Here is a 72,089-nt window from a genome sequence, read left to right on the forward strand (position 1 = left end):
CAGAATTATCATGCCCTGGAGAAGCCTGCACTTCTCACCAGTTTTTAGACATGCTATCAGATGTGATTCAAAGGTTGCTTAAGCCAGTGTATGATTACAGGTGTACACCAGCTTCTTATATATTGAATCTCATACACTAAATTAATTAGCAGCCGCTAGGGCCCCTTTACATTCGTACGCGTACGCTAGTAGTTCAGAAGCGGCCGCGTTATTATCCGACGGTCGTACGTTCTTCCGAATCACATACAAATTACAGTATTTTAACATCTTCTGATACCTTGAAATCATTTGACAATATCATGAAAAAAGAAAAGAGAACACAGTCTTAAAGATAGACATATTAAATAGATAGATAGAAAAGAATAAAAAGAAAAAAGTAAAGTAAAGAGAGACTGTAATAAAACAAATTATCAAAAGATAGTATATAGCTATTTTAACAGACTATATCTGATCAATTTTCTCTTCTTCATATTCAGATATTTCTGAATTTAATTATTTTCTTATAGCTGCTTGAGTTTCTGATAGAAAGTCTATTAAGTATTTAATTCCTGTCTGAGTTGAGAATAAGAATCTCATATTTAATTGATTTAGATTATACTTCTCTTTCAATCTGACTGTGAGACTATTGTATAATGTATAGTGTATTATAATATACTTAGAATTCTTATTTATATTGCAGAATGAGCATTCTATTGAATCAAATCTATCATCAAATCTTTGTATATAAGATTTGAAATAGCCATGTTCTAGTTTCAGCTGTATTATAGATGAGAATAGTTTCTTTTTATATCTAATTAAACAAGATTTTCACTTGAGTTTTGTTTCAAATCTTGAATAATGTATACTCTTCTTTTGTTTCTGTCAGCTTTCATTTCAATTATCTAAATAAGATTCTTTTATCTTTCTCTTTATAAAAGATCAGAATATAATTTTTTTAATAGATCTGCTTAATTCTGAACTCTTTTTTGCAGCTGAATCAGTTAATTTATTGTCATAAATATTCATATAAGCAGGAACTTAGTACAGATGAATTATCAGCTTTAATATTCTTCTTTTTTGAATTTTTAAAACAGAGTTTAAAATCAGTTCAAGATTCATTTGATTATTATGAATCTGACTTTTTCTAAGTCTTTTTAAAGCAGCTTGACTATCAGAGAATATTCATATCTCTTTCAAACTATTTTCTCTTTTATGAGATTTTATTTTAATCAGTTTGAAAGCTTTCACTATTACAAATAGTTCAGTATCAAAGACTTCAGATTCACAGTCTAAATTTCAGAAATCTGAGATAAAATTGATATTATCTTCAGTATACACAATGCCTGCATTTAATCTATTCAAATTCTCAGTTTTTAAGTCATCTGAATAAATCAGAATAGAGTCTTTTATATTAATTATAGAAATTCTCTTCAAATGCTGTTCATATTCTTTCTCTTTAGATAGTTCACTTATTTGCAAGTTGTATAAGAGATTCAAGCTTTTCTCTTCAGAGAGATATCTTCTCATAATCAACTTTTTCAATATTTAAAGAAGAATATTGATTTTTAATCAGTGAGTATAGTCTGTATAGTCGAGAAGATATTTTCTTTGAAAAATTATTTTTATTTCAATCAAGAAATCTATTTCAATTCAGTTCATTTCCAGAGTTAATTGAAGAAAATGAAGAAGAGACTCTTTCTCTGATTATATAATTTAAGCTTATCTTTATAACTCTTAGAGCATAGTTTATATAGACCTTTTCAAATCTAATAGTAGAAGAGAGAATTGAAGCTTCAATTTTCATTACTTTAATATAAGATGACTTAAATGCTCTCAGAATTCTTCTCAAAGCTCTGTTTTATAGACTTTGAAAGAGTTTAGTGAAATTTTCTTGATTGTTTCATCAAACTTAAACTTCATAATCAGCTACTGAGGTAATACAGGTGTAACGTGACGGAACTGAATCAGTGACTAGTCAGTGATGTCATGTAAAGATAGTTGTTTGAGAAGCTACATAAGTGAGCTTGACTATCTTGCTTGAATAGCGAGCTCGTAGACTACAGAGTTATTATGAGAATATCACAGATATGATACTTGGTATACTAAGAAGATTGTATGAGAAGCACAGTAACTCTTGTATATATTTCAGTAGAAGAAAAATGAATCACTGACTTCTTTAATAAGAAGTCAGCATCTAGCTATTCTATATAGATAATGAGTGAATACTCTTCTCTTATTTCATAAGTGAGAATAGCTAAAGTGATATCTCAGCAGTGTCTCACTATTAAGAAAGAGTAATCTGCTGATCTTATATAGAAGTAAGATTCTCATATTCATTAATTGAATCTTTCTATGATATATTCAAATGATGTTATAGAGTGATTGAAAACTGATTCAGATAATTTATAGAATGAATGAAATTATTCACATGAAAGTGATAAGTCATGTGAAACTGCAGCAGAGTCTTGATACAGTCAGAGATATAATAATACTCTTCTCTTTAAGAGTATAGTTCTGATGCTCTCAAGATTACTGAATTGGAAATTATCTTTATTATATAGTAACAGTTATTAACTGATTTAACAGCATATGTACTGTATATAATACAAAGAAATAGATGAGTTTTTCTGTTAACTGTATAAATCTTTCTTTTGTCATCTTCATTTAAATCAAACATATGATAAGTGAGTTTCTTATATATTAATTTAAGATGTGAAAAACATAGTTAATAAGTGACTTACAGATCTCTTATTATATTTTATTCTATATATGAAATTCTCTGTAAAAGTGATATATTTTAGAGACAAAGTTAACAGTAGTAATAGAATTTTTCAAAAAGATATTTCTCTCTCTGTGACATATTTTTCTTTCTCTCTTCTCAATTATAATAGTGAGTGTATGAGAGTATCATTCTTGAAAGATAATAAAGAGCTTATTCTAACATTTTCTAGTGATTAAATGTCTTCATGATGCAGCTGCGGTCTCTGTGACTGTTAAGAAAGTCAGATTGAAGACAGAGACAGCAGTATCAATGAGCTGTGAAAGCACTGCTCTTATTATTACATCTTCTCCTTCTTCTGCATCTCTTGCAGCCGCAGTGATAGTAGTCACATCTTGCAGTGAGATGTCATTCCTTTTATCAGCTGATTTGACTGTATTCAGTCTGTCTCCTGCCTCTCTCACTGCTGTTGCAATACTGTTTCTCTCTTCAATTGACATAATAATGTATGACTCTGTGTGATCATTTGAAGAGAACTCTGAGAAGAGCTTGATTTCAGAGATAGTGACTTTAAGAAGCTCAATCTATAGTTTCTCTTCTGCAGCATATCTGAGCCCTGCTTGAGATACTGCTGAGTTGAGTCTGCAGAGTCTCACAGTTTCTTTATCTTCTCTCTGTAAGAAGGCCTAGACTGACTGTGTAACTGTGTCTAAGATCAGAATCAGATTTTTTGATAGTTTCATTATCAATTTAACTGATTTCAAAACACAGTTTTAAGATTAGATAGTAGTCTCATACTGTCTCAGTGAGACTTACTGTCTACTCTTATCACATTTTTTAAATGAGATCATGATTTCCACTTCTCAATTTAAATTATTTTTATTACTTTAAATGACTTTAAATCTCATTTAAGTGTTATCAAAAAGTGTTACTTTTTAAAAAATTAAAAATAGTCTAAAAAAAACCTTAAAATGTCTAAAAATAGTCACTTTATATCAAGAATGAGACTAAATGAGACTAAATAAGATCACTTTCTCATTTTTTTCAAGTCATGATTTCATTTTAAGATCTGATATATAGTCACTTTACATGTTTTTTTAATAGTCAGTCTCAGTGGAATTCACGTCAAGAAATGTATGAAATCAGACCAAATAAGATTAAACATGAAATTCATGGTCCCAGCGGCCAGTCTGTAAGAATAAGTGCTCGCAGGCGATTATTCGGGTGTTTGCAGCTTGGCGTGATATGTACTGTTAACTACTAGAAGTATTCATGATAGAAAGATAAAATGTAGAGATCAAATATATAATAGCATTCAAGCTGAGTTATGAATAGTATTCATGAACTTCAGTCTATATAGTTGTGTGTAGCCAAGAACTGCTAGCTCTATTAATTACATGAGAGATAGAAATAGAAATAAAGAATCTGTGAGAAGCAGAATTTCTTACATACTTCTCTCTCTCTAAGACTTCATTTACAAAGCCTTTCACTGAGTGACTTCATAGAATCAGCTCAGCACTGCAGTGATACTCACTAAAAACTCTTTATATCTATAAAAAACCTCAGTGAGAAAAAATTCCTTGTTATCATGAAGAAAAAAGAGTCTGTTACTCAGTTTCTTGTTTCATGAGATTCTTTATAATTTACAGATTCTTCTCTGACTATTACACAGATTCATCTTACATCTTCTATACAGAAGAATTCTGATTGACTCTCAATCATTTTCACAAGATTCTTGTGTGATTATCACACAGATTTATCTCACAGGTGAATCACTCTCTGTGAGATTATTCTTATCAAAGAGAAGTATTTACAAGTTGATCTTTCACTCATTCTTGTGAATCATTGTTCTTTAACACTTTAGAATTGTGAGGAATTTTTCATTCTTTTATTAACTCTGTAGAATTATAGAATTAAGATATCTGCAGTCTGTAATCACTCTTTATAGTTATATAGAAAGATTCAGACCTGCAATTCACAATCACTCTTATTTACTAGAGTGATCTGACTGTTTCATGAGATCACTCACAGTGTAAGCAAATCTCTCTAGAGTAGTATAAATACTTCAAGTCTGTCTATAAAATCTCATCTTCTTTTTTCTTTTTCTGTAACAGCTCTCATTCTCACAAACTGTGAGTATCTTTATTCATTCACAAAGTGTTTTCATTCAGATGATAGAGAGAGAGTATTTCTGACAATATTTATATATTGATTCAAGAACTTCTCAAGAATAAAAATATTTTCAATTTCAATATCTTTATAAACAATGTCTGACTATCACTGAGCTTCTTGTGAGCATTCTTACAACTTCTCTGATCACTTTTTACTGACTGATGAAGCAGAAATACTGCTGCTCATGACTGTATCTTCACTTCTCTCAGCTCTGTCACTGCACTCAATCTTCAGGCCAGTGATCAATTCCATGCCTCTCTCAGATCAGTTTCTGGCTTCAAGCAGTGCAGTCTCTCTCTTTGCTATAAGTCTTCTCATAAGTAATTTCTTACAGACTCTAGCTGATAGTTTTTGTAAAGCTCTCAGTGTTGTCAGTGTCTTCTGCAGTCTTACAGGCCTATAATCATTCTCTCTCTACTCACACAATCTCTGATCAGACATATGCAAATATGCCTAGATTTCTCATCAATGATTCTCACATCACAGTGCATTTCTGCAATTTCATTGTCAATAAGAGATGAGTCTCTGAGTACCTGTAAAATCCAGATAATCAAGGTAATGCAAATATCATGAATTCATAATAAGAGTTAATCTGAGCAGATGAGTTCTCTCTCTGTATCTCAATTATTTTCAGACTGAATACTTCAGTATAACTGAGAGAACAGACATAGCTTTATGAGAGATATCTGATCATATATATAGATAATTAGCTCTCAAGACTCTGCTACAACTGTATACACTCTGATGTTCAGCTTCTCTGAAGTCTGTGCATTTCTGATAATTTTTGTATCAAATGTAACAATTGTCTGTACTATAAGTATGATACTCTCTACTTCTTTGAAGAAGAAAATTAGTAGTTATGAGAGAATTGAGTGTCACAGATAATGAGAATATAAGTTTGAGTTTTCTTTGTTTTTTCTTTATTAGTCTTCAAATTGTGTTCACAGTCCTGTTTTTATTTTCTTATTTCTTAGCTTTAATAAGAGCATGATTTCTTCTTTTCTTACATACATCACAGACTGTTCATCTCAGTAGAAACTTATTATCTTATAGACTAGAACTTACAAATGACAGTGTTAATATCTTTATCATAATCAGATTCTTAGTGAAGACTACATCATTCTGACTTATCAGAATTCACAGTATGAAAGTTATATCTCAGCTTCTGCAGATGTCTTATCTGTTCAGATAATTCTCAAGTGAACTCATTCATCTTATCAGAATACTCTTATCACTGAATCTTGAATCAAAGCTTATGATCTTGCTTCTCTGAGTTAATAATCTCTTTGACTTGATATTCTCTTTCACTCTCTAGTACTTTGTAAATAGAGTGATGAGTCACAGAGTTCTCTTCTGAGAATTTCTTATATTCACAGAGTAAAGAGACATGAAAAACATTGTATATCTGTAACTCAGATAACAGTTTTAATCTGTAGAACTATGAATTAACTTTCTTCATAATCTTATAAGACTCTATCTATAAGAGATTCAGCTTCTTACTAGATCTCTATATAATCATATTTTCTAGACTCAGTCAGACTTTATTATCTTTCTTGAAACTCTTTATAATATACTTGAAGTCATAGTATCTCTTCTGATATGCTTGAGTCTTTCTCAAGAATTTATAGACTTTCTTCTGAATCTTCTGAATTCTCTCAGCCTGTTCATAGATATTATCAGACTCTATAGTGTACTCTCACAGGTTTATTAAGATCATCTGTGAATGAGTCTCAGTGAGCATTTCAAAGAGGGTTTTATCTGTACTGACATGCTTTGAGTTGTTGTATACAAACTCTGTGAGTGATAATCAATGTACTCAGTTATTTTAATTATAATTGACAAAGCACTGCAGATACTGTTTCAATATACTCATCAGATATTCTGTCTGATCATCTGTCTATTAATGAAAAGTCATACTTAGATCTTGTGAGATCTTCAGTATAGTTATCAGATCAGATCAGAACTCTTCTATGAAGATTAATTCTCTATCTGAGATAATATTTACAGATAACTCATGTAATCAAATTACATCATAGATGAAGATATGAGTTAAATTCTTTAACTTCAAGTTCTTACAGATGAATATAAAGTATGTTATCTTGATAAAGTAATTCACTATTATCAGCACACTGTCAAAGCAGACATTATATATGTTCTTGCTTTCAGAGAGACTCACAAGAGCATTCATTTCTAGCTATTTTCAAGGTTTTTATGAGATGAGTAGAGAAGTAAGTTCTTTATATAATCTGAACTGCACTATCTATAAATTCTGATAAATAGTATAAGAATTTACTATCTTCTTTACAAGTTCTCACATCTTCAGTCAGAAGTATTTTCTTATAAGTAACTCATGAGTTCTAGTATCTGTAAAATGATCTACTAGAGAAGAGTTATGATATCTTTTGATAAGTTCTCTGCATAGAAACTCATTCATAGATATATAAATTCAGCTCTCTTTTTACAAGAGATTATTTAAGTCTCTTTAATTCTTTATTTCTGCAGAGTTGATCTCTGCTGTGAGCAGTTTCTGAATATACTGAGTATATTCATTCTTCAGTTACAGTTCAGACAATCTGAATAGAAGATCTTATAAAGACTTATACTCTGTTTTTTCTTACATCAGATCTTCTGCAGTGCTTCTCAAAGTCTGAAAACTCTTCAGATTATAGATACTCTCTTCAAGAATTCTTGCAGAGATTCTCAGAGTGTTGACTCTCAGTGTTATAGAGAGTAGTTATACAGACTTCTTCTCTCTCTCTTTCTTCTTCTCTCACAGAGAATTGAGAGACTCTTCAGTCAATCTCTTCATAACACTCAGTCTGAGCATTTTATAAAGCTTTTCTATCTTCTCTAGTCTCTCTGTTTCTGTTACTCTGATCTTCTTAATACAGTCTGATCTGTGAGAGAGTCTGTCTGCTGAGTTCTTAGTTCTCTTGATATATTCTATCTTGAATCAGAACTCACTCAGTCTCTGAGCTCAGTGAACCTGTCACTATGAGAGTTTCTTGATTAAAGTAAACTGTTATAAGCTGTTATAATCAGTTCTAACAGTAATCACTGTTACAAGGTTCTCAAAGTAGTAATATCAGTGATGAAAGAATTTCACTATTATAAGAAGCTTCTGATCATGAATATTATAGTTGATCTTCACAGATTACATCTTTCATAAGAAAAAGATCACTGAAACTCAGTTCTCATTTAACTGTAGTTATGAAACTATTTCTGAAATTGTAAAGAAGAAGATATCTGTCTTCAATCTGATTAAAAGTAAGAAATCAAAGTGAAACAGTATTACTATGTCTATGAATATCTATTTCAATCTTATAAAGATCTTATAAGCTTCTGAGATAAGAAAGTTCTCACAGTTCTCTCTTCTTAACAATCTTTTCATTCTCTATTTATAGAATGACTTCTTCTTATTTTCATTCTTCAGTATGTTGATAAGAGTTAAGAAGATTCTTATAAATACAAAGATAAATTATCTATAGAAATTCACAAATCTCAGAAAGATCTGAATCTTATAAATACTAGTTAACTCTGATTATAATAGAATAGTCTTAATCTGTGAAGATTTCATCTGAATATTATCTGCAGTGATTATATATTCTAGAAAATTAATTCAGCAGACACTGAAGTTATACTTTGTAAGTTTAATATACAGTTCTGTCTTATCTAAGATCTTCAATACACTTCACACATGCTCAGTGTGTTCTTTCTTCTTCATGAAGTACACTATCACATCATTCAGATATATTATCATGAAGATATTCAGATATGTATAAAGTGTTTTATTAATGAAAGACTGAAATACTGCAGAGATATTAATCAGATTAAAAGATATTACTAGATATTTAAACAATTTCAGTGTAGTTCTAAAGACAGTCTTTTATTCATTCTCAGACTGTATTTACAGCTGTGTATATATATTAATCACATTCAGTTATGTGAATATAACAGCTTCTGCAAGACAGTTAATCACATTCTCAATCAGAGATAGAGAATAGCAGTTCTTTATTATCTTGAAGTTCAGATTACAGTAGTCTATACACAATCTGAGATCTTTATTCTTCTTCTTTACAAATATCACAGAGACTTCTGCAGAGACCTGTGAAGATCAGATAAAGTCATTCTTCAGATTCTTTTTCACATAAGTTTATAAAATCTCTGTCTCATGATAAGAGAGCTTATAAATTGATTCTCAGAAGAGTTTCTATTCTTCTATTAAATCTATTATCAGATTCTTCTCACAGTGAGAAGAAAGCTTAGCTGCCTTTACTGAGCTGAACATCTCTGTGAGATCTCAGTATTTCTCTGATATCTGAAGCTCAGTTTTCATGACTGTAAGATTCTCAGACACTTACAAAGCTATTATATAGATAAGCTTGTCTTCTCTAATCAACTCTGCAGCATTAACTGATTCTATCTCTGTGAGTGAGTCTATCAATACTGATCAGAAGTATAAACCTGACTCATGAACAGCTATGTATAAATTGTGTCTTTGAAGTTATACAAGTCTCAAATACATATCATCTGTGATGTCTATAATAATCACAGTTTTCACAAATCTTTTTCAGATTTCAGAGAGATCTTGCAATTCAAAGATAACTCTTATAAGTCTCTCAGCTCTCAGATCTGAGTTCTCACACTCTACTTATTATAAGAGCAGATTCTCAGTTTTCATCTTTTAGCTTATTCACTCTGCAAGCTTTAGAGACATCACAGTGATCTGAGATTCTGAGTTCATTAATACTTCTCATACTTACAGAGCAGCAGTACTGTGACATAGTCTCTTCTTATAAGCAAGCATTTTCATTGAGAAAGTAACAGATTCAGATATCAGCTTTAAGACTCTTAAAAAGACTGTTACTGACTCTGTCTATAACTCTTCAAATTTCTATTTTGATTTATCTAAATAGTTTATGTGAAGATATTCTGATTTAGAATAGATAAAGCAGAGTCTCTTTTTCTTAATATCTCTATTATATATTCTGTTCATGAGAGCTTATGAAGCTCTCTCTCTCTACTCAGCAGTTAGATATGAATCTCTCTATATCTTATCATCTTTTTCTGATAAATCTGTTCTCTGTTATTCTGACTCTTGTAGAGCTGGTCAGTGATTCACTCTCTGTGAGTCTGTGACTCTCACAGTGATTTATAAGTGATGAATAAGAGTCATCAGTTTCTTCAGAGTTAAGAGCTTAGAGTCTTACTCAATGAGCTTGTTCTGTATATCTTTATTCAGTCTCTTTACAAACATCATTATTCAGGTCTTATTTCAGAACTCTGTTTTCACAGGTCTTAATTCACATTATAATTTCATGAAGTACTGTGAGTAGTCTTCATCAGATTTCTTATCTCTTTTTCTAATATTGATAATTGCAGTTCAGGTATTCTCTGTCTGACTTGCAGAGTCTCTTAACTTGTTCTCTAGATAGATCTTGAGAACAGATCAGTGAAATCTCTTATAATCATTCTCTAGATAATTCAGCCAGTTCTTGACTTCAGTGTAATAGAGGTCTGTTATTATGTAGATGACAGCTTCTTCATCTTCTATGTCACACAGCCGGGCTTGCAAGTCAATTTCAAATACAAACTCACAAAAGCTTTTATAGATTATGATTTGATAAGTGAGTTCGGAGAGTTCCTCTGTTACAGATGCAGAGAATGATGTTCTGTGAGTGATTGATAAGTTCTCTGAGACTTCTTTTATAAGAGTTATTCATGGTTCAGGTGACTGCTTCTGAGTGCCTGCAGTAGAGTTCACAGAGATTGAAGTATGCAAGTTTCTAGTTCTTTCAGTCATAACAGGCAGTTGGTGACTGACTAAGCTTGAAATGTAAGAATAAGTACTCACAGATGATTATTCAGGTGTTTGCAGCTTGATGTGATATGTACTATTAACTACTAGAAGTATTCACAGTAGAAAGATAAAATGTAGACATCAGATGTATAATAGCATTCAAGCTGAGTTATGAATGTATTCATGAACTCCAGTCTATATAGTTGTGTGTAGCCAAGGGCCGCTAGCCCTATTGGTTACGCGAGAGATAGGAATAGGGGTAAAGAATCCGCGAGGAGCGGGATTTCTTACACAGTCTAACTGAAGGTCAAAGACACCGCTTCACTACGAACTCACTCGATTTTTCGAATAAGAACCCGTCAATAGATTCATTGAAAAGCCCTCGATCATACAAGCATTTTGACCCCATCACTAACTGCATACCCCGTGTAATGATGAAGTTATTCAGTCAAATGTGAACCAGACATTGTTCAAAACTTCTGTGTGGGATTATCCCTCATTCTCCTCTATCACTTCACAACCCCAGGTCAAATTATTATACAAATTGTAAGGTGAAGAGACCTAGTTATATGTCTCAATCTCTCAATTTTGAAAAATCTCTGATCTGTAATTGTGAAGATATCTGAGAAGTAATCTCTGTGAAAACCCTGTTCATCTTTGATATTTCAAAACATCAATGTCAAGTCTCATCCTTGTATCACTCTTTTCAATCTGGCTCATTCTCAGCAGAAAAATACAAAAAGATATCTCAGTGATAATATTAAGTATATAATCAATGAATACTTCTGAAGTGCAATCTCTGCAGTCTGTCTTCAGTGTATCTAGATATTAATATCAAGTCTCACTCTTATACTATTTCTCTCAATCTGGCTTATTTCTGACAGAATAATATAAAAAGATACCTCAGTAACAGTATTTAATACATAATCAGCAGATAATAAGTCAACAGAACAAGTTAATAGCATATTAATAACTATAAATTCAGTATATTTTAAGATCTGACTGAGTCTTTGATTTCTACACAGTGAGATATATTAAATCTAGTTTTAATATCTCAATATTCAATAGATTCTGTAAGAGATTGAGAATAGTAATACTAGATTTCTATTAAATTTGAGAATTAACTCTGTATTAATATAATCATTGACAAAGTCTTCTATTTTAAGATATAAATAATCAGTTTCTCTACATTCTACTGATAATATTTATATTATTATATAGAAACAGACTTATATTCTCTATAATATCAAGACTCTGAAGAGAGAAAGTCTTGATAGAGAGTATATAATAGTATATATCTTAGCAGTTTCTATCTTATTCTTCTGCAGCAGTTATTGTAAAAAAAAAAATATCTTAGAAATAGTTTTTTACTTCTCTTGAAAAAGTAAGATGTTTTTCTCTGAATTTTATATAATATTCTTATAAAGAATTAAAAACAGAGTTATTTTCTATCATAATTTTATATTCTTTTAAATAAGAATTACTTTTTCAGTGACTGAAGAGCTTTTATTAATACTTAATTCTTTTTTATACTCTTTATTAACTGATTTGAGTTGCACACTTATTGTGTGAGAAGAATTAAATGATTTAGAATAAAATTGAATAGTTTTAATTAATTTCTCTGTAAAAAATTGATTTATTTTTTGTCAGTTTTTCTCTCAAAAACTGTCATATTATCTGATTTATTATTAATTAATATTATACTTTTTCTCACTGTATTTCAAGAAAGAGATTGTAAAGATTTTATTGATTTATCTCAAAAATCAATTTTAGTTTATTAGATTCTCTTCAAAAATCTAATCTAGTTACTGAACTAGTGTGAAAAAAATCAGATGTTTTATACACAAAAGTCTTTTATTCTTCTTTTGAAACAGTCTAATCAACTTTTCAATTGAAAACAGACTTAGAAAAGTTAATTGAAACAGTCTGATCAACTTTTCAAAAGAGTTTAATACATATCTCAATTGAAAGAGTCTGATCAACTTTTCATTAAGTGAGAACAATGAGTTCAAAAATACACTCAGTTGATGTGAAAAAAGATGCTTTCTCAAATGCTATTCCTGAGATTGAAATTCTGAAGAGAAGAAAGAAAGAAGAAATAGAGAAACTACAAGTTCTTGAAATACAGAAACTTGAAAAAGCAAGTAAGATTCTTGAAAAGCAGTGTCTGAGTGAGATAAATGACGAAGTTCTGTTAATTCTTCATACTCAGACTAGACAACTACAGGAGATGATCAAGTTCAAACTTGGAATTTCAAATATAGTTCAAAAAACATTGAAAGTTTCTAGTACAATCACTGACTTCTTATCTTGCTCTTCTTTCTCTTTTTCTACTTCTTCTTCTTCTTTGAATTAGAAGAAAACATATGCTCAAGCAGCTGAATCTGCTGTCTCTAAATCTGCTATCTCAAAACATGCTCAAAATTCTGAGAAAACTGAGAAGAATAATGCTCATACTTCTATTGATAGAAAAGTGAAGAAAAAAATGTAAAAGAAGAAAAACTTTCAAATCTTCAGAAATAGAAGACTTATTCTCAAAGTCTCAAATCAGAATATCTTACAAAGAAACAAGTTAAACTCAAATCTCATTTTCAGAATTAGAAATGAAATTAATCAGCAGTTCTGTTCTCAGTTAATAACTGATATTGAAGTTTAAAAATCAGTTATAGCTTCAATTGAGCTATTCTTCTTTGAAAACTCTATTATTCTGACTACAATATCTGAATTCAGTGCAGAATTTCTTATTCAGAATGAAGATCTCTGAAAATCAGCAGTAGAATCTTTGTTAAACACAACAATTTTATCTGAGAGAGATGAAAAGTGAGATAAATTCATTCTTCATGATATTTCAGTTGAAATTTTTGACTGTGAAAAGAAATGCTACTTCTCAAAAATGAATTAGAAGAATACAACTCTATTCAACTGAGAAAAGAGCCTGTATGACTAAATTCAATTGAGTTCAGATAAAGTAGAAGAAATGTCTCTATTCTAGTATATATAAAAACACTTGAGCAGTCAAATATCTCTGAAGTAAGAGTAGCAGATTTGAAAATGAGAGTTCATAAATATAAAGACTCAAGAATGAATCTCAAAGCTTAAATATAGTATTCAAACTGTCAAAGATATGAACACTTTACAATCTCCTGTTTCAGAGACTCAAAATATGCATTCTGTGTCAGAGATCACAAAACTAGTGAGCATAAATGTGAAACATGCTCAAAAAGAGATGAAATATGTCAACACACTCTGCTTAAATACTCTAATTGCAAAGAAAAACATGCATCTAGCTCAAAAGAATGTATGTTTACTTCAAGAACTCAAAAGAACTGAAGAAAAGATGAAGCTCAAAGCAAATCTAGAACTGAAGAGAATAGTCAAGTCAGTAAACTCACAACTGTAAGCTCAAAAAGAAGAAACTCTTAAATATCTAAATCTTCAAACTTCAATTCTTCAGCTAAATGAAACAGAATTTGAATCCTCAAACTTCTGTTAAGATTAGAGAATTGAGAAATGACTCTGATGATAAACTAGATATAATATAAGCAGTTGAGATTTCTACTTTTCAGAATAGTTATAATCTATTATCTGATGATAGTGATTAGATTCTACTCTACTCTCTTTTAGTATAAATATACAACAAAAACAACAAAAAAAGTTTAAAAACTCTTCAAAAATCACATTTATTCAAAATAATGTGAATAGAAACTCAAATTGCATTTATTCTTGTCTTCAAATTGTATTTGAATAAAAAGTTAATTTTATACTGCTTCAGAAGCCGAATTTTGATACTGAGTAAAAATATGTTATTTCTCATTCAAGCTACTACTGCTTTTTATCTTAAAAGTCTAAGATAAAGTCAAGAGTAGTGATGTATGAAAGAAAGAGATCAAGATATCAATTTAATCTAAGATTTAATATTATGTCTGACCCTGATATTCTGGTGGATGATATTATAGATAAAGAGAATGTGTTTAATACTATACAGCTTATAAATATCTATAATGAAAAATCATTGAAGAAAAATAATAACATCTGAATAATTAATAGAGAATTTCTGAACATAACTTCATCAAGAAACTCTATAATTGCAGAAGATTTCAATACACATCATCTCTGATAGAATTCAGAATGTAAAAGAGCAGTAAGAGCTGATAATCTGATTGAATGAATCTTTGAGCATTCAATAGATTTAGTTAACAAGTCTGATCAACAAATATTCTTTAGATTATTATTATTATTATTATTCTTCCGTTATACTCATATGCAAGCGGAGCTTATGATGAGTCCTTGCGTGATGTTAAAGACAGGCCAAGTGTTGATTATACAGGAGGAAATACAGGTGTTGAGACCATGCCAAGATAACAAGAACATAGGAAATACAAAGAAGTGACAATTAGATACATGCAATAATAACTTCCCAGCCCAGAAACATAGAGCAATTTTATTAAAGCAATTTGTACACCTCTGTATTTATTAGAAACCTGAGGTGCTTGAGTTCCGGATTTAATGTATCCCCCTGCGGGTTTCAACCCACACACCTTGGTTTCCCACGCCAAGGCGCTACCAGGTGGCCGCATTAACATTCGGCCACCGGGGCACATTCTTTAGAAAAGGCATGAAACAGAAATCTATTATAGATCTAATCTTCATGTCACAAAATCTAATGAGTGAAAATCCTCTTCTCTCTAATCAGTTTAACTTTGAAAAAGCTGATTAAAAAGCAGTTAAAGAAAGTATAAAACTGTTAAAATCTGAAAGACAGAGTGAGCTATATTGAAATTCTGGTCAAGATATCTCAAATGAAATACTTAAGAATAGAGTGAAGCTCATTATATCTATTATTCTAATAAGTGTTAGAGATAATATTTCAAAGAGAAAATCTTCTGAGTATTCAAAATCTTGATAAAATGAGAATATCTTATCTAAAAGAAAAGAATTAGCTACTGCTAGAAGAGATTGAAAGAATGATGTAATATCTGATAAAGAGTTCAAAGCTGTCAGAAATGAATATTTTTCAGATATTAAAAGAGCTAAAACAGACTGCTGAAATAAATTTCTTGAAGAAGTATAAGAAAGAGAAGTTTTTAAAGCTTTTAACTATATTAAAACAAGAAGTGTAGCAAAACTTTCAGTCTTAGAATATGAGTTGCAGAATGAATCATATACAGCAAACTCTTGTGAGAAAAAATGTGAAGCTTTCATGAGAATTCTCTTTCAAAACTTATCAGATTCAGATTTAGAGAAAGAGAATATATCACTTCTCAGCTACATTGATGAAAATAACTGGAAATAGTCTGATCTTACATAAGATGAATTAGAGTCAGCTAGACTGACCGCTGAGACCATGAATTTCACATTTGATCTCATTTGGTCTGATCTCATACATTTCTTGGCGTGAATCCTGCTGGGACTGGCTATCAAAAAAACATGTAAAGTGACTATATATCAGATGTTAAAATGAAACCATGACTTGAAAAAAATGAGAAAGTAGTCTCATTTAGTTTCATTTAGTCTCATTCTTGGCATAAAGTTACTATTTTTAGACATTTTAAGGTTATTTTTAGACTATTTTTAATTTTTTAAAAAGTAACACTTTTTGATAACACTCAAATGAGATTTAAAGTCATTTAAAGCAATAAAAATAATTTAAATTGAGAAGTGAAAATCATGATCTCATTTGAAAAATATGACAAGAGTAGACAGTAAGTCTCACTGAGACAGTATGAAACTACTATCTAATGTTAAAACTGTGTAATGGAATCAGTCAAATTGATAATGAGACTATCAAAAAATCTGGTCCTGGTTCCAGACACGGTCACACGGTCAGTCTAAAGTCAGCTATATTCTCAAGTTCTGTTAAAACTGCTGCAGAGCGTGATTCAATTAATCACTTAATTATTCAAAATACATATTTCTACTTAAAGAATTAATATTTTGAGCTCTTTTTCAATCTCTTGAAAAATGAATATCATTCTGAATGCTGAAGAGAAGCTACTGAAGTGATTCTTGTAAAACCTAATAGAAAAACTTCAATTTCTAAGATATATAGAGTAATATCTCTATTGAACTGTCTAGAAAAGGTTTTGAAAAAGATAATAGCTACTTAACTATCTTTTATAAGCTTTATTAATAACTCTCTTTTATTCAGTAAATAAATAAGAGATAGAAAACAATATTCTGCAATTGACACTGTTCTCTCAGTTGTTCATAATATTCAAATAGCAAAGTATGAAGATCTGGTCTCAACTGCAGTTTTTATTGATATAAAAAAAGCATTTGATCATGTTTCAAAGTCAAAGTTAATTCAGACTTTAAAGATATTAAAACTATCACTTTCTCTATTAAAATGAGTTAACTGTTTTATATCTAAAAGAATCATACAACTTTGCTTTGATGAAATGAAATAAGACAAGACTGAGATAAAAGTAGAAGTATCACAAGAATCTTCAATCTCACTCATTTTATTTATAATATACACTGCATACTATTCAAAGATAGAAATATGAAAATAGTGTGATCTCTGAGTTATATGAATAATATTGGTCTAGTCTACAGCTCAAAAACTATTAAAGAGAATTTAAAAGTGATTGAAAAAGCTGTAAAGAAAATCTTTGTCAGAGCAAATATCAATTAAATTTAATTTAATATGAATAAAAGTGAGTTAATTTATTTCTTTTCTAGATTCAATGAGAAAGAACTATCTCTAACTCTTTTAAATAGAGAGATTAAACCCAGTTTAAATATCAAATGATTAGAAGTATGATTAAACTCTAAGTTGAATTTTAAATATCATATTCAACAAAGAACTGTCAAGACAGAAAGACTATTAAACAACATTAGCAGACTATTAAATACAGAGAGAGGTCTATGCTTCCAGGCTATGAGACAGTTATATATAGCCTGTATTATCTCAGTAGCTGATTATAAAGTTCAAGTTTGATTAAATAATTAAGAAAATTTCACTGAACTCTTTCAAAGTCTGTAAAACAGAGCTTTGAGAAGAATTCTGAGAGCATTCAAATCATCTTCTATTAAAGTAATGAAAATTGAAGCTTCAATTCCTTCTTCTGCTATTAGATTTGAAAAAGTCTATATAAACTATGCTCTGAGAGTTATAAAGATAAGCTTAAATCATATAATCAGAGAAAGAGTCTCTTCTTCATTTTCATTAATTAACTCTGAAAATGAACTGAATTGAAATAAATTTCTTGATTAAAATGAAAATAATTCTTCAAAGAAAATGTCTTCTCAACTGTACAGACTATACTCACTGATTAAAAATTAATTTTCTTCTTTAAATGTTGAAAAAGTTGATTATGAGAAGTTATCTCTCTGAAGAAAAAAGCTTGAATCTCTTATAGACTTGCAAATAAGTGAACTATCTAAAGAGAAAGAATATAAACAGCATTTGAAGATAATTTCTATAATTAATATAAAAGCCTCTATTCTGATTTATTCAGATGACTCAAAAAATGAGAATTTAAATAGATTAGACACAGGCATTGCTTATACTGAAGATAATATTAATTTTATCTCAGATTTCTGGAATTTGAGCTGTGAATCTAAAGTCTTTGACACTGAACTATTTACAATAGTGAAAGCTTTCAAACTTATTAAAATAAAATCTTATAAAAGAGAGAATAGTTTGAAAGAGATATGAATATTCTCTGATAGTCAAGCTGCTTTAAAAAGACTTAGAAATAGTCAGATTTATAATAGTTAAATGAATCTTGAACTAATCTTAAACTCTGTTTTAAAAATTTAAAAGAGAAGAATATTAAAGCTAATAATTCATCTACACTGAGTTTCTGCTCATATGAATATTCATGGCAATGAATCAGCTGATTCAGCTGCAAAAAAAGACTCAGAACTAAGCAGATCTATTCAAAAAATTATGTTCTGATCTTTTATAAAGAGAAAAATAAAAGAATCTTGTTTAGACAAGTGAAATGAAAGCTGGTAGAAACAAAAGAAGAGTATACATTATTCAAGATTTGAAATAAAACCCAATTGAAAATCTTGTTCAATTAAATGTAAAAAGAAAATATTCTCATCTATAATACAGCTGAAACTTGGACATGGCTATTTCAAATCTTATATGCAAAGATTTGATGATAGATTTAATTCAATAGAATACTCATTCTGCAATGCAAATGAGAATTCTAAGCATATTATAATGCACTGTGCATTATACAATAGTCTCAGAGTCAGATTGAAAGAGAAGTATGATCTAAGTTAATTAAATATAAGATTCTTATTCTCAACTGAGACAGAAATTAAATACTTAATAGACTTTCTCTCAGAAACTCAAGCAGCTACAAGAAAATGACTGAATTCAGAAATATCTGAATATGAAGAGAAGGAAACTGATCAGATATAGTCTGTTAAAACAGCTATATACTATCTTTTGATAATTTGTTTTATTACAGTCTCTCTTTATTTTACTTTACTTTTTCCTTTCTATTCTTTTCTATCTATCTATTTAATATGTCTATCTTTAAGACTGTGTTCTCTTTTCTTTTATCATCATATTGTCAAATGATTTCAAAGTATCAGTAAAACACTGCAATTTGTAAACAGTTTTTATATTCTGAGCTGAAATTTTCTGATTTTGCATATCTGAAATTGATGAATGTATAATAGTTAACTTTATAGATATAGGAAAAACCCTGAGAACTTTTATTTCTCAGATAGATGTTATAGTCTCTGACTGCATGCATCTATAATTAAAGAATAATAATAATAATAATTATGAAGAATGAATTTATCTCACTTTTCATCTCTCTCAGACAGAATTGTTATGTTTAACAGAGATTCTACTGCTGATTTTCAGAGATTCTCATTCTGAATAAGGAATTCTGCACTGAATTCAGACATTGTGATCAGAATGATGAAGTTTTCAAAGAAGAATGACTCAATTGAAGCTATAACATGCCTCGGTAGCTGAATGGTTAATGCGGTCACCTGGTAGCGCCTTGGCGTGAGAAACCAAGGTGTGTGAGTTCGAAACTCGCAGGGAATACATTAAATCCGGAACTCAAGCACCTCAGGTTTCTAATAAATACAGAGGTGTACAAATCGCTTCAATAAAATCACTCTATGTTCCTGAGCTGAGAAGTTATTATTGCATGTATCTAATTGTCACTTCTTTGTATTTTCTATGTTCTTGTTATCTTGACATAGTCTCAACACCTGTATTTCCTCCTGTATAACTAACTAGACTAACCGTGTGACTGTGTCTGGAATCAGAACCAGATTTTTTGATAGTCTCATTATCAATTCAACTGATCTCATTACACAGTTTTAACATTAGATAGTAGTTTTATACTGTCTCAGTGAGACTTACTGTCTACTCTTGTCACATTTTTCAAATAAGACCATGATTTCCATTTCTCAATTTAAATTATTTTTATTGCTTTAAATGACTTTAAATCTCATTTAAGTGTTATCAAAAAGTGTTACTTTTTAAAAAATTAAAAATAGTCTAAAAAAAATCTTGAAATGTCTAAAAATAGTAACATTATGCTAAGAATGAAACTAAATGAGATCAAATGAAATTACTTTCTCATTTTTTTCAAGTCATGGTTTCATTTTAAAATCTGATATATAGTCACTTTGCATGTTTTTTTGATAGCCAGTCCCAGCGGGATTCACGCCAAGAAATGTATGAGACCAGACTAAATGAAATCAAATGTGAAATTCATAATCCCAGCAGCCAGTCTATAACCAACACTTGGCCTGTATTTAACATCACGCAAGGACTCATTATAAGCTCCGCTTGCATATGAGTATAATGAAAGAATAATAATAATAATAATAATGAATCTATAACTGATTTTTGAACTTTAATATTAGTCATTAACTGAGAAAAGAACTGCTGATTGATTTCATTTCTGATACTGAAAATGAGATTTGAGTTTAGCTTATTTCTCTGCAAGATGTTCTGATTTGAGAGTTTGAGAATAAGTCTTCTATTTCTGGAGATTTGAAGATTTTTCTCTTTTTGTATTTTTTTCCTCACTCTTCTATCAATAGAAGTATGAGTAGTAATCTTCTCAGTCTTCTCAGAATTTTGAGCAGGTTTTGAGACAGCAGATTTAGAGACAGCAGGGTTAGAGATAGCAGATTCAGATGCTTGAGCATATATTTTCTTCTGATTTAAAGAGGAAGAAGAAGAAGAAGTAGAAAAGAAAGAAGAGTAAACTGAAGAGTCAGTGATTATAACATTCACTCTTACTACTTCTCAGAGCCTTTACTTCTTTCTTTCTGAGACTTCTGCTTCTTTCTGAGACTTTCACCTCTTTCTTTCTGAGACTTTCATCTCTTTCTTTCTGAGACTTTTATCTCTTTCTGAGACTTTCATCTCTTTCTTTCTAAGACTTCTGTCTCTTTCTTTCTGAGACTTCCGCTCCTTCCTTCTGTAAAAGTCAATCCCAATAAACAAATAAGCATGTATATATATATATAGAGAGGTGTCCGTCCATCTCCATCTTGAAGAATAAGACAAGATTTATCTTTGTACATGTATAATACATGATCAGCATACACTACAGATGATGTATACTGTAATTTAATAGTATATCTTATTAAGAATAAGATTCTCAGTTCTCTTAAATTCTGCTTCATCTTCAAAAGATATAACACTGATAATTAATCTGAATTATAGATAATAAAGTTCAGTTAACTTATAATTAATCTGATTGATTTCTCTACATTCTTTCTATCTTTGAGAAGATATAATACTGATGATTAATCTGAGTTGTAGATAATGAAGTTCAGTCAACTGATAATTAATCTGATTGACTACTCTATCTTATTATTATTATTATTATTATTCTTCCATTATACTCATATGCAAGCGGAGCTTATGATGAGTCCTTGCGTGATGTTAAATACAGGTCAAGTGTTGATTATACAGGAGGAAATACAGGTGTTGAGACCATGTCAAGATAACAAGAACATAGGAAAATACAAAGGAGTGACAATTAGATACATGCAATAATAACTTCCCAGCCCAGGAACATAGAGTGATTCATTGAAGTGATTTGTACACCTCTGTATTTATTAGAAACCTGAGGTGCTTGAGTTCCGGATTTAATGTATCCCCTGCGGGTTTCGAACCCACGCGCCTTGGTTTCCCACATCAAGGTGCTACCAGGTGGCCGCATTAATCATTCGGCCACCGGGGCACTACTCTATCTTTTTCATCACTGCAGCTGATAATTAATTCAGTTGTGATAGACTCACTCTATACATGTCTGTTACACACTGTAATAAAGCAGGACAGATGACTTACTAGAAGCAGCTTCTGCCAGTCACTTCACTTCACTGAGCTGAATGAGTTCACTGAGAAGTGAGCTTCTTATGAACTTACTCAGAGATCTGACACTGAGCACATCTACTTGCAGATGACAGTGAAGAAATATACTGTCATAATCACAGAGATCTAACAGAAGGCAAATAAATGATATAATAGTATCAAGAATCAAGTTACATTATATAACTATGTTAAGACAGAGGACATTCTTATGAGAGTGTCTGTCAGATATTATAATAATATTAAGATAACTCTTGACTCAGTTTCTATCATGAAATAAAAGAATGTTATTGATTCTTGACTACAGAGTTTCTGTACAGAGGTTATAAAGCATATAAAAGAAAGAGAATTAATAGCTTTAAGCTATATTAAGTTTAATAATCAGAGTCATATCTCTTTTAATAAAGTCACTGTATTAGATACAATTGAAGAGTTGAAGCAACTGAAGTCTCAGCTGACTCAGTGAGAAAGTGAGTTAAATAAGTATAAGTGTCAGCTCAATCAGCAGTAGAAACAGCTGAATAAGTATATCACTCTTATTAATGAGTGTGTTAACAAGCTTCAGAATAATCTTCAGTGTTTAATAAATGAAAGAAGTTAACTAACAGAGATATGAAGCAACTTCTGTATGAAGAAAGCAGTGCTCATCACTCAGAGATAAGAGCAGCAAATGTGAAAATCAGCCCCGGTGGCCGAATGATTAATGCGGTCACCTGGTAGCGCCTTGACGTGGGAAACCAAGGCACATGAGTTCAAAACCCGCAGGGAATACATTAAATCCAGAACTTAAGCACCTCAGATTTCTAATAAATATAGAGATGTACAAATTACTTCAATGAATCACTCTATGTTTCTGAGCTGAGAAGTTATTATCACATGTATTTAATTGTCACTTCTTTATATTTTTCTATGTTCTTATTATCTTAGCGTGATCTCAACACCTGTATTTTTCTTCTGTATAATTAACACTTGATCTGTATTTAATATCACGTAAGAACTCATTATAAGCTTCACTTGTATATAAGTATAATGAAAGAATAATAATAATAATAATAGTGTGAAAATCAACAGCAGTAGAAATAACTGATTCAAGTTAAAGTTAATGATTTTCTCACTGAATTCTTCTGATAACTGAATGTTTTATTTAATAAAGACTTTGAATCACTCTCTAGAGTTCTGCAGACACTCACAATTTCAAGAAAGCTGTATAATACTGAGTGAGATGTATTCAGAGACAGAACTCACTACTCAAACATAATAAGAGATAGATTTAATTTTACATAAGAGACAGATATTTCATACTTTATCTATAACATAGAAGAGAATTGAGTCTGCAGAGAGTAAGTATCTACAGTACTTTTGAAGAAGAAGATCTGTCTCATCTGTGATCATGATAACTTCTCACTAGATAATAGATTTTATTCATTCTCATGACAGATCAGTGATACAGTTCACTACACTGAAGATGATAAATAAGAATATTTAATATGACTGAGAGTGAGTAATGTTATACTGTTTAATCTCATGAAAGTAGATGTAATGATGATCATCAGTTATCTAGAGTTTATTATTATGTAGAAGAGAGAAGATGCAGTACTTCAGATCTTTTCATTATACTTAAAGAGACAGATGTTAGAATAGCATAACAGTCTGTCTACTGAAATGAGAAAGAATATGAGCACTTTTCTTCTCATTATGATCAGTGAGCTGAGGTAAGAATTTCAGCTATCTGAGAAGAAAGTCTGAATAAAAGCTTAAGAACTGTGTTTCTTCTTTAAGAAGTCAGATGAGCTGTCATTGATACTGTATATTTCATAGAAGATTAACTTACTGTGAGCTGTCTCAATCTCTGACTCTATAATAATGAAGAGACTTCTATAAGAAGAGTTGAAGTTAAATCTATCTCTAATCACATCTCTTATTCTCACTGAGTGTCTGAATGACTTCTGAAGAAGAATTAGAGATAATGAGTCAGCTATCTGATACACTTGAACTGATTGAAGAACTCAATTCACTGAATATATACAAGACTTCAGATGATTTGATTAAAATAATGACTGCTGTTCTTATCAGACTCTCTTGACCAGGTCACAGATGAAAACTATTAAGTCATCTATATCTACTACAGACTTTACAGTGACTTCTTCTGTGAGTATTCTCACAGTGAGCAAACTGCTGATTAGATATACAGAGAACAAATCATCAGCATCTGCAGCAGAGTACTATGTGTGCAGAGGCTCTTATTACATCAACTGCTGCTCTAGAAAAGAAGACCTAGTAAATCAAGTTAAATGAAAGAGTAATAGAGAAGAGAATGATAATCTATTACAACTAGATCTTAGTCTAGATTCTGATAGTGAGTTGAAAAAATAGACAATGAGTCAGATGCTGAGAGACCTGCCTCATTCATAGATACTTTCTCAGATAATTATCTGAGTATGTTTAATACTGATATATACACTATCACAGCATGTGATGTTCTTATAAGTAATTGAGAATATATTAGCAGACTGCAGTACTTACTCTATATCTTTCTTATCATTCTCATTAATACTCTCTAAGATGATCTCTCAGTTTGCATTGATACAGATGTGAGTATATCACTTATTAATACAGTGATAGCAAGCTTATTCTTCTCTCAATATCAGTCAGCTGCTCTGTCACATAACTGATATGTGTGCATTTAAGAAGTTAATTTAAATACAAATGAATCAAATCTATTCATATCAACAGCTCTCACTCTAAAGACAGATGATAAGGCTCTTTTTCATCTGAAGAGTGAATTTCATCTGATGTGATATCTCAGGTGTAATATGATTATAGTAAATGATATATTATCATCAATAAGAGTTATCATCAATGTTCATGATAAGTGTATTATATTTCATAGAAAATATACTATAAATGTCAAGATTATCAGAGACACTATCTATGTGAGTAGAAATTCTCTCTCATTATAAAAGTAAGAAAGAATCATCATCTGCTCTGTGAATATCAATGTTATTAATAATAATTCAATTGAAAAGTCACTTCTGTTTTCTATCTTATATATAGAATTATTTCTATTGACAGACACAGAAGATCATGACAATTCTCTTCAGATTTCTATGATGAATGTCCTCACTGAGTGAGTTAAAGCACAGATATCAGATCACTGAGCAGCAGACAATTATAAAGCAATTCAGAAGATTATTGATCAACATCACAAACTTTCTAATCTTAATCTGAGATTATTTTTAAACAATGTGAAGATGCTGCTACAGTTCATTAATAAAGATGATTTTTTCAGACTGAAGCAGCAATCATACTCTCTCTTACAGAGAGATTGAGAAGCAGTTAATCAAATCTTGAACTTACTTATTTAAAATGAGAGAATTGAGAGAGTTCTTCTTGAGATCAAGAATTCTATTACTTCTCCCACATTCATGATCTGATATAAAGAGAAATCATATATAATTGTGAACTTATAGAAGATTAATCTATAATTGCTTTCAAATGTATATTCTTTACTGATATAGCAGAATGTTCTGCAGTTGTTGAGCAGTTTCATAGTATTTTCATTAATGAATATTTATCAAGGCTTCTTTCAACAGCTTATAGAAGATTCTGATCACTTTAAAATCATCTTTATCATACTGTACTGAGAGCTCAAACACTTTACAGTTGCTACAATGAAATTGACAACCTCATTCAGATTCTTTCAGTAATGTATGAAAGAGATACTGGTATAATTCTTATAATAATTCATCTTGATCTATGTTGATGATATCATTATCTTCTCATATTCACTAAATAATCATCTTCATCACATGCAGACAGTATTCATCACTCTTAAGATGTCTGAAGTGATAATACTCTTATTCAAATGTCATTTCATCTACTTCTCTATGTATTTACTGAGTTATCATGTTAACTGACTGAGAATATTCACTCAGAAGAAGAAGATAGCTGCTATTATAAATCTAGTCTTCTCTATAACTCTCAGAGAGCTGAAGAGAGTTATCAGCCTCTTCAACTACTACTGTGACTTCATGAATTTCTACACAGATAAGATAGAAGCACTGAAAACACTTAAAATCAGAATACTGTGTAACAGCCTCTGAACAGGTCAGAAAAGAGTATTGTATACAGCAAGAATCAAATTGATTAAGTTTGAAGTATTTTCACAATTTCAAGCTCTACTCACAGAGGCTTAACTTTCCTTCAATACTGTTAAACAGGTCTTAATGAATGCTCTCATGAGAGCATACTCTGACTTCAAGTAACTGTTCATTATGTACATGAATTCTAGCAAACAGTGTGAGATAGAGATCACACTTAGACTGACCGTGTGACCGTGTCTGAGACCAGGACCAGATTTTTTGATAGTTTCATTACTAATTCGACTGATTCCATTACACAGTTTTAACATTAGATAGTAGTCTCATACTGTTTCAGTGAGACTTACTGTCTACTCTTATCACATTTTTCAAATAAGATCATGATTTCCACTTCTCAATTTAAATTATTTTTATTGCTTTAAATGACTTTAAATCTCATTTGAGCATTACCAAAAAGTGTTACTTTTTAAAAAATTAAAAATAGTCTAAAAAAAACCTTAAAATATCTAAAAATAGTAACTTTATGCCAAGAAGGAAACTAAATGAGATTAAATGAGACTACTTTCTCATTTTTTTCAAGTCATGGTTTCATTTTAAGATCTGATATATAGTCACTTTACATGTTTTTTTAATAGTCAGTCCCAGCGGGATTCACGCCAAGAAATGTATGGAATCAGATCAAATGAAATCAAACGTGAAATTCATGGTCCCGGCGGTCAGTCTAATCACACTGCATCAGATGAGTACTGATGAGATTGAGAGACTTATTCTATTTCTATTACAATGATTGAACTCAGCAGAGAGATGATATTGAGTAACTGAATTAGAGTGCTTAGAATTGATATAAGCTCTGAAAAAGCTTTCTCAATATCTTAACAGTAAATTCATTATTGTGACTAATTATATTACACTCATATTCACTCTTCAGTTATCTATCACAGATTATTAAAGCAATTAATTGATGAATTGAGTTCTGATCCTTAGTATATATATTTCACATATGAAAATCTGCTATTGCAAAGACACTTCACATCATAATATTAATACTCTCTTCTGATTATACACTCTCACAGACAATTCTGAAGAGATTTCTTAAGATAATTAAGAAAAGATATGTTAAGCACTCACTCAGCAAGCTGATGAAATCAAGAATGAGTTCATCACTGCTGTATTCAATGTAGACATCACTCTCTCAAATAATATCAAAGATTAATTGTGTAAGAACCTATCAGCTGATTCAGTCTTGGAAAAGATTTATTATAAAGTGATGTGAGAGAGAAAATATCATTCATTCACACTTTAAGATAATCTTCTGTTCTTTGTCAATTACTGTCTCTGTATTACACACATCTTAGTAGAAGATCTCATCTGCATGTGTTACAATGCTGCTGAACATCTGAGTCTTCATTGAACAGAAGATATTATATGCTGATTCTTCTTCTTATCTCATACTTGTAAACAGATTCTCAATTGCACCTCATGTTGTCTCAATTATTAACTGTCTAAGCTATCAAATCACTCTCAGTGAGAGAAATCACATCTTATCTCATCTCTGAAAGAATCATTTAAGATTCTGTCAATTGATTTCATTACTGAATTACTGATAAGTGACAGCTGCAACACAATACTGACAGTCACAGATAAATTCTTAAAAGCTGTCATTCTGATCACTGAGTAAGAGAAATGAGATGCTCTGTGATAAATAAAAGAGTTCTATAGAGAAGTAGTCTGTCACTGATAGCTTCTACTGATCATTATCTCAGATAGAGATTTCAAATTCACATTGCAATTTTAAAAGAGCATTCTTTAACAGATGAGAATCAAGAGCTGAATAATAACTATCTACAATTCTTATTCAAATGATCAGAGTGAGTGAATCAATCTCACTATTAAAATCATCTTATGAGTGCTTCTCATAGACAAGTATGAATCATTTTGAAGAGCTCTACTTAATCAGATGAAAAGAGCTCTGAACTCAGTAGCTGCTCACTCAGTGATAGTCTTCTTATTTAAATTACTCACAGAAGTCAAGCTGAGATGACTGCTGATAAGAGATAAAGACGCTCTGACAGATGCAGTTGAATTCATCATGATCTGTGACACTGTACAGCAGAATACTCTAGATTTATACACTCTTATAAAGATTAAAATGATGAAATCCTTCAACTGCTCTTATACTCAATCAGTTTTTAAGATAAGTGACTTTGTCTTTCTTAATCTGGTCTGTAAGAATGAGAAAGAATATACTGTTTGAGAATCTTCAAAGATCTTGTCTCTGTGAACTGATCTGTTTAAGATTATTATAAAAGTCTCTGATATTATCTTCTATCTACTACTTTCTCTCAAGTGATGCATGCATTCTGTCATTTCTGTTATTCATTTGAAAAAAACACTTCTACATTCTGCAGATCTTGAACATTCACTCTCAGAGTCAGTTATTGTGACTAATCAGTCTCAATTTGAAATTGAAAAGATTATCAGTAAATACACAGAGAGAGAAAAAACATATCTTCAGATTAAGTGCAGAGAATATGAAGATCTGATCTGAGAACCTCTTAACATAATTACAGAGAATACTTCAGATCTTGTCAAAGTCTTTATAATCAAGAGGCCTCACGGGTGATCATATCAAGTCTAAGAGAGACAGATAAGAAAGAGAATATCATGAGTAAAAGTAATAAGAAAAAAGAGAGAAAGAAGAAAAGAAAAGAAAATTCATTATCATTATTTTTAACTACTGACTGCAGAAGAAAAAGAAAAAAGAAGAAAATAGAATAAAGAAAAGTAAAATCAGAGATCTTCTATCTGTTACATTCACTTCAAGTCTCTTATCAATCATTCTTAAGCTTATATTACAGCTTCATCTTCTGTTTAGTAAGATATGTGTCTCAGAATGCAATGTTCACTAACAGACTATTATTCATAAGATTGCTAAAGTGTGTCTCACTAGACAGCTTGAAGAAATGATTGTTATTAATAATATTATTTACAGCTGAGATTATATTAGTAAATTCTCTGATCTTATCTAACTTCTTCTTAGCAGTCTGTACAGTGTTCAGATTATATTTATCAAGATTAGATGATTATTTTAACATCTTCAGATTCTGTGTCATACAGTTGATAGTCTGACTCTTAGAAGATAAAATTGATAACTGCTGTTTATTACTTATCTTGATATTCTTAATCACTCTGACAGGAGTTGAACTAGCATCTCTCTCACTAATTTAAACATACTTGATAGATTTCAGAGCAACTGAATTCAAGGTCTTTCATTTCAAGAGAGTAAGTGTCTTCTCAGTAGAGATAAAGATTAAATTGTTTTCATCTGTATCACTATCTTTGATAGTGTTATCTCTGTCTGCACTCACAGTCTTCTTAAATCTCAGCACACTTTCTTTAAACAGTAGATTGTTAGTGTTTTTTTCAAATCTGTATCAGCTATAATAATTTAAAGAACAGTGAGTATTCTTATTATCTCACTAACAGTTGATATAAGCATTATGTCTCTGCTAAGTCTGATTATTATCTGAAGAAGTAATCATACACTCTTTAAATCACTCATAACTTACTGTATAAGACTGATAAGATGTGAGAACTACTTCTCTATGAGTTTGAAGAATAACAACATTCTGATTGACTGAATCTTTGAGATTAACTGTTCTTAGAATAATTAAGTTATTATTTATTATTCATCACTGTAACTTTTATAATACAGATATTTATTCTAGCTACTTAATCAATCACTGACTGAGTAGAATAAAAAATTCATGATTTATAAATAATATTTTCTCACTGTGTTCTGTGAGTCTTTTAATAATTGATACAGTATCTGTAAGATCTTCTACAGTTGAATTCTGTATTATCAATATACTTAGCCAGGCTGACTTCTCATTCTTCTGAAAGTGTAGATCAGTTTTATCATTATAATACAGATAGTGTATATAAGTTATATCTCACAGTTAAGATATCTGATTATCTTTAATAACTCTCTTTCATTCTATTCTTCTCAGTATATTATTCTTTAATATACTATATTACTTCTGACTATCTCTTTATCACTATTTATCTGCTTCAGTCAGCTCTGATTTCTCTTTATCTTTCTTCTTATAAATATCTTTTATCACTGACTTCACTTTCACTTCTATCTGAGCTACTGACTTTATCTTGTCTTCAGTTACTATCTTCACATCTATATCTCTGTCAGAGAACTCACATGTATTTAAAGACTATAACTTCTTCAGCTTAGTAAATAATGTAATAAACTTTCATTTAAATCTCTCTACAGTTATATCTGAATCTTTTGAGCTTCTGTTCTCAGATTTCTTCACTGACTCATTTATAGCTTTCTAATCATATAATCTAGTCAACTGATGACAAGATATAACTGTCTTTTTCTCATCACTTCTTGCAACTATTTTAGACATTGAAGAATGAGATTCTGACTCTTCAATTTCATTTATCTTCTCTGCAGTCTCAAGAAGAGTATTATACTCTTTCTGACTCAATAACTGAAATAATCTTTTTAATACTCTTCTTATATTATCTCTGTCAAGATAATCAATCTGATCAATTACTTCTCTTATATCTAATATTCTGAATATCTTTCTTGAACTCATTACTGTAAGTTCTCTAGATTTCAATGAAAAATTTTTTATAATAATAAGAATGATGATGAAAAGATAATAAGAAAGTGAAAAAAAAATAAGAAGAGAGAGATAACTGATTATATTATATACTTATAAATTATTCACTTACATCACTCTTAGTCTTCTGACAGAAGATCTGTCTCTTTATTATTCTTAATTTTCTTATTCTCTTTTATATGTATTCACTCTGAATTTTACAGTTCTTCATCTTTCATCTATTTATTCATTCTTATAACTTCTATTATCTTGTTGTCTCAGACTCTTTATCTCATTCATAGTTATTATTTCATTATTATCTTATTATATCTGTATAATATCTGTGAAAGACAAAGATTCTCTATGATATCTATTGTCTTATTGTCTCAGACTCTTTATTATTATGTTATTATTATCTCATTGTTTCAATTCCTTTCTTTATCTATTTCTTATATAAGAAGAATATTAATCTGTATCTGAAAAATGCCTAGCTCATTTCTTATTAGATTTAGCTTTTTTTTCTGTCATCTCATTTTCAGGCATCTGTCTCTTTTCAGACAGAGAGACTGTGATATTCACTCTTACTACTTCTCAGAGCTTTCACTTCTTTCTTTTTAAGACTTCTGCTTCTTTTTGAGACTTCTGTCTCTTTCTTTCTGAGGCTTTTATCTCTTTCTTTCTGAGACTGTCACTTCTTTCTGAGACTTTCATCTCTTTCTTTCTGAGACTTCTGCCTCTTTCTTTCTGAGGCTTCCGCTTCTTCCTTCTGTAAAAGTCAATCACAATAAACAAACAAGTATGTATATATATATATATAGAGGCGTCCGCTCATCTCCATCTTGAAGAATAAGACAAGATTTACCTTTTTACATGTATAATACGTGATCAGTATACACTACAGATGATGTATACTGCAGTGATTGTATTAGAAATTTTCAAAGTTTTTAGAACTGTGTTTGAAATTTCAAGTTTGAACTTAATCATCTTCTGTAGTTGTCTAGTCTGAGTATGAAGAATTAACAGAACTTCTTTATTTATCTCACTCAGACACTGCTTTTCAAGAATCTTGCTTACTTTTTCAAGTTTCTGTATTTTAAGAACTTGTTATTTCTCTATTTCTTCTTTCTTTCTTCTCTTTAGAATTTCAATGTCAGAAATAGCATTTGAGAAAGCATCTTTTTTCATATTAACTGAGTGTATTTTTGAACTCATTGTTCTTACTCAATGAAAAGTTGATCAGACTGATTCAATTGAGATATTTATTGAACTCTTTTAAATTGAAAAGTTGATCAGACTGTTTCAAAAGAAGAATAAAAGACTTTTATGTATAAAACACCTGATTTTTTTCACACTAGTTCAGTAACTAGGTTAGATTTTTGAAGAGAATCTAATAAACTAAAATTGATTTTTAAGATAAATCAATAAAATCTTTACAATCTCTTTCTTGAAATACAGTGAGAAAAAGTATGATATCAATTAATAATAAATCAGATAATATGAAAGTTTTTAAGAGAAAAACTGATAAAAAATAAATCAATTTTTTACAGAGAAATTGATTAAAACTATTCAATTTTATTCTAAATCATTCAATTCTTCTCACACAACAAGTGTGCATCTCAAATCAGTTAATAAAGAGTGTAAAAAAGAATTAAGTATTAATAAAAGCTCTTCAGTGACTGAAAAAGTAATTCTTACTTAAAAGAATATAAAATTATAATAGAAAACAGCTCTGTTTTTAATTCTTTGTAAGAATATTATGTAAAATTCAGAGAAAAACAACTTAGTTTTTCAAGAGAAGTAAAAAACTATTTCTAAGATCTTTTTTTTATAATAACTGCTGCAGAAGAATGAGATAGAAACTGCTAAGATATATACTACTATATACTCTCTATCAAGACTTTTTCTCTTCAGAGTCTTGATATTATAGAGAATATAAGTCTGTTTCTATATAATAATATAAATATTATTAGTAAGATGTAGAGAAACTGGTTATTTATATCTTAAAATAGAAGACTTTGTCAATGATTATATTAATACAGAGTTAATTCTCAAATTCAATAGAAATCTAGTATTACTGTTCTTAATCTCTTACAGAATCTATTGAATATTGAGATATTAAAACTAAATTTAATATATCTCACTATGCAGAAATCAAAGGCTCAGTCAGATCTTAAGATATACTGAATTTATAGCTATTAACATGCTGTTAACTTGTTCTGTTGACTCATTGTCTACTGATTATGTATTAAATACTGTTACTGAGGTATCTTTTTATATTATTCTGCCAGGAATGGGCCAGATTGAGAGAAGTGATACAAGGGTGAGACTTGGCGTTGATGTCTAGATACACTGAAGACAGACTGTGAAGATTGCACTTCAGAAGTGTCTGTTGATTATATGCTTGATATTATTGCTGAGGTATCTTTTTGTATTTTTCTGCTGGGGATGGGCCAGATTGAGAAGAGCGGTACAAGGGTGGGACTTGGTGTTGGTGTTTTGAAACATCAAAGATGGACAGGGTTTTCGCGGAGATTGCTCCTCAGATATCTCCACAATTACAGATTGGGGATCTTCCAAAATTGAGAAGATTGGTGCATATGGCTAGGTCTCTTCACCTTACAATTTGTATGGCAATTTGGCCCGGGGTTGTGGTGTGGTAGGGGAGAACGGGGGATAATCCCACACAGGAGTTTCAAACAACGTCTGGTTCACGTTTGGCTGGATAACTCCACCACCACACGGGGTATGCGGTCGGCGATGGGGTCAAAATGCTCGTATGATCGAGGGCTTTTCGATGGCATATCAGCTATCTATTACTATTGTAATTTCAACATTACTCAGAGTCACTGTAACACTGTATCTGTACTTGTATTTAAGAGTTCTCTTATATTATCATTAGACATAGATATCATTTATCAGAATTGAAAGAAGTGTAATTATATAAATATTTCATATATTTAAAATATTAGAACTCTCAGATCTTTTACTAACATTCTTCTTATAAAAGCTTATTATAAGATCAGAGTGACTGATAAGTAAGCTTCTATCTACAGACTCAGTATTCACTTAACTGATTGTTTATTTCTCTATTTCTTACATATTGTAATTTATTACATGTTCAGATATCTTCTCAATGAATAATTATTTCTAATAAGAAGATAATGAACATTTTTCAAGTGTAAGAGATCTACACTAAATAGATCAGTATTAATATATAGATCTTATATAACAAGAGTGAAAAACATTAGAGAAGGAAAAAAGAGAAAGTGCAGGAATCAGTGATCAGAGTGGATATTTATACATGTACACAGTGAAGCTTCAGGGCAGAAAAGTAGGAATTCTGAAGTGAAAGAATAGGAATTCTGTGAGTTTTTCGGCCGAGGATCGGCGACCGAGAATCGGAGCTTTCGGCAGGAATCTATGGAGTGTAATGGAATAGTCTATATGATTGATCGGGCGCAGCCCGCCACACAATCATATCACATAATGAGGTCTGCAAGATCTCATCTTCTATTCTAATCGGGTTTTGAAAGCATCTAACATATTCCTTCACTTCACTTCACAAATTAAATTATTAAAATATTGAAATATATATATTAAACGTAAATAGTTTGAAATAAAGAAGTAGAAGATTAAAGATCTTTATAACTTATTTTGAAACTGTTATATTTTTTCAGTTGTTTTTATATCTATACTTGATTTGAAGAGGATATTTATATTTAGTATGACTTAGTTTATATGCCTACAGCATAGGGAAGTTAAAATAGAAACCCCTGCTACTCCCCTCTTCAAATACAAAAGAAAAACCGAGGCGGGAACCATCGCGGGAAGAATTCACTGGAACTTGTTTTAAGGGCTATAAACGGGACTGAGTTACGGTAAATGGTCAGAGAAAAGTGGCCGTCAAAGTTTGCGATTCTGAGATACGCATAATGCACGGCTAGAATAATAAATTCCCCTTCCTTCAATTTCTGATACGTATGGTATCTATGATATCAACCATGCGATAAAATCAGGGTAATCGATGAAACAATTCGTAAGGATTATGAGCCCCTGATTTTGTTATTTTCCAAGCTCCCCAAGCATGATATTTCGATCGGAGGAGCCAGAAACAACTGCAGCAGGAAAATGTATATTAGCAGACCACCGGGTCCCTTTGATGACAAAAGAAAAAAAAAAAAAAGGGGGGGGGGGGCAGTTTGTTCGACATATCAAATTCACTGTGTTGGACTTACTTATAGGCTCATCACTAGGCGAAAATCGTACATCATTCACGGTACCTTTATGGCCGGGCAGCTTATACAGCAACTTGCCAGACTTCACATCCCACACAACAACACTTCTATCACCGCTGCCAGCCGCAATCCTCTCCCCTGTCGGATTCCAACTAGCCCGGATCAGATTCTTCTCCAACCCAATCGGCGCGCCATCAAATGTCTTGATATGTCTATTCACGGGCGCCGCAGGTCGGATATCCCACGTGCGCACGGTCGAATCATGAGAATTGGAGAGCAGCATCTGAGAATCCGGCGCGATATTCAGCGACGAAATCGTATCCGTGTGACCCACCATGGAGTATATGATGGAGGGTTTTCGTATGTCCCAAACATGAATGTCATTATCGATGCCGCCGCTGTATATCTCGTTGCTGGCGTCTGCCAGCGCGACGGCCGTGACGGGCATCTCAGACTCTAGGAAGTGAACGGCTTCCCTTTGCCGCAGGTCCCATACTCCCACACACCCGTCGTCGCTGCCGCTTATTACCAGGTCCAGGCCCCTCCTGCAGACGTCGAGGCAATTGATGATATTCTCGTGTCCCTTGAATTGGCGTATTCTTTGGCCTGATTTGGCATCCCACCTGGCAAGGGTCACGTCTGCGGAGGCCGAGAAAATGTTTTCTGAATCTCGCGACCACTGTAGATCTAGAACTGCGCCCTTATGTCCGGTTAATACGCCGTAGTTTTCGCATTGTCCGTACGTTCGCCATAACACTGTAATGCCCCTCCCCGGGAAGGTCCATAGTTAGTCCTCTCCGTTATATAATCGAACTAAACATTGGCGAATACTGCGAGAGAGAGAGAGAGAGTAACGTACTTATCGACCTATCCATTGAACCGGACGCAATATTCTGACCAGTCGGATCAAACCTCGTAGCAAAAATCTCTCCAGAGTGTCCTATCCAAGATACCAAATGTCACTACCATAAACTGGCATTGAAATATAACCATGCTCGGCCTCCCCTACCACCTCAGAAACGCACCTGTAAGTTCCATGATCGGCGCTTCGAGACCACTCGTTCGCGGGATCTGTACCAAAGCAACAGCGAAGCATACCCATCAGCCCATCAAATTCTTCTCCAAGCTCAAATTCCCAGTATCCTCATTCTCGTCCGTCTTCTTTTTCTATGATCTCGTTCTGGGGAGGTCAAATGGCCTTTTTTTTTTTTTTTTTTTTTCTGGTTAAAAACGTACCGCATGTATAAAAGCTGCGGAGCTATTTACAACCGCAACTGCACTCCCGCCCCCACTCCCGTGCCCCAGATTCGAATCTGACCGCAGCCTTTTGACCAGCTGGGTCGATCCAAAGGCATCCTGCGCAGGACGCTTTTCCGCGGACATCATTGTCTGCTTATTCTTCTGCCGCAGCGATTCGTGTTGTTTGCAGAGTGTAGTTAGGGGGAGGGTCAGGGAAAGGTAAACTCGCTCGGATGCTGAATTGAAGGAATTTTAAGATTCAATCTAGATAAAACAAAGTAAAACAAAAAGTCGATACAATTGTCTTTTTTTGAGGAGTGCGGAAATAATGTTTTTTGTTGATTTCGAGTGCTCTGTATCCTTTCAAGTTTGGAGAGTTTGCCGAGCGCTTATTTAACGGCAACCGGTTGCTGACCTGGCGGTTTGCGGCGAAGTGAAAGCTGTTGGTGATTAGTTAACTTGCGTAGATAGATTACACACACACAACATAACAACGTTACAGGAAGCAGAAAACTTGACCTCGCTAAGTGCGCCACTTGACCCTCGTTATGTAAGCTGACCTCGCAAATGTGGCCCGTGCCACTACCTGACCTCGCTCAATACATCTTTTCTTGTAATTTGAAACCACTCAATTATTTATCATCAATTCTACAATCAATTCAAAATCAATTTTAAAATCAATTTAAAATCAATTTTAATACTGAAATTATTCTTGAATTTAATAATAAAGTAAGTATTTATATAATTTTATACTGAATTGGTTATTAATTGATTTTCAATCAATTGTGTGGTCGGGCTGCGCCGATCAATCATATAGACTATTCCATTACACTCCATAGATTCTTCCATTCCCGATCGCCGATCCGCGGCCGCTACGAACGCGCGTAGTGTACACTCCGATTCTCGGCCATTCCTGATCGCCGATCCTCGGCCGCTACGAATGTGTGTAGCATACACTCCGATTCTCAGCTCCACCGCGTACACCACCACATACGCGTATAAATATCCACCTCAATTGCTGATTCTCACACTTTCTCTTTCTTTCCTTCTCTAACATTTTTATCTTTGTTATATAAGACCTATCAATATTATATCAATCTATTCAGCATAGACCTCTTACACTATAAAAACATTCATTGTCTTCTTATTAGAAAACAATTATTCATGCATTATCTTCTTATTAGAAATGATTATTTATCAAGAGATATTTAAATGTGTAACAATACATAAGAAATAGAGAAACAGTCACACAGTTAAGCAGATACTGAGTCTTCAAATAGAAGCTTACTTATCAGTCACTCTGACTCTGTAATAAGATCTTATAAGAGAATGTCAGTGAAAGACTCAAGAGTTCTAACACTCAGATGTATAAGAATATAATTACACTTCTTCAGATTTCATAGATATTATACATTTAATAATTGATATAATCATATCTAACAATAATATAAAACTCTTAAACATGAGTATAGACACAGTGTCACAGTGACTCTGAGTAATATTGAAACTATAATAATAATAAATAGCTGATATGCATGCAACTCAATAACATCAATATAAAGAGATTTAATAATTATTATAATAAGAAACTTATGCAATTTCAGCATCTACAGAATTGAATATAAAAGTACTAAAAGAACACTTAGATACTCTTATATATTTCAATACTTCTGATCTCACTCTCTACTTATTATAAAGAATGAAAATGCTTACAAAACTGAGTATAGATAAAGATTTCATTAATTCATTAATTAATCAAGATTAGTATATCAATGAATGATTGAAGAATCATATAAAACAGAAGTTTCATTTATGAATAAAAGTATGTGAATCAGTGTTATAAACATCTGATAATATTATGAAACATCTTAATATTCTGTTCTGAGACACTATTATATAATAGAAAGTATTAAATTAATTACAGAGTATCTGACAGAGAAACACTTTTCTTATAATATTTATCTCTGACTTCAATATCAAGATTCTAGAAGCAGGTGATCAGTCTTGAGAGAATTGAATGAAGATTAGCATACTTAAGAAGACATTAACTTTCAAACTCTTACAGGTTTTTATAAGCATAGACAAAGACTTAACTTATGAAGACTTCTATATACAGCTTCAGACAATGAATGATCATCTTATCAAGCTCAAGAATATACAGAACAGTGATAGAAGATATTACATCTCAGTAACTTATACATCTGTACTGAGAAATAATAATAATACAGATGTCATGAATTGAGTAGACTTAAATATCTATATATAAGCAAGAGTTTCTGCTATCTGAACAGGCTTCTGAGTCTCTGAAATCACTTCTGAAGAAGTCACTGATCAACATTAATGTAGAGTATGCATTAACTGTAATTAATCAGAACATATTGCTTTCAACTGCTGATTAATCTATGTATCTTCTCATTTAAAGAATGAATCAGTGCCTGTTCACATCAATTACATTACATTAGAGAAAGATTCAGAGAATAACTATAAGAATACTCTGATAAAATAGAAAAAAGATTAACTTCTGTTTAAATTCATAAACAGAAGCTTGAAGAGATCAGATGACAACAATTTAAAGAGAGAATAATAATAAATACAATTCTTATATCTACTGTGATTAATAACATATATAATATGAAGATCATAATAGACAGTGATCTATATCACTATACAATGATAAAATCTTCAGTCATGACTCATAAGACATTATAATCTTCAGTATATTTCTCTATCAAAACCCTGACTTCTTGCAGAATTTAATGATTCAAAAGACATTTGTACCTGTTACATAATGAAGCTGATTATAGATGTAGAAGAACATCAATATGAAGATGTCTATATATATAAAGTTAATAATCTTTATTATAATCTTATATTAGAACTTATCTGACTATCTGAATAAAACATCTTGTTAAATACTCAAAATAGAAGCTTGATATTCTCTAACAATAATAGAGTTTACAAAGATGACATTCACAAGATCATGAATCTGACACAGATCTCTGTCAACACATATAAAATACTCTGAAAAAGAAGTCATTATCAAAATTACTGACAGAGTCATCAATAGTAAGATTATATATCAATCTATTTCATCAGTCTGATCAATATTAAAAAGACTCTAGAAAAGTTATCTCATGTTATAATAACAGATTCTCATATAAAACTTCCTCAATAATATTATGAATATCTAGATATCTTTTAATAAGATAATATTATAAATATATCTCTCTTACAAGATTCTGAAGTAAATCACAGTATCAAGTTAGAGAAAAAGAATGATAAGAACTCTGAACTATTATAAGACTCTCTTTATAACATGTTCTGAAATGAACTTCTTCTTCTTCAAAAGATACTCAATGATCTGTTAAATAAAGAATTTATATATATTAGTAACTCTTTCACTGCAGCCTCTATTCTCTTTGCAAAGAAATCAGATAAAGAACTCTGATTCTGTGTAAACTATCAAGATCTGAATAGATTGACAAAGAAAGATCAATATCTCTTATCTCTTATTAATGAAACTCTAGCACAGATCAGATAAGCTTAATAGTTTATAAAACTAGATATCATCACTGCATTTCATAAGATTCATATTATCAAAAAAGATGAATGACTTACAGTATTCTGAACATGTTATAGTCTCTTTGAATAAATAGTCACACTCTTTGAACTGACTAACATCTTCAGTACATTTCAGAAGTATATCAACTAAGTACTCTGAGATTTTCTTGATAAGTTTGTATCTACTTATCTAGATAACATTCTCATCTTCACTAATAAATTCAGAAAAGAATATCAAGAACATGTATAAAAAGTATTATAACAGCTACAAGAAGCAGAACTACTGATAGATATTGATAAGTGTGATTTTAAAGTCAAGAGTACTAAGTATCTGAGTTTTATTATAGAAGCTGACAAGGGAATTCAAATGAATTCTGAGAAAGTCTCTGTCATTCTTGAATGAGAAGCTCTGTATACTGTGAAAGATGTACAAAGCTTCATCAGATTTACTAACTTCTATCAGTGATTTATACAAAACTTCTCAGATATCATGAGATCACTTACAGATCTCACTAAGAAAGACTCAGTATTTTAATAATCAATAAATACTGAAGCTGTATTTATATAAATGAAGAAGATATTCATTAATACTTCTCTGCTGATAATCTTTGATTCTGATTATAAGACAGTTATTAAAGCTGATTTCTCTGACTATATAACAGAAGAAGTGATATTATAATATAATAATGAAGATGTTCTACAATCATGTATCTTCATGTCTAAGAAACTGAGTTCTACTGAATGCAATTATGAGATCTATAATAAGAAACTTCTTATAATTATACACTGTTTAGAAGAATGAGACTCTGAACTCTGAAGTATCTCTGAGTTTGAGATAGTCACAGATTATAAAAATCTCAAATACTTTATAACTATCTGTAAACTTACTGAATAATAGATATAATAATCTGAGTTCTTAAGCTGCTTTTATTTTATAATACACTACTGTTCTGACAGTCAGAACTTGATGACAGATGCTCTCTTATAATAAGAGTAAGATATATCATTCAATGTAACAGATACTTACTGAATGAACTGAGAGCACTAACTCTTAAATCTGAAGATACTAGTTAATTAAGATGAAACAGCTCACAGCACTATATATGCTTCTTCAATTAGAACTGTCACTGATATCTTAACTTCTTCTGAATCTATATTAGATGAGCTATAATATACAGCAGCTCAAACTGATAAACTTCTTTAAGCACTCACTGAAGTAGTATGATAAGAAGTACTCTGATTTCTCTCAGAATTACAAGTAAGAATTAACATCTCAGAATATTTAATTAATGATAATAATACTTTATGATTCTGTGATAACACTGAGTCTCTCACTCTGAATTCTTACACATTCAGATAATGCAGAGATGCATGATTGTATATAACTGATCATTCAGACTGTGAATAACTGATAGAATGATCTTCTGAAATTCTATAATCTGAATATTAACAGGATCAGATACTTTATCTGAAACTGCAATTACTGTTCTCTATATCTCATGAAAGAATTATAGAAAAGATCTACTGAAATCACTTAATATTTCTGATAGAATCTGATAAGATGTGATAATTAACTTCACTATCAATCTATCTGAGAGTAAGAGTTATAGAAACATTCTGATTATCATGAATCAATTGAGTAAGAGTGTAATATTGAAATCTTGTAATAAGATGAATACTGAATAAGTGACTGAAGTCTTTCTACAGAGCTCATTCTATCAGATATATGAATTACTGAGATTCATAGTATCAGATCAGAGTCATTAATTTGTGAGTACTCTCTGAACTAGAATCTGTCAAGTTCTCAAGATTACACACTGTCTATTAACTATCTATCACTTTAAGACTGATGATGCATCAGAACAGATAATTCAGACTGTAAAGAATTATCTTTATAAGTTCTATAATTATTTATAAGATGATTGACATGATCTTCTTCTATATACAGAGATCACTATCAACAGTCAAGATGCTGTTTCAACAGATATAAGTCTGTTCTTTCTTACATATAAATATTATATGAAAGTGTTGAATCTTCTAGAGATTATACAGTTTATACTGAATCTCTGCAGTTTAATTCAGATCACTGATAATATAGTAATAAAGCTCTGAGATGTCTGTGATTGAGCAGAGGTCTTTATAATAACTGTAAAATAAGATTAAGAAGATTAAATTAATATTCATCAAGACTCTATTAAACAATATAAAATAGAAGATCTGATATGATTAAATCTTAAGAATATATAAATCACACATTCATTCTGTATACTAGATTACTGCCATGTCAGGTATAAAGTAATAGAAGTTCTAGATAGTTACAACTATTGTCTTAACACATTATCAGAGATTTATAATGTATTTCACATGAGCTTGCTCTGCTGTGCTGTCACTGATCTGTTTTCTTCTCAGCTGATATCTAACTGACAGCTGTCAGACATTATAGAAGAAGATAATAAGCTTGAGTAAGAGATTGAAGATATTCTTGATAAGAGATCTCACAGCTGCAGCTGATAATATCTTGTGAAATAGATCAGCTATAATTAACTGATCTGAACTCTGAGTTCTGTGTTATCTGAAACAGCAGTTCTTGTGCCCTGGTGACCGAATGGTTAATGCGGCCACCTGGTAGTGCCTTGGTGTGGGAAACCAAGGTGTGTGGGTTCGAAACCCGCAGGGGATACATTAAATCCAGAACTCAAGCACCTCAGGTTTCTAATAAATACAGAGGTGTACAAATCACTTCAATAAATCACTCTATGTTTCTGAGCTGGGAAGTTATTATCGCATGTATCTAATTGTCACTTCTTTGTATTTCCTATGTTCTTGTTATCTTGGCGTGGTCTCAACACCTGTATTTCCTTCTGTATAACCAACACTTGGCCTGTATTTAATATCATGCAAGGACTCATCATAAGCTCCGCTTGCATATGAGTATAATGGAAGAATAATAATAATAATAATAACAGCAGTTCTTGATCAATGAGAACTACTTCTGAAAAGAGAGAACTAATGTGACAGACTGTGTCTGATTAATTATATAGACTATTTTATTACACTCTATAGATTCTGATCATCAATTCATGACTGCTATAAATGTGTGTAGTATATACTTCAATTCTCAGTCATTTCTGATCACTGATTCTCAGCTGCTACAAATGTGTGTAGTATATACTCTGATTCTCAGTCATTTTCAATCATCAATTCTCAGCTACTATAAACACATGTATATTCTTTCACTCTGAAGCTTCACTGTGTACATTATCACATATGTGTATAAATATTCATCTCAATTACTGATTCTTACACTTTCTCTTTCTTTTCTTCTCTAACATTTTTATCTTTGTTATATAAAATCTATCAATATTATACTGATCTATTCAGTGTAGATCTCTTACAAATTGTTAATTACTTAAATATATAGATTGAATTTATTTTTATTACTATAATTAATTAATAATCAATTCTATAATTAATTTAAAATTAATTTAAAATCAATTCAAAATCAATTTAATACTGAAATTATTCTTGAATTTAATAATAATACTAAATTGATTATCAACTGATTTTCAATCAATTATTAATTACTTAAATATATAAATTGAATTTATTTTTATTACTATAATTAATTCAGAATCAATTCAGAATCAATTTAAAATCAATTTAAAATTAATTATTAAATATTTTTATCTTGATATATTTTAAAATTCTGTAAAATATCTCTTTATATTCTATATAAATTTATCTGTTTATTTAATTGATTATGAATCAGCTATACATGCTTTGATTGATTGATGAGCTGAATGAATGAGTGGATTGAAAGATTGAAAGTCAATTACCAACTGATTATTACTGTATTATGCGAGGTCGGGGTCATGATTATGTAATGAGGTCAAGTGGCGCACTTAGCGAGGTCAAGTTTTCTGTATACACACAACGTTATCCTCCAAGAGAAGCGGGCTTACTTATGTAATCCATCCTCTTCCACCCAGAGAGTGTCCAACAACATTTCATCCATCGATTCTCCTGATACCAACACTACCCCACCTACTTTGTTGTATAGCGCGACTAATTTTCTGTGGTTGAAATATGTGACGTGCGTGGGACAATTACTACATCCATTAGTTCCTGCTCCATATTTCCCCGCTACAACAATTCCCGAGACGAACGATACGAACCTCCAACCCCGTTTCTGCGGCGATAAGATAGCTAGCGATAGAGCTTCGTTGCATATATAATAAAGATGTCCTCGACCAAGACGTCAACGTCAAGGATCGGTGAAGAGTACGTTTCTCGTTATGATGTCTAGCGAAAACAATATATCAAAATATATGGGTCTTACATCCGTACTAACCTCTAGTTGTTTCTTATTCTAGGACATGGAAGTGAGTTCCCCCCTAAGATAAGATGATCCCCCGAACGCCCCGGTTTCCTTTTTCCATTTCCTTTCCTTCGTTCCTTCTTCTCACAACATACAAACGGTATTGCACGCTCAAAATGACCAAACATTAAACGTCAAAAACAAATCCAGAACAAAAGTCGACAAAGTCAACGCGGAGCTCGTGACACTGACATACGGCACTATCGTCGCGCAACTCTGCAACGACTACGACAGCGACTATGTGGAAGTAAACAAGCAGCTAGATAAGATGGGATATAACATCGGCATGCGGCTAATCGAAGACTTCCTGGCCAAATCGGGCACGGGCCGCTGTGCGAATTTCAGAGAGACTGCGGATATGATCTCGAAGGTGGGATTATTTATATCTATCTATAATATATATATAAATATAATAACTAAGCTAAATCCATTATAACTGCGCTACTACAGGTCGGATTCAAGATATTCCTCAACATCACGCCGACGATCACGAACTGGACGAGCGATAATAAATCCTTCTCGCTCATATTTGAAGAGAACCCGCTAGCAGACTTTGTAGAGCTGCCGGATGACGGACGGGCCCAGGATGAGCTGTGGTTTTCAAATATCCTATGCGGGGTGCTGCGGGGGGCCCTTGAGATGGTGAGCTTTCTTTTTTTCTTCCTCTCCCTCTAATTTGGCATTTCCATCTGCATTTTTTTCTTTTTTCCCTTGAATTCTATCCCGCTACGGCGCAGTGGTTTTGTCTCATTGGGGACCACAACGGGCATTTAGTGGCGGAAAATGCCGAGCTACGAATAAATATTAATAAAAAACCTGGAATTTTGCTCCAGGTCCAAATGCAAGTTGAGGCTCATTTTGTGAGCGATGTGCTGCGAGGGAACGATGCGACGGAAATGCGAGTGTCTTTAGTACGGTACCTTGAGGATGAGTTACCACCAGATGATGAGTGAATGAATGAAAGAATGAAATGAAATGACATGAATGAACATTTTATGTTTTTCTCTCTTTCACATTTTCATACTATATCCCCCCGTCTTCTTCCAGCCCGGGGTCTTTTTTCTATTCATGGTTTATCCTCATTTCGATAGTATTTTCTACCCTTGTTAGGTGCCCTTGTATTATTATTATTATTATTATTATTATCTCTCTATATATTATAGAAAAACTCACTTTTCTAAGTAAAATGCTCTGTAACATGATCTCACATGATATCATATGCATCTTATTAAAATGAATTCATATGAACAGTCAGCTCTGCAGTCTGTACAGCTCTGATATTAATCTTCATTCTTTTCTTTACAGACATTCTCTACTATATTTACATTCTTTATACTTTTCTCTACATTCATTTCAATCTATATATTTATTAATATAATTATTTCATGCACTGCTGCTTAGTCTGTGAGAATTCTCATTCTCTCTGTAAGAGATCTACACTGAATAAATTGATATAATATTTATAGATCTTATATAACAAAGTGAAAAACATTAAAGAAGAAAAGAAAGAGAAAGTATAAGAATTAATAATTAAAGTGAATATTTATACATATATATAATAGTATATAGACTGACTATGTAACTGTGTCTGAGATTAGAATCAAACTTTACAGTTATTATATTATCTAAAAGTATTACTTCTGATTATAATTTATATTTATTACATTAATCTCAAATTATATTATTTCAAATATTAAAGATCTCAGATTTACTTTTCAAATAAAAATCTAGTCTTAGATAAAAAATGTGTTTAAATTCTTAGTTATATTTTTATTCTGATCTTATTATTAATAATAATGTTAAATAAGATTATGAAATCATTTCTTACTTATATAATATTATAATATAGTACTCATTTATTGAAAATTTAATAGAGAGTATTATTAAATATCATTACTTTTCTAAATATAGATTATAATTTATATAATTTTAATTATAAAAAAAATATAAAATATAAAAAAAAAAAATAAAAAAAAAAAAATAAAAACAAGAACAAATTACAATGAAAAAAAAAGAGAAAGAAAAAAAAGAGAAAGAAAAAAAAGAAAGAAAAGAAAAGAAAAAAAAATAAAAAATAAAAAAATCAAGATTGTAGAACTGTAGTACTTTTAAAATATTCACTTTTCAGAGTCTTTATAATATTTATTATTAATTATATATTTCTCACAGTAAGAATAATACAGCTATAATAAGTTATTATTTTAATATTATTTAATAAATAATCAGTATATATCTGTAGAAATGTTAATAATTAGAAAATATACACTTAAAAAGTGTTATTAGAGTAGACTCTGCTATCACTTGAATAATATTAAAAGTAGAATACTGAAAATGATAATTTCTCTCATTAATTTTATAAATAAGATATGTAAAGATAATTTTGAGAAATATAAGATTTCTCAACTTCTGATAAAAACAGATCTCACAGAGAGACTCTATTTTCATAATATCAGAGACTGAGTATTATTAAAAAGTGTTACTTTTATATAATATATATATACTTACTGCAGTGATTTATTCTCTATATATATAACTGAGAATTATAACTTTCTAATACTACACAGCTCTCTCTGAGATACTATCACTGATTTGTAACTCATACAGTCTCTCAGTTCAGTATATACTGTGTGTATACAGCTCTGCATGCTGAGAGTGTATTAGTTATTATAATCTAGTATAATACTTACTTTTCACAGACTATGTTTTATTTGAGAAGAGAATAGATACTTACTGAATAAATTATGAGTATCAGCTCTTGAATCTGAAGATATTAGTTGATTAAGATAAAACAGCTTACAGTACTATACATGCTTCTCTGATTAGAACTGTCACTGATATCTTAACTTCTCTTAAATCTACATTAGATGAGCTATAGCATACAGCAGCTTAAACTGATGAACTTCTTCAAGCACTCACTGAAGCAGTATAACAAGAAGCATCTCAATTTCTCTCAGAATTATATGTAAGAATCAATATCTCAGAATGTTTAATTGATGATAATAATACTCTACAATTCTGTGAATGACACTGAGTCTCTCACTCTGAACTCTTATATATCTGAATAATGCAAGAGATGCATGAGTTGTATATAACTGATTATTCAGACTGTGAATAACTGTATAGAATAATCTTCTAAGAGTTCTATTAATCTGAGATATTAAACAGTATCAGATACTTTGTTAGAAACTGTAACTGCTGTTCTTCTATTATCTCATAAAACAACTGTAGACAAAATCTACTGAAATTACTTGATATTTCTAATAGAATCTGATAAGATGTAGCAATTGACTTCACTGTCAATCTATCTAAGAGTAAGAATTATAGAAACATTCTAATCATCATGAATTGATTAAGCAAAGATGTAATATTAAAATCTTGTGATAAGATGAATACTAAATAAGTCACTGAAGCTTTTCTACAGAGTCTGTTCTATCAGATATATGAATTACTGAGATTGATAGTATTGAATCAAAGCTGTTAATTCATGAGCACTCTCTGAATAAGAATCTGTTAAATTCTCAAGATTATATACTATCTGTTAACTGTCTATCACTCTGAGACTGATAATATGTCAGAACAGATAATTCAGACTGTAAAGAATTATCTCTGCAAGTTCTGCAATTACTTATAAGATAATTAACATGATCTGCTTCTAGACTGACCGCCGGGATCATGAATTTCACATTTGATTTCATTTGATCTGATCTCATACATTTCTTGATGTGAATTCCGCTGGGATTGACTATCAAAAAAACATGTAAAGTGACTATATATCAGATCTTAAAATGAAATCATAACTTGAAAAAAATGAGACAGTGATCTCATTTGGTCTCATTTAGTCTCATTCTTAGCATAAAGTTACTATTTTTAGACATTTTAAGGTTTTTTTTAGACTATTTTTAATTTTTTAAAAAGTAACATTTTTTGATAACACTTAAATAAGATTTAAAGTCATTTAAAGCAATAAAAATAATTTAAATTGAGAAGTGAAAATCATGATCTTATTTGAAAAATGTGACAAGAGTAGACAGTAAGTCTCACTGAGACAGTATAAAATCACTATCTAATGTTAAAACTGTGTAATGAGATCAGTCAAATTGATAATAAAACTATTAAAAAATCTGATTCTAGTCTCAGACATAGTTACACGGTCAGTCTATCTGCTTCTATATACAGAGATTACTATCAATGATTAAGATACTGTTTCAACAGATGTAAGCTCATTCTTTCTTATATATAGTTATTATATGAACATGTTAAATCTTCTAGAGATTATACAGTTCATACTGAACTCTTGCAGTCTGATTCAGATCACTGATAATATAGTAATAAAGCTCTGAGATATCTGTGACTGAGCAGAAGTTATTATAACAGTTATAAAACAAGATTAAGAGAATTAAATCAATATTCACTGAGACTCTGCTAAGCAGTATAAGATAGAAGACTTAGTATGATTAAATCTTAAGAATATATAGATTACATATTCATCTCATACACTGAATTACTACTATATTAAGTATGAAGTGATAGAAGTTCTAGATAGTTATAACTACTATCTTAACATATTATCAGAGATTTATAATATCTTTTACACAAGCTTGCTTCACTGCACTATCACTGATTTATACTCTTCTCAACTGACTTCTGACTGACAGTCACCAGACATCATAGAATAAGATAATGAGCTGTAATATGACGGAACTGAAGCGGTGACTAGTCAGTGATATCATATAGAGATAGTTGTTTAAGAAGCTGTATAAGTGAGCTTGACTATCTTGCTTGAATAGTGAGCTTGTAGACTACAGAGTTATTATGAGAATATTACAGATATAATACTTAGTATACTAAGAAGATTGTATAAAACATATAGTAACTTTTATATATATTTCAGTAGAAGAAAAACAAATCACTGACTTCTTTGATAAAGAGTCAGCATCTAGCTATTCTATATAGATAATGAACAGATACTCTTCTCTTATTTTATAAGTGAGAATAGTCAGAGTGATATCTCAGTAGTATTTTATTACTAAGAAAGAGTAATCTACTGATCTTGTATAGAAGTGAGATTTTTATATTTATTAATCAGATCTTTCTATAATATATCTGAATGATATTATAGAGTGATTGAAAACTAGTTCAGACAGAATGAAATCATCTGTATAAAAGTAATAAACTATGTGAAACTGTAACAGAGTTTTAACACAGCTGAGAGTATGATAATATTCTTCTCTTTAAGAGTATAGTCTCTATACTCTTAAGATTATCAGATTAGAAATTATCTTTATTATATAGTAACAGTTGTCAACTGATTAACAGTATGTATACTGTATAAAGAAATAGATAAGTTGTTCTGCTGACTGTATAGATCTTTCTTTTTTCATCTTCATTTAAATTAAACATGTGATAAGTGAGTTTCTTATATATTAATTTAAAATATGAAAAATATAGTTAATAAGTGACTTATAGATCTCTTAACATATTTCATTCTATATATGAAATTCCCTGTAAAAGTGATATATTTTAGAGACAAAGCTAACAGTAGTGACAGGATTTTTTCAAAAAGATCTCTCTCTCTGTGACACATTTTTCTTCTCCCTCTCACCTGTAATAGTGAGTGCATGGGAGCATCATTCTTGAGAGACAATAAGAGGTAGACTGACCGTGTGACCGTGTCTGGGACCAGGACCAGATTTTTTGATAGTCCCATTACCAATTTGACTGATCCCATTACACAGTTTTAACATTAGATAGTAGTTTCATACTGTCCCAGTGAGACTTACTGTCTACTCTTGTCCCATTTTCCAAATGAGACCATGATTTCCACTTCTCAATTTAAATTATTTTTATTGCTTTAAATGACTTTAAATCTCATTTGAGTGTTATCAAAAAGCATTACTTTTTAAAAAATTAAAAATAGTCTAAAAAAAACCTTAAAATGTCTAAAAATAGTAACTTTATGCCAAGAATGAGACTAAATGGGACCAAATGGGACCACTTTCTCATTTTTTTCAAGTCATGGTTCCATTTTAAGATCTGATATATAGTCACTTTACCTGTTTTTTTGATAGCCAGTCCCAGCGGGATTCACGCCAAGAAATGTATGGGACCAGACCAAATGGGACCAAACGTGAAATTCATGGTCCCGGCGGCCAGTCTAATAAGAGGCTTATTCTGACATTTTCTAGTGAATAACAAATGTATTCATGGTGCGGCTGCGGCCTCCGTGACTGCCAAGAAAGCCAGGTTGGAGGCAGCGGCGTCAATGAGCCGCGGGAGCACCGCTCTCATTGCCACACCTCCTCCTGCTTCTCTTGCGGCCGCGGCGGTAGTTGCTGTGCCTTGCAGTGAGGTGTCGTCCCTTCTGCCGGCCGGTGCGTCTGCGTCCGCTGGGTTGGGTCCGCAGGGTCCCGCGGTTCCTTTGCCTTCTCCCCGTGGAGAGGCTCCGGTGCGGCTTCTGGCCAGCACCGCCACCTGCCTGCGCTGCGCTAAGCAGCTGAAGGAGGGGGGGATTTTATACACCTGCCCCTCCTCTCACTCTCATTGTTTTCATTGTACCTGCAACAACAACTCCTGTCTCTCTGTAAGTATTTCTCCACAGGAAGATGTCATGTCAGCTCTGACAAGAAGCCTAGATACTCAAGCAGTACAGAGTAAGAGTCTCAGAGCTTCAAGTATTGATGAATTTCATCAAGGCTGAGAAGATCTCTCTTACTCATCTGCAAAAGAAGATAAAAGCATGAATCTTCAAGATAAAAAAACACCTCAGAATGACCAGTCTCAAGAAGAGATTAGTCAGCACTGTTATTAAAAGTATCACAGAGACTAATCACTGATTAAAGAGAATCTCACTTCAATTGAAGTAGATAATTAAGATACTTTATAAATTAATAAGTTAATACTTTAAGTATTTCTTATACTCTTCTACAGCATGCTTCTCTACAGTACTGCAGTACTGACTTCTCAGCAGATAAAGATACTAATGTCAGAGACTTCAACAGTGAAGAATGAGTTTGATAAGAGTGTGATTATTAATAAGTAGACTCTGATTCTTCTTTTTACTTTTTCAGCAGACTACAGCTATATTAGAATAGCAGCAGTCTGTAGATTAATAATATTAATCTTTTTATTAATTTTTAATATTTCTTTTCTCTAACTGCTTCAGGAATTTTACACTTGTATAGTCTCATTAAACTTCTAAAAAACTCTTTGAGAGAAAATAGAAGAAGAGTGTTACAGAGTCTATAAGATATCAGCTCATTATTATAAGATTATCTCTAAAAAACTCTTTGAGAAAAATAAGAAGTTTTAAATAGTAATTCTTACTTAATATCTCTGATATATAACAGAGCAGTCTCTACTAGCTATTTTATAACTTATAATCTCTTTCTCAGCATTTTTCAAATACTTAAGTAATTTTTATAAATTCTCTGACAATGAATAATCTTCTTATTTAACTAGATATTGAAGCTTATTATAATATATTCACTTATTCAATATTTTCTTTATAAGATATTCAGTATCACTCTCAATCTTAATATTATTCAGTCAAGACAGCTCTGTCTCAGAGTGTTACTTATAGAGCTTTAAATAGAAAATATGAAAAACAGAATGAATTAATTTCAATTCTATAAGTAATTTTAACTTATATATCTGTTTACTTATCACTCTTATTACTGAGAAAGATTCTAGTTACTACTCACTGAGCTTCTTACACAGTCTTATTATCTTGATATTCTTTGCTGAAAGTAGTACTTAATTCTCTATCAAGAACTTCATTGAAAGATATTTTTAATTATAGTATTTTATCTATTACTTCTGAGTACAGTAGATGCTTCTTACTATCTTCTTATAAATTTTATTTAAAAGTTTTAATCTCACTTTTACTTCTAATACTGAGAAATACTTTATTCTCTGTATCTATCTAATATTCTGACTATCTATTCTTCTCTTTAAAATATTGTTCACAATATCACTGAGTAATGAAGAATTATATTTATAATAAGTATAGAAAGAAGATATCTTTAAGATTACATTCTTTACATTATTATATATAAATTTAGTAGTTAGAAGATGTTTGAGTCAATCATTCTGATAATATAAATAAAACACTTAAAGATGCTATTCTAGTATCTAATTCTGATATTCAGTCTGAGAATCAGTCTGCAGATGAAATGCAGTACTGAGAAGATATCTTATTATAAAATAATAGTAAAAAGCTGATCAGTATTTACTGATGAAGAGAGATTCTCAATCTGTTATTAACAATTTCAGAGTATTATAATTATAAATAATAATATCTAAAAACAGGTCAGTTAATTCAGAGACTTTAATCTTTTTATAAATAAAAATATATCTAGTTATCTTTGTAAAGTAGTTAATAATGATTAAAATCAAGTTATATTCTTTGACTCTTGTTAACTTCAGCAGATTAACTATGAAATTCATTAATAGATTCTGTCATGAGCTCTTTGAAATAGGTAGTAATATTAACTTATTATATTACTTATACTGTGAGATCTTTATTCTTTGATAGATATTACAAGTTTCAATATACTCTTTGACATCTGTTTGAAGCTTGTCTTAAATAAATTTATATTTTAGAAGCTTCTTAGTCTTCTCTAATCTGAAGTGCTCTGTATAGAGATTATTATGATAAATTCTCAATAACTTCTAATACATCACTCTGCTATAAGAGACAAAGACTGAATTATTCAGCAGTAGAAGTTTATATTCTTCTAGTTATCAATAACTTGATTTCTTAGCAGTATCATTCTGCTCAGAGTCTGTCTCTTTCAAGTTTAAATCAGACTCTTTCTTCTTTAACTTCTGAATTCAAGCTGCAGTAGAGATATTCCTCTTCTATAACTTATTAATAAATTTCAAAAGTAGTCAGATTGAAAGATTATAGATCATTTCATTCTTTATCAATTCAATAATTATAAAATATAATATAAGAAGCTTATAATCTTCAGTGTCAGTTCTCTACAGAGATTCAGGTTTTCTTTCATCTTTTATACTAAGTTGTGCAGCTGTCTCTTCAGTGCTGTTTCTGAGCTTCAGAGAATCTCAATTCTCTGCAGTCAGCTTCTTCTACAGTGATGATAGAAATTCTTTTATAAAATTCTTCTTTACATTAATAATATTATAATCAGATTATCTAGACAGTGTATCAGCAGGATTAAACTGATCTGAATAATATCAGATATAGAAATTATACTCTGAAAGCAGCTCTGCTCATCTGACTTGACATTCTATCAAGCTCTTTATTGTCAAGAAGTAACATAGATTTATATAATCAGTGAGAACTTGCACTGAGTACTTATTACTCTGAAGATAAGATTATCAGATCTTAAAGAATTTAACAATTACTAATATCTTCTGATTATGAGTATCATATCTTCTCTGTGTGAGTGATAACTTCTTGAAGAAGAAGATCACTGATCTTTATTCACAGTGTCTTATAAACTTTATAAAAAAGCCTTCTCTTATAGACAATTCATTGTCTATTTTCTCAGAAGTAATTATTCTCTGATTCTTTCAACATTGAAAGATCTTCAGTGTTAACTGTGAAAAGATTTCATAGATTTCATTTCTGAATGTATCAGTCTCACACTGACTGAGTAAGTCAGAGTTAAAGTGATTCAGTATTATAACATCTGTGAAAGCTTGTTTCAATTCTGTAAACATCTGCACAGTGTCTTGAGTGAGAATAAATAGTCTTATTTTTCTGTCTTTCACACTTCTCTTTAACAGATCTGTAAGAGAGACAGTAATCTATGAATATGCATAGATGAATCATGTGTAGAAATTCACAAATTCTAGAAACATCTGCATCTCATGATATATCTGTGATGTCAGTCAGTTCTCAATGACAGAGACTCAGCTTCTGTCTATTGAAATGTCATTCACTCTAATAATATAATCTAAGAAATCAATTTTCTGTATGTAGAATAAGTATTTTTCAGTGTTTGTATAGAGTTGATACTGTCTTAAGTGACTCAACACTTCTTGAATATGAGTATCATATTCTTTCTCTGATTTCAAGAAGATTAAAATATCATTCAGATATACTATGTAGAAGACATTAATAAGACCTTACAGTGCCTTATTTATATAGATCTGAAAGATAACTGAAGTATTACAAAGATCAAAAGATAAAACAAGATATTTAAAATTACTGTACTTGATATGAAAAGTCATTTTTCAAACATTGTCTTTATTAACTCTGATTCTATGATAGACATCTTATATATTAATCTTTGAGAACATCTTTGCTTCAGATAATCAATCAATTATCTCATCAATTAACAGTAATGAATAGTAATTCTTAATCATCATCTTATTAAAATCTCTGTAGTCTACACACAAGTGTAGCCTATCATTCTTCTTAAGTATAAAGAGTATAGATGTCTCTGCTGAACTCTTTAATAAATATATTCAGTTCTTTGATTGTGCTTCTTCAAGATATTTGTGCAGAACATTCAATTTCTTTACAGACAAGTTGTAAAGAGACTCATACAGCACTGTTACACTGTCTTTAAGACAAATCTTATATCATATCTTGATGTCAGAAAACTTTACTGCTTCTCTTTTTAAAAAGACATTCTTAAAATTTATAAAGAGATATTATGTACATTTATCTTCAATGATAAATACTGTTGCTAATCTTGCAGTAAGAATGATGACTTCTTTATCTATTCTCAAGACTCAATCATCTACTACACAGTATATCAACTCAATCTTTTTCTCAAGATTCTTCTGATGAAAGTCTTCAGATTTCTCTATCACTGTCTCTTCATTAGTGAGATGATACTGTCATATCTGAGTGACTTAGTTAATGAGAGAATTGTTTTCTCTCAATTATAAAAGACCTAGAATGATATTATCATCTATAATATTAACTGTGTGAAGAAGCTAGACTGACCGTGTGACCGTGTCTGAAATCAGAATCAGAATTTTTGATAGTCTCATTATCAATTCAACAGATCTCATTACACGGTTCTAACATTAAATAGTAGTTTCATACTGTCTCAGTGAGACTTACTGTCTACTCTTGTCACATTTTTCAAATGAGACCATGATTTTCACTTCTCAATTTAAATTATTTTTATTGATTTAAATGACTTTAAATCTCATTTAAGTGTTATCAAAAAGCATTACTTTTTAAAAAATTAAAAATAGTCTAAAAAAAACCTTAAAATGTCTAAAAATAGTAACTTTATGCTAAGAATGGGACTAAATGGGACCAAATGGAACCACTTTCTTATTTTTTTCAAGTCATGGTTTCATTTTGAGATCTGATATATAGTCACTTTACATGTTTATTTAATAATTAGTCCTAGCGGGATTCACGCCAAGAAATGTATGAGACCAGATCAAATGAGATCAAACATGAAATTCATGGTCCCGGCGGTCAGTCTAGAAGAAGCAGACTGCTCTTCTTGAAGATTTCTTCTAAGTCTGTGATTACATACTTTGCTTAAATTATGTTAAAACAGTGACATTTTATTTCATTAGTAAATTTCACATAGTCTGACAGATCTATCTTCTTTCAACTCTTCATCAAAGAAAAGGAATAGAATATAAAGTTAGTATTTACTTCAGAGTCAAGTAGACATCTCATTGATATCTTCTCATTCAGAGTATACATTGTGATTATAACATGAACTCAGAGATATAAGAATTGTTAATTCTTTTCTTTCTCTTCTTTATCTTCTATAGATACATTTGTCAGAAGAGAAGTTAACTTTGAGAAGATATCTTCTCAGTTTCTTTTCTTCTTCAGCTTCTTATAATCACTGATATAGTGATTATCAGCTTCACAGTTGAAACAGAGATCTTTATCAAATCTTTTTTAACATTTCTTTACAGTGAGTGAAGAATCAGAATACTTAAAATTCTTCTTTACTTTCTTCACACTGAAGCTGTCATGATACTGTTTAGATTCTATCATTGATTGCTTAGAAGAAATCTTGTTAGTCTTTTTCTTAAAGAATTGATTATTCAAATAGATCTGAGAAGTCAGATTAACAAGCTCAGTACAATTGATTGATAAACTCTGATATTATAATATTATTATCTGCATCTTGTGAGTCAGCTTTACAAGATAAAGCTGTATTTTTAATTAATTTAAATCATCAGTCAATTTCTCTTAATATTCTTCAAATTTTGTATTGAAATCAGAAGAATTCTTATCATTTCATTGATATAATAAGTTAAAATACTGCATTATTATAAAGCTGTGATTACAGTGATCTTCAATTTGATTCAGTAGAAAGTTCTTGAATTCTTTTCAAGTTATAATAGCATTGATACACTCAAGCTCTCTCTTCTTGATAGCTCAAGTAGTCACAGAGATGCCTTCAAGAAGGTTGACAATGTATATTACTCATATCTTATAAGTATTATACTGGCTCAGATTAAGACAGAATTTCTGTTCAAGAGTGTAAATAAAGCTGTGAAATTCAGATAAGATGTTTTTCTTGTATCTCAGAGAATCTCTGATCTTAATCTCTCTATCTTCATAATAGATGTAGGTGTGTAGAGGCCGCAGTGATGATAGAGCAGTTGAAGAGCTTATGTCAAAATGCACAGCAGATTCAGAAATCTCAGATTTCTGTCAGAGTAGAGATGTACACACTCTAGAGAATAATGTAGTGTTTCTCTCAGAGAGTGAGATCAGATTAATCTCAGTATAGATACATGAGATCATATCAGTCTGTTAGAGCTTAACTGATTCAAATATATAATCAGATTAAGTGATTCAAATTATAATATAACAGAACTGAAGCAGTGACTAGTCAGTAGTATTATATAGAGATAGTTGTTTAAGAAGCTGTATAAGTAAGCTTGACTATCTTGCTTAAATAGCAAGCTTATAGGCTAAAGAGTTATTGCAAGAATATCACAGATATGATACTTAGTATACTAAGAAGATTGTATAAGACACACAGTAACTCTTATATATATTTCAGTAGAAGAAAAACAAATCATCAACTTCTTTAATAAGAAGTCAATACCTAGCTATTCTATATAGATAATGAGTGAATACTCTTCTCTCATTTCATAAGTAAGAATAGCTGAAGTGATATCTCAGTAGCATCTCATTACTAAGAAAGAGTAATCTGCTGATCTTATATAGAAGCAGAGTTCTTATATTCATTGATTGAATCTTTCTATGATATATCTGAATGATGTTATAGAGTGATTAGAAACCAGTTTGAACAGGATGAAATCATCCGCATGAAAGCGATGAGCCGTGTGAAACCGCAACGGAGCCTTGGCGCGGCTGGGAGCGTGACATGAGCTTAAGTAAGAGATTGAGAATATTCTTGATAAGAGATCTCACAGTCACAGCTGATAATATCTTGTGAAATGAGTTGACTATAATCAACTGATCTGAACTCTGAGTTCTGTATTATCTGAAATAGCAGTTCTTGACTGATGAGAACTGCTTCTGAAAAGAGAGAGCTAGTGTGATGAGCTGCACTTAATCAATTATATAGACTATTTCATTACACTTCACAGATTTCAATCACTTCATTCTTGAATATGTACACTTCAATTCTCAGCCATTCTTAATCACTGATCCTCAGCCGTCACAAACATGTATACTTCAATTCTCAGTCATTCTCAATTGCCGATTCTCAGCTGCTATGAACATGTGTATATTCTTCTGCTCTGAAGCTTCACTATGTACACTATTACATACACATATAAATATTCATCTTGATTGCTGATTCTCACACTTTCTCTTTCTTTTCTTCTCTAATGTTTTTATCTTTGTTACATAAGATCTATAATATTATACTGATCTATTCGGCGTAGGCCTCTTACAATAATAAAGATATTTTACAATTATGTGTCTTTATATCTAAGAAACTGAGTCTCACTGAATATAATTATGAGATCTATGATAAGAAACTTCTTACAATTATACACTATCTAGAAGAATGAGACTCTGAACTTCAAAGTATCTTTAAATTTGAGATAATCACAGATTATAAGAATCTCAAGTACTTTATAACTACTTATAAACTCACTGAATAATAAATGTAATGATCTGAGTTCTTAAGCTGCTTTCATTTTACAATACACTATTATTCTGACAGTCAGAACTTGATAATATATGCTCTCTTCTAATAAGAGTAAGATAGACTATTTAGTATAACAGATACTCACTGAATGAACTGAGAGCACTGACTCTTGAATTCAAAGATATTAGTTAATTAAGATGAAACAGCTTATGATACTATATATACTTCTGCCCCGGTGGCTGAATGGTTAATGCGGCCACTCAGTAGCGCCTTGGCGTGGGAAACCAAGGCGTGTGAGTTCGAAACCCTCAGGGGATACATTAAATCCGTGTCAGGAAAAAGAGGTCATACACTACTGAACGTCATCAACATTGTATTACTACAATATTTCTTATTATTATTAACTTACTACAATACTTATCTAATACTCGCTTATGCTAGCTCTCTTGACCTTCACATATATTTTACTATAAATAGCTCTATCTTTTGTATGAAATAGATATTATATAGTGTATAAATAATATAACAAGCAGATCTTGATACATATAAGATTTATATATCTTTAACATATTCATCTGTGACACTCATTCTGATAGTTATGAGCCTGGTAAGTAGCATCTGAAGAGAAGCATGATACACTAATTTTAATTCTTATTTGAATTTAACAACAATTATTTAAACTGAGATGATTAATTCTCATTTGTATACAGTCTGATCTACTCAACTGTTATACCCGATTCCTGATAAGCAGCATCTGAAGAGAAGCGCGATACATTAATTTCAATTCTCATTTAAATTTGATAACTATCATTCAAACTGAGATGATTATACACTGATCTCAATTCTCATCCAAACTGATAACTATTATTTGAACTGAGATGATTGAGCATCAATCTCAATTCTCATTCAAACTGATAACTATTATTCAAACTGAGAAGATAGATTCTGACTTATATATATTCTGAAATACTCAACTGATATACACTCTGAATTCTGATCATATCTATTCTCAAATACTTGAATCAATTCCTCAATTCATTCAATATAACTGATATGACAGACAAGATAATGTCTAGTGTGACAGTTCACCTTAGTGTTTTGAAAGATTGAAAACTTTGATACAAGCATATGCTAGAATATGCAAAGAACAAGAAGATATCAGACTTCATTAATCTTGATAAACCTGATATCTTCTCTGAACTAGAAGAACCTCTGAAACCCGAGTGTTCAGAAGAAGTCATCACGTAGATCAAGATAGTATATGATATCAAGATCACTGCGTGGAAAGTCAAATATATGAAATATGAGAAATTGAATGAAGATATGACAAAGATATGAGATGTCATATGAAGAACAGTGAATGCTGCAGAGCTATAACATGTATGTAGTGAGAATGATGATGTGAAGTAGATTATTTATTTATTAAGAGATTGTCTCTTCTTCACAACTGTGAACTATCAAGATAATGTGAGAACCTGATATCATAATCTCTGCAAAGCACTGAAAAACAAAGATATAGAGAAGTGATTAAATGACTGATCACTTATTGAAGATGATATTAAAGAGATGAATATAGCTGAACAGTTCAACTTGAAGAAAGACTTCTTAAATGCAAATCTAGCTATTAATGCAGATTATGTAGAAGCATGAACTAAGAATGTCTGATGAGATAAAGATGTCATATCTTTGATAGAGTTAGTTAAGAACTTCAAGAAATGATATAGAGAAATGAGTATTCTCAAAGAAGATAAACCTATGAACTTCACTACTCTTAATGAAAGATCTCAGCAATTATCATCAGTGACATTTGAAAACTGCATCTGTGAAGTCTGTCACTAATACACTCAGTGCTACTATCTCAATTCATCAAGAAAGCCACCTGAATGAAAGGAAAATGAAGAGAAGAGAACTCAGATTAATCAAGCTCTTAAAAATCAAGAATTGAAGAGATGTGTTGATTGTGTGATATCTAGAGATTCATTCATGAATACAGATATAATAGATGTTAATGAAGCAGTTCTAGAAGAAATGATTCTGAAGCAATCAGTTTCTCAATCTATCAATCATCAATCTATCAATCATCAATTCTTCAATTATCAATTCTTTGATAATCAATCTATCAATCAACAGATTCAGAAAATATTGATGAACTCTTTAAATTCACACTTCTATCTCTGAAACTCCTGGATCTTTGATACTGGCGCGGAACAGCATATATACAATAATCAAACACATTTCCTATTCTTTACACCTGTGAATGAGAATGCGGAAGTTTATACAGACAATTCCAGCACTAAAGTTGAAGATTATGAAACTGTTAGAACAATCATGATAAATGAAGCAGATAAGCAGTTCAATGTCAATCTCATTAACACAGCTTACATTCTGAATTTCTATACAAATATCATCACATGGAAACCGTGTTTCCATATAGAAGACATCTATTATGATGAAAAAGACTTCAGATTGCAAAAACACGCAGATAATACAATCTTTGCATGTATTGAAGTATTTGAGAGATTGCTAGTTACAGAATATAATAGTGAAATAGCTGTTTTCTCAACTATCTCAGAAAAACCTACTATTAAAGCTGATGCAGCTATCACATCATACACTTCTAATATCACTATATCTGAAAAAACAATATCTTCAAATTCTTCAACTTCTATAAATTCTTCTTCTAATGAGTCAAAACACACTTCAACAAATCATTCTTTCAACCTGTCAATATGTATAAAACCTTCTCAAAAACCTAAGATCTCTATAGCTACTCAGTCTACATGACATAAGAGATTAGAATATTGATTAAAAATCATCATTCAAAAGCTTACAAATGATGTAACTGGCATTCAAATCATCAATCTAGATGACACTGTGAATGAGCTTATCACTGAGCTTTGCAAACCCTGTCATCTATCTAATGTAAAAAATCAAATATCTAGATGTTCTCATGTTAGATCTCAAATATTATTCAAATGTCTACACACAGATATCACACATGACTCTACACAGTGCTATAATGATAAGCATTATCTCATACATTTCATGTGTGATTATCTCCATTTTAATATAGCTATAACAGCTATTTGAAAATCAGAAATCTGAAAAGCTCTTAGACAAGCTATCAATTGAATTAAATGTCAATTCAACTGTTCTATAAAGATTATTCATACCAACAATGATACTGCAGTCAAGAAAGCAGATGACTTCACAAATTGAGTGAATGATGAAGGTCTAGAGATGAAGTATTCTTCAGAGTATATTCATGAATAAAATGATGCAGCAGAGTGAGCAGAAGTAATATTAATAATAAAGGCAAGAACTCTATGAATAGAATCTCTTCTGACACAATCTCTTTTCTCTGAGATTGCACTTGCTGCCATCTACCTAGTGAATCAAATCTCTACTAGAATTCTAGATTGAAAGTCATCTCTATATATGTTGAAAGAATTTGTACAAATCAAATCTCATTTCTACACTCATCTTCAAATCTACAGATGTCACATATATGCAAAGATACTGAATGAAGTTCTAAATAGAAACCACTCTCAGAAGCTAGATCTCTGAGCATATATTGAATATCTAGTTGAATATGATTCTACAAACATCTATTGAATTTGAATTCCACACTTAGAACAGGTGATAAGAGCAAGAGATGTAATGTTTGATGAGAATAGAAAATTCAACTCAGAAGATCTGTACATTGAAAGACAACTAAGAGATTGAGTATCTAAGAAGGTGAAGCTTCTATATATGAAAGTTTGAGAATCATCAATGACTTCTATCAATCAATTGAAAGAGATTATAGATGCAGATATTGATATGTTCCGTCTTGAAGAAAATGCTCAAAGCTTTGAAAAAATAGAGGACAAAAATAATGAGTATAATTACTATAACTTTTCAATCCTTTCTATATCAGATTCAACATCAGAGTCAACAGGTTTCAATGTTGATATTAATACTCAACAAGCTGTGATAGCAAATCATACTCAGAACATCAATGTTGATATTAATACTGATTCAGCTGTGAAAGATAATCAAACACAGAACATTACATCTAGAGCTCATGATATCAGTTCTGACTTTGATGAAGCAAATATCATTGATAGTTGCAGAACCTGAAAACACAGAGCTGCTCACCTTGTGACAGTTTTAAATGTCAAAAACAATTCATTTCAAATGATTAATGAGGCATTCTCTCAATCACACTCAGACTTCTACAAGTCTCAAAATTTATTTTCAAATACTGATTTCACAGTTATCAATAATACAGCTATATTAACAGCATTTATATCAACTTCAAGAATTCATAGATTTCAACTATCAAATTCACTGAATCACTGAGCAGATGTTAAAAAATATTCACATTGTGAAGAATTTGAGAATGCTGTTAAGTGAGAATGAGATAGTATATCTCTGCAGAATATATATGAAATTACTAGCAGATCACAGAGAGATATCTCAGTTATTTCTCTATAATGAGTATTCATCTACAAATTCAATGATGAAGGTTTTCTTTTGAAATACAAAGCTCACATCTGTATATGCAGAGATTTTCAATCAATCACAGATCTCACTATAAAAGCTCATACACTAGCTGTCAGAGATCTCTGAAGCTTGTTAGCTTTAATAGCAGCATTTGATCTAGATGTGAAACAGCTAGATGAAATCAATGTCTTCATTAATAGTGATATTGATGACCTAGTATATATGAAACTATCTGATAAATGATAAAAGTTGAAGAAGATGCAAAATTTGAAGTGTATAAATTATATACTAAAACTTCTATAAGTACTATATGAATTACACAGATTATCTCTTCTCTGGTTAAATAAACTATCTTTAATATTGAGAACACTAGGCTTCATCTCTATGCCAGAGAATCAATGTCTCTTCTTTAATGATTGATTAATTATCTTCTTCTATATGAATGATATCATCATTCTATCACAATGAGAAGATTTGAAAGAAAGAGATTAACTAATCAAAGATCTTAAAAATGCCTACAAGATCTGATAGATGAGAGATTTGAAAAGGTTTCTCAACATGTGAATAATATATGATCATCTCAACTTAAAGCTCTGACTATGTCAGAATACCTATATTAATAAGATAGTTGATATATATCATCTCATACATGTCTGTAAGATATATATCTTACTAACTGATACTTCATTAGAATCTTTTAATAAGTTAGTTATATCTGCAAAAATTCATCATTATCAATAATATATCAGCTTCTACAACTACTCAGTGATGATGACTTGCTCTGATATTACATATGCAGTGAGTAAACTAGCTACATTTATGACAAATTCATCAGAACATCACTTATCAGAGATGAATAGATTGATATCTTATCTATATAATACAAAGAATCTCACTATTCAATATAATGATAATATTAACAGATCTCTACAACTTGATCTTAAATCAGATATCATTGAAGCTGTCAGTGATGTCTCTTTCACAGATAATCTTAATTATCACTCTATACAAGAATATATCTTCAAACTATTCAGTAAGACTGTTGATTGAAAATCAAATAGATAGATAATCATAATTACATTTATCACAGAAGCTGAGTTTATTACTATCTCACAAGCTGACAAGAAGTTTATCTGATGAGATAGGTTCTTTCAATATATTCAATTTGAACCTGATCATAAGATCTGTATTCAATGTGATAACTGTCAAACTGTTAACATTCTTATAAAGAAAGACTTCTCTATAATTACAAAGCTTTGTCACATTGATATATATAAAAGCTGGCTCTGAGAACATGTTCAATCTGGTGATATTACAGTTGATTGAGTGCCTACAGCTCAGATGCCAGCGGATGACCTCACTAAGACTATGCCACACCAGAAACATACGGAATTTGTCAAGATGCTAGGCCTAGTTAATATAACAGATATCATTAAGATATAAGCAGAATAAATAATCTATCTTGATATAATCTCTACAGATTTATCTACACTCTTTTTATTACAGCTTCATTTACACTTTCATTTACATGTTACATTTGCTAAAGAGAGTGTGTCAGAAAAAAAAGATTATACACTACTGAACATCACTAACATCATATTACTACAATATTTCTCATCATTATCAGCTTACTACAATACTTATCTAATACTCACTTATGCTAGCTCTGTTGGCTCACACATATATTTTACTATAAATAGCTCTATCTTTTGTATGAAATAGATATTAGATAGTGCACAGATAATATAACAAGCAGATCTTGATACACATAAGAGTCATATGTCTTCAACATATTCATCCGTGACACTCATTCCGACAATCCGAAACCCAAGCACCTCAGGTTTCTAATAAATACAGAGGTGTACAAATCGCTTCAATAAATCGCTCTATGTTTCTGAGCTGAGAAGTTATTATCGCATGTATCTAATTGTCACTCCTTTGTATTTCCTATTTCTTATTATCTTGACGTGGTCTCAACACCTGTATTTCCTTCTGTATAACCAACACTTGGCCTGTATTTAACATCACGCAAGGACTCATCATAAGCTCCGCTTGCATATGAGTATAATGAAAGAATAATAATAATAATAATAATAATAATAATAATAATACTATATATACTTCTCTGATTAGAACTGTCACTGATATCTTAACTTCTCTTAAATCTACACTAGATGAACTATAACATACAGCAGCTTAAACTGATGAACTTCTTTAAACACTTATCAAAGCAGTATATTAAGAAGCACTCTGATTTTTCTCAGAACTACATATGAGAACTGACATCTCAGAATGTTCAATTGATGATAATAACACACTATTATTATTATTATTATTATTATTATTATTATTATTATTCTTCAATTATAGATGTATGCAGTCAGAGACTATGATATCTACCTGAGAAATTTTAGTTCTCAGAGTTTTTCCTATATCTGTAAAGTTAACTATTATACATTCATCAATTTCAGATATGCAAAATCAGAAAATTCCAGCTCAGAATATAAAAACTGTTTACAAATTGCAGTGTTTTAACATCTTCTGATACTTTGAAACCATTTGACAATATCATGACAAAGGAAAAGAGAAATAGAACACAGTCTTAAAGATAGACACATTAAATAGATAGATAGAAAGGAATTGAAAGGAAAAGATAAAGTAAAGAGAGACTGTAACAAAACAAATTATTAAAAGATAGTATATAGCTGTTTTAACAGACTATACCTGATTGATTTTCTCCTCTTCATATTCAGATAATTCTGAATTTAGCCATTTTCTTGTAGCTGCTTGAGTTTCTGATAGAAAGTCTATTAAGTATTTAATTCCTGTCTCAGTTGAGAATAGAAATCTCATATTTAATTGATTTAGATCATACTTCTCTTTCAATCTGGCTCTCAGACTATTGTATAACACACAGTGCATTACAATATGCTCAGAATTCTCATTTGCATTGCAGAATGAGCATTCTATTGAGTCAAATCTATCATCAAATCTTTGTATATAAGATTTGAAATAGCCATGTCCTAGTTTCAGCTGTATTATAGATAAGAATATTTTCTTTTTATATTTAATTGAACAAGATTTCCACTTGGGTTTTGTTTCAAATCTTGAATAATGTATACTCTTCTTTTATTTCTGCCAGCTTTCATTTCACTTGTCTAAACAAGATTCTTTTATTTTTCTCTTTATAAAAGACCAGGACATAACTTTTTGAATAGATCTGCTTAATTCTGCACCCTTTTTTGCAGCTGAATCAGCCAATTCATAATAACACACTATAATTCTGTGAATAATACTGAGTCTCTTACTCTGAACTCTTATACACTCAGATAATACAAGAGATGCATGATTTATATATAAGTGATTATTCAGACTGTGAATAACTATACTGAATAATCTCTTGAGAATTCTACTGATCTGAGATATTAAATAGCATCAGATATTTTATCTGAAACTGTAATCATTATTATTTCATTATCTTATGAAAGAACTGTAGAAAAGACCTGTTAAAGTCACTTAATATCTCTAATAGAATCTGATAAGATACAGTAATTCACTTCACTATTAATCTCTCTGAGAGTAAGAGCTGTAGAAACATTCTGATCATTACAAACTGATTAAGTAAAGATATAATATTGAAATCTTATAATAAGAAAAATACTGAATAAGTTACTAAAGCTTTTCTACAGAGCTCATTCTATTGAATATATGAATTACTGAGATCTATAGTATCAGATTAAGACTGTTAATTTATAAGCAGTCTCTGAATAAGAATCTATCAAGTTCTTAAGATTATACACTGTTTATTAACTGTCTATCACTTTGAGACTTATAATATATCAGAACAGATAATTCAGACTGTAAAGAATTATCTCTATAAGTTCTATAACTACTTATAAAATAATTGACATAATCTTCTTCTATATACAGAGATTGTTAGTAATAACTGAGATACTGTTTTAACAGATGTAAGCTTATTCTTTTTTATACATGAATTTCACATGAAAGTGTTGAATCTTCTAGAGATTATATATTTCATATCAAATCTGTGCAGTTTAATTTAGATCACTGATAATATAGTAATAAACCTCTGAGATATCTGTAACTGAGCAGAGATCTCTATAATAATTATAAAACAAGATCAAGAAGATCAAGTCAATATCTGACAAGAATCTGCAGAACAGTAGAAGATAGAAGATCTTGTATAATTGAATCTTAAAAATATATAAATTACATACTCATCTCACACATTGAATTATCATTATATAAAATACACAGTAACAGAAGTTTTAGACAGTTATAACTACTATCTTGATACTTCATCAGAGATTTATAATATATTTTATACAAGCTTACTTCACTGTACTATCACTGACTCATTTTCTTCTCAACTGCCTTTCAACTGACAGCTGTCAGAGATTGTAGAAGAAGATAGTGAACTTAAGTGAGAGATTAAGAATATTCTTGATAAGAGATTTCACAGTCATGACTGATAATATCTTGTAAAATGAGTCAGCTATAATCACTCAATCTGAACTCTAAGTTCTGTGTTATCTGAGACTGTAACTCTTGACTGATAAGAGCTATATATAATCAGAGAAGAGAGAGACTAATATGACAGACTGCATCTAATCAATTATATAGACTATTTCATTAAACTTCATAGATTCTGCTGAACGCTTCAATTCTCAGTCATTCTCAATTGTAAATTCTCAGTCATTATAAACACATATAAATTCACCCGCTCTGAAGCTCTACTGCATACATCATCACATACATGTATAAATATTCACTTTAATCACTGATTCTCACATTTTCTCTTTCTTTTCCTTCTTTAATGTTTTTCACTTTATTATATAAGACTCATAAATATCATATCAATCTATTTAGCGTAGACCTCTTACAAGAATCAGCTTTGAATTGAGAGAGTGTTTCAGAGTGTTTATTAATAAAGCTTCTAAAAGCTTCAGAAGAATGTTCACTAACAGAGTATAAGTATGAAACATTATCATTATTAACTGTCACTGACTCAGTGAAAAGAATATAAGATTACATATATATATATAAGTGAGATTGTATTGAATCTGTTATCTTAATATTTATTTATTAAATTCTTGTCAATCTTATTCTCTTTCTTTTCTTGCTTTTTTATAATGTAATGTGTTTTCTGCAAGTCTCTTTTTTAAGTGAGCAGTAGTATTATTGATTAACAAGATCTTAACCATGTTAATACTGATTGAATAAGATAATTTTAACATCTGATAGATGTATTCAATGAAGCAGTAGTTAAATAATGATTATATTGACCAGGAATACTGAATTGACAGCATTTTTATGCAAAACAGGTCTCATAATTAAAGAAAGAAGAAATAGAGAAATAACAAGTTCTTGAAATACAGAAACTTAAAAAAGCAAGCAAGATTCTTAGCAAGCAGTGTCTGAGTGAGATGAATGAAGAAGTTCTGTTAATTCTTCATACTCAGGCTAGACAACTACAGGAGATGATCAAGTTCAAACTTGGAATTTCAAACACAGTTCAAATGTGGTTCGGAAGAACGTACGACTGTCGGATAATAACGCGGCCGCTTCTGAACTTGCTTATGAGTGTAAAGAGGCCATAGCGGCCACTAATTAATTTAGCATATAATATATAAGAAGCCGGCATACGCCTGTAATCATACACTGAGTCAAGCAACCTTTGAATCACATCTGATAGCATGTCTAAAAACTGGTGAGAAGTGCAGACTTCTTCAGAGTGTGATAATTCCATCTATGAAGCAATTCATTGTTATCATGTCAATGTGGTTTTAGAATGTCTCAAAAGATAGCATACAAAGAGTGATGAGCAGAAGAGCATTTGATTAATACTGTTTTACTTATTAAGGAAAAACTTCACACTCAGATGAATATCATGTATGCAAATGAATGAGGTGTGAGAAAAGAAATGAGAACAGTAAACCAGATTCAAAGAAGATCACTCTTCACTCAGAGAAATAAAAGAGAGAGTGATCATCACTGAAGTTATACAATAATAACAGAAATCATATAATAATACAGTGATATAACAATAGACATTATATAATTAATAAGAAATCACTGAAATGAATATCTCTTCTAGTCAATATAAATAACACTCTTCTCTACTATCTGAAGTAAAAGATATGCAGAACCTCTCAGAGGGTTTACTTGAAGCAGTAAGAAAAGTTGCTAAAATCACTAAATCAGAATTGAAGCTTTATACACATACAAGAATTCTAAATAATATCAAGGTCTTATGTACACAGTGACAGGCTGAGACAGAAGCTAAATAATAATTAACATTTGCTGTGAATCAAGTATTCACTATGAAGAGCTTCACTGATGCAATTATCATTATTAATAAGAATAGAGAAAATCAGATCTGAGATCTACAGTGAGAGATTGAATGTTTATATAGATAGATGACTACACTGAATCTGAAGATCTTATCACAATTATTCACAATCTTTTCAGAAGTGTACACATTATCAGAGATCACTATACAGAATGAGAATCTGAGTATGAAATATATCAAGTCAGAAGATCTGCTAAAACTATTAAGCTTTAATAATGACTGAAAAAATAATGCTGTAATCAGCTGGCTAAGTTAGATGCAATTATATTATTGAATTGAATATGAACTCATAGACAGACAGTTAACAGAATTTTAACAAGTCTTAAGATCTGCTGTGTTTCTACACAGAAAAGTGAAGTTATTATAAATAACTGATAAAAAGATAAATCTCACAGACTCAGAGTAATATTCATTTTCATGAATATGAAATGAGTTTTTCAAATGAATCTTGCACAACTTTGAGAAAGTGAATGTGTGAGATAAGTGTTATAAACACTTCACTCAGTGTAGACAAGTGAGTAATCTTATATCATACTTCACACTCTTCAGCTTATACTATCTTATATTAAATGAAGAGCTTTTAATATCTTTCTGTTTACAGATCTTCATTCATAATCTTATATCTGAGTTAAGAGTGAAATAAAAATGCTTAATCTTATAATCAGACATAGTGAAAGAAGCATATATCATTCTCATTATATAGAAACAAGTAAGTCAATTGCAACAGAAAATACTGCAATTGAGTATATCTCAGCAGAGAAAAGATAATCAGACTTCTATAACACAAGTTATGTATCTGAATATAATAAATCTAGATCTGAATATCATTACTAAAGCACTGAATTCTCTGAAAAAGAAATTCTCTGAGTGAAAATCTTGATATTATAAGCATTGAGATTGCTTTAACTGTGAATATCAAAATCATGATGTAAAAGATTGCACTCAGTGTACACAGTCAAGAGAAGTAAGAGAGTTAAAAAACTAGCAGAATCAGTAAGCTCAGAGACACTTACTGAGACACTTACTGATATTCTATGAAAAGTCTTCAAAGTGAAAGAGATGTCTGCATTAGATGACTCTCTGAATTCTGTAAATATCAAGAGAAAGCAGACTTCTGAATGAGATGCAGATGAGAATAATGAAGTGAATACTCATCTCAATGTCTTGAGATCTGAAATGTTAATGTACAAGAGATACTTGAGTAAGAATTAAGAGATGACTGTAAAAGTATTAACAGACACAGAAGCTTCTATATAATATATTAATAATTATATAATCTGAAGACTGAAACAGGTTCACTGAATGAAGAATTCTCACTATATAAGATTATCTGATAACTGATATTTGATATTATCTGCAAGAGTAAGAGTTCTCTTACACTTCAGAGAATGATCTTGCTATATTTGAGTATAAGAGCTGCAGAATGTGAAATACAATCTTATTCTCAGACTCAATTAATTTCAAAGGTTTAATCTGCAGATTCAATGATGTACATATTATATACAGTTAACTGATAGAAAGAAAATGATTCATACAATTCTATCAACTAATATGAGAAGAACATTTCACATCTCTGATATAGAAGAGTTAAATCTGCTTACACATTAATAAGTAAAGAGAATGATTTGCAAGACCTCATCTGAAAGCATTCTGTATATTATACAGAATCTGAAAGCAGAGAAGATCAAGATAAAGAATATATAAAAGAATAAGTATATAAAGAAGCTTCTAAAGAAGTATGAGAAGATCTTCTGAACAGATCTTTCATCAGAATTGCTGCTGAAATGAGGATTTGTACATGAGATTAACATGAGAAATGCAAAATCAGTCAATCAGAATGTGTATTCTCTGTCATAAACATATCTTAAAGAACAGAAGTATCAGATCACAGATCTTCTAGAATATGATCTCATATAATTCTCATCAAGTGTGTGAGGCTTTTCAGTTTCATTCATGAAAAAGGTGAGTGAGAAGTAACAGATATGTATCAATTATCAAACACTTAATAAGCTTATAATGAAGAATGAATATTCACTGTCACAGATTCAATAACAGTTGAATATAGTTGAAAACATCTGATATCTATTAAAGATTGATCTTCTCTCAGAATACTGACAGATCTGTGTAGACAAACTGTCAGTTCTGTGAACTGTATTTAATATGCAATGAGAGAAGTTTGAATTTCTGACAATATCATTCAGTCTAATAAATGCATCTGTCATCTTTCAAATGGTGATGAATATAATTCTTTATAAACAGAATAAAACCTTATAACTCATATATCATGATAATATTCTAGTCTTTTCAAACTCATATAATAAATATCTGAAGCCTCTCAATGAAGTGCTTATAACTCTGACAGAGTATAAGCTCTACATTAAATTAACAAAGTGTGTGTTTGAAATGAAAGAGTTGAAGTTCATAGAACATGTAGTGAGTGATGACTGTATATATTCTATTTCAGAGAAATTGAATGTCATAGTGAATTAACTGTAGCTGAGAAATATATATTATGTATAACAGTTTCTTGAGTTGATCTCATATTACTGCAGATTTATCAAGAATTTCATATAAATATCTATATCACTCTCAGATCTCTTAAGAGAAATGAATACAAATCTATAAAAGAAGAAGTTTCATTCAATCATCTGAAATAATGTGTGTGAAGAGGCTTTTCTCATACTGAGAGAACATGTAACAATATTCTCAGTGCTTATTTAACTAGATCATGATAAATCTTTCTATATCAAGACAGATGCATCTGAATAAGCTATCAGATATACTCTTCTACAGATGAGTAAGAACAGCAAGCTGCATCTGATAGCATACAATAATAGAAAAGTATCAGATATCAAGCTCAATTATTCAGTGTATGAAAAGAAATTACTAGCAATTCAGCACATGCTGATTTCATGAGATAGATATATCAACAACAGGTATACAATAATGATGATCACAGATTATGAAAGTCTTATCTATCTATAATTAATGATAAAATCTTTCAAATGCTTAACATGTTGAATCTCGAAGTTTCAAGCATACAATCTTTATATTAAATACTGAAAGAAAT

The 72,089-nt window shown here is 30.8% G+C and overlaps 3 protein-coding genes and 1 pseudogene across 5 annotated transcripts; 1 reads left to right on the forward strand and 3 right to left on the reverse strand.

The window, feature by feature from the left end:
• Positions 1–21,770: 21,770 nt before the first annotated feature.
• On the reverse strand, positions 21,771–21,859 carry BDCG_16459 (annotated as a pseudogene). Its single transcript has one exon. The product of its transcript is annotated as a tRNA-OTHER (tRNA).
• Positions 21,860–34,348: 12,489 nt separating this feature from the next.
• On the reverse strand, positions 34,349–36,586 carry BDCG_01881 (U5 snRNP complex subunit). The gene is made up of 5 exons (XM_045417427.1): positions 36,181–36,586; positions 35,970–36,015; positions 35,804–35,884; positions 34,945–35,700; positions 34,349–34,824 (listed from the first exon to the last, which is right to left on the reverse strand). The coding sequence occupies exons 1-5, from the start codon at positions 36,328–36,330 to the stop codon at positions 34,772–34,774; spliced, it is 1,086 nt and encodes a 361-aa protein (XP_045274241.1). The 5' UTR covers positions 36,331–36,586; the 3' UTR covers positions 34,349–34,771.
• A 7,096-nt stretch (positions 36,587–43,682) lies between these two features.
• Positions 43,683–45,447, forward strand: BDCG_01882. Of its 2 annotated transcripts, XM_045417428.1 has the most exons (5): positions 43,683–44,025; positions 44,118–44,126; positions 44,273–44,492; positions 44,573–44,764; positions 44,956–45,447. In XM_045417428.1, exons 1-5 carry the CDS (start codon positions 43,985–43,987, stop codon positions 45,073–45,075), a joined length of 582 nt encoding a protein of 193 aa, XP_045279811.1. In that variant the 5' UTR covers positions 43,683–43,984; the 3' UTR covers positions 45,076–45,447. The 2 variants fall into 2 exon arrangements, with proteins under 2 accessions (XP_045279811.1, XP_045279812.1); XM_045417429.1 differs by having other exon boundaries at positions 44,118–44,492.
• A 4,876-nt stretch (positions 45,448–50,323) lies between these two features.
• Positions 50,324–50,663, reverse strand: BDCG_16460 (uncharacterized protein; the record flags this gene model as incomplete). Its single annotated transcript, XM_045425690.1, has 2 exons — positions 50,324–50,607; positions 50,642–50,663. 2 exons carry the CDS (start codon positions 50,661–50,663, stop codon positions 50,324–50,326), a joined length of 306 nt encoding a protein of 101 aa, XP_045274242.1.
• Positions 50,664–72,089: the final 21,426 nt, after the last annotated feature.

The sequence above is a fragment of the Blastomyces dermatitidis genome (assembly GCF_000003525.1).
Source record: "Blastomyces dermatitidis ER-3 genomic scaffold supercont1.2, whole genome shotgun sequence".
In the NCBI taxonomy this organism is placed as follows: domain Eukaryota; kingdom Fungi; phylum Ascomycota; class Eurotiomycetes; order Onygenales; family Ajellomycetaceae; genus Blastomyces; species Blastomyces dermatitidis.

Excerpts from the sequence above, each read along its gene's own strand:
- BDCG_01881 (XM_045417427.1), bottom strand. The coding sequence starts at position 36,330 with ATGATGTCCGCGGAAAAGCGTCCTGCGCAGGATGCCTTTGGATCGACC. Across the intron at positions 35,885-35,969 it reads GCCGATCATGGAACTTACAG|GACACTCTGGAGAGATTTTT; the intron begins GTGCGTTTCTGA and ends TATCTTGGATAG. Across the intron at positions 35,701-35,803 it reads TTCAATGGATAGGTCGATAA|TGTTATGGCGAACGTACGGA; the intron begins GTACGTTACTCT and ends GGGGCATTACAG.
- BDCG_01882 (XM_045417428.1), top strand. The coding sequence starts at position 43,985 with ATGTCCTCGACCAAGACGTCAACGTCAAGGATCGGTGAAGA. Across the intron at positions 44,493-44,572 it reads CTGCGGATATGATCTCGAAG|GTCGGATTCAAGATATTCCT; the intron begins GTGGGATTATTT and ends GCGCTACTACAG. Across the intron at positions 44,765-44,955 it reads TGCGGGGGGCCCTTGAGATG|GTCCAAATGCAAGTTGAGGC; the intron begins GTGAGCTTTCTT and ends ATTTTGCTCCAG.